The following is a 72,089-nucleotide window of genomic DNA, read 5'->3' on the forward strand; positions in this document are numbered from 1 at the left end:
ATCCCTCTTCGCCGTATGTTTCAAATATATGAAATATACTGATAATTTAAAGGGCCGTTAGCTGCCTTTTAGTTTGTTTCAAACAGTTATACAAGCAGAATAATGAAATAGTATTTCGCCATTAGCAGTCAGTTTGGTGGATTTTGGTCAAAATAACATCGAGAATATCGCAAATGTAATGTTGACTTGTAAGTAATAATTCAACCTCGTTGACCCCGTATTCATGTAACCCTTACATGACCTTAAGTTGGAGATCGGTTATGCATGCCCTAAGCGTGTTCAGTTATTAAAAGAAAACAAAGTCAACATTGAAAAGTGAAACAAGAGAGCCACCATAAAAAAAAAATCAGACCTGGAAAAATCGTAATTACACAACTCCACGTGCTGCTCAGTCTATTTATATTCACGTTTATATCGAGTCGAATGACTATCGGCAGTCTTCGGATGTTATCTTGATGGTTAATAAGACGGCGTCTAGTCTAAAATACGCACGAAATATTGATACATTATAGCTAGTCCATGCATTGTTAATTGTTTCTTTTGGACTTTTTGTAATTTAAATTTACGTTTGAGTATGTTATAAATCAAGTATGAGAATTTAAGTCAAATCGGTGATCCTGAATTGACAGCTAATGCCCCTTTAAAGACATAATCTGTAAATACTGTATTGTCAATGGCATGCGACCCCATTATAACTATAAAAAAAAACAGACCGGTTAACATAAAATGCAAATAGACAGACAAGCACATGCAACAGTATAAGATAGAGGCAATAGATACTAAAGGGACATTCAAACTCATAAGTCGAAAATAAACTAACAAAGCCATGGCTTAAAAAGAAAAATACAAAAGGACAAACAACAGTACACAAAACACAACATTGAAAACTAAAGACTGACGTGAAAACTAAAGACTGACTATAATGTATAGATTTTTCATAAATAGTCTCATATCATAGTGTGGCGTGGTCAATTACATCAAGGAGTTGAGGTGAGCTAATGGAGAAACATAACATTACAGCTGGTTCCCTATGTAAACGGGTAAAATATGGACTATTCGATCCCGGATACATAGATCTGAAATTATGATAAGTTATGAAATACACAGAATAAAGCCCTGTTACACATAGATAAAACATATGAATTCAATGTGAATTCTTTTCTCATAGTTTGAATAAGACTATTTGCTTTTGCGGGTCGAATCAATCAACGTAATATGTCTTCCTGCTGCTGCCTTCCCCAGTTTCCCTTCTTTAGCTGACATTCGTTTCAATCACTCTACATGTTGGGCTCATGCGCAACCCATCTCCAACATATATATATATATATCAAATCAAAGGTCGCATGAATACTAATTCAAATGAGGTTGACTTATTGACAAGCCAATTATATATCAGCGAAGTCTTCAGTCAGGTTATAATGACAAAATCGATCCAAACTAGCGGTTAATTGTGAAATTATATTTCCATATGCCTCTTCTATAAATGTTTGAAACATAAAATAATCATATTTAATTTTTATTTGTCAAAATCGTAGCTAATGCCCCGGTTATGAAGCAGGTCTGACTGTTTTCTATATTTTTTTTGGAAATAAAACAGAAAATATGTTTATTGATTTCTACTAGTAAGTTTCAACATTGCTTCATAATTGTAAAATTTAGTTTTATAAAAGAATCTATTGTACCTTTACCTGTTTTGTTTGACAGAATTTCAACAATGTTCTTTATTATATTCATCTTCTGGAGTCGGTTTCACAAAAAAAACTTAAGACTAAGATTGATCGTAAGTATACTGAATTGTTCATGACTTACGATCAATCTTAGTCGTAAGTTTTTTTGTGAAACCGACTCTATAAAGACACTTTTTGTTAAATCTAACCCGGGGTTACCCTTTACTGATTGAACTTATCAACTGTTTAGTATGTGCCAGAGAATTTTTCAACTGTCAATAGTCCTTGCATTCAGGAAAGTGTTGAACAATGTTAGGAAATCACAAAAAGGTGAGATTTTCTCCCAATTCATGTTAAAACTGAGATTGAAATACACATAGGACTTTTGATGTAAACAAAATATGCCAAACAAATAAAGGATAGAAAATAAAAGGGTGCTAAAATATAAAGAAAAGAGAATAATAGGTTAAAAAAAACATGAAGAATAGAGATCAATGGCTTTAAAACATATTACAGAAATGCAGACCCCATCGAAATCCTCATAACTGGTTGAAAAAATACAGTCATCACGATTAAACCAAAAGCCCGCTTACAATGACAGGTGAACATTTTTTGGAAAAAACTCAACAAATATTATGACTAAACTGAACCCCTTGTTGAAACGCTTGTTTAAAGTATCATCTGCCTCATCAGTACCATCGATTCTTTTTTAATGTGCACTGATTCATAGTTCTTACGCAGTTTATGAGTAAACTTGATCCCTGCGTTTTGAACTGACAAGGTCATTGTGGATGATTGAAATCTTGCAACGTGGCTATGTACTTATATGTTCCAAAAATGTCATAAAATGTATTCACAAAAATATCAAACTCCAAGGTAAATTATAAAAGTTGGAAGTCAATAAAACAACAAAACCAAACACTGATTATATTAACCAGCTGGACGGTTGGAAAACAACTGTCACATTCTGGTTCTTTTATCCAGAATCTTTCCCGAACCATTCACGTGGCATCATTCCGATGAATGTTTTCTTCGATCACTAGGACTTTCATTCGGCTCATGTAGTTAAGTATGTGGTCCGACTGTCGAACTGTTTGACGATTTGAATTCTTAAGATACGACCATTTGATTTTCGGCGGTTTTTTTTTTGTGGATTTATATTTTCGAACAAATTATTGGCCCATTTGCGATTGTTTTCCAAATCCAAACTTTATGCGCGCTCTTTTTGTTGCCAGAGGCGTTAGAGTATGATGTGTCATCAGTAAAATGCTCAGAAAGACTGTCAGTATTAGTATTGTAAGCAATATTGAAACTCTTAGTGTAGCCTGCTCGTTTTAAATCTCAACCCACAAAAGTTCAGAGTAATAATATTTTCTTGCAATCTTTGTAAGTATGTTTCCACTTGCGCCGCTGGTGTACTCTACAACACTTATTTGTTCCACAGTTCTCTCCATAACACTTTCCATGCTTTCTACCACCTTGTTTCAATATTCTCAAATTTGTTTTTTTTTCTTACTTCTCTGACGTTGAAAAAGAGGAAAAAGAACTTGAGGAGCCTGAAGACGATAAAGATTATCTCCGTCTAGATGGGGCCTTTTCTTTCCTGTCTATCCAGACTCGATCTATCTGTATCTGTTACATGTAGCTCGTGGTCTACATTATCAGTCTTCTTCTCTTTTCTACATTGTTTTCCTCATCATCCGATTTAATGCTAACGGTTATATTGTCCCCTTTTTCACTTGAGATTTTTCACTTTTGTTTCCAGCAAATTTAGTATTTTAGCCTTGCTCTGCCCCTCTACCTCGTTTCCTTTATTATTTGATTCACTCTTGTATCTTCCAAGCCTCTTTATATTAACTATACACCTGAAAGATGAAAGAATGAACAAACAAAAGTGACTACCGTCATAGTAATATAACTAAACAACTAATATACTAGCTCATTTACTTATTTGTTTAAATTGCTTTTTATTCACCGTGCAGAATTTTTGACGATGTAACTTTTTCAAATGTTACTCTTACGTAAAAACTGAATTCGTGAACTTGCCATCATGCTCGTAACTGAAATTCTTGCTTTTAAAAAACCGTTAAAGTTACTTTTTAGATGCTTGTAATTATACTAAGTTTTTATAAAAAAAAGTCTCTATGGCATGATTCGGAGCATACCTTTTTTTTTTATATTATCCGTTGATAAATTTTAGGAATGATTATGAAAAACTAAGATTCCAACTCCCTCATGTATTTAGACTTTATAAGTGAATTTTGGCTATTATTTAAAGACCCCATTTTGGTATTATTAAATATTGATACATCTTTGGCTTCCCATTTTTTTTAGTATTATTTTCATTTCATAGATCTGTCTCACGTTTTCTTTTTTTAATTAATCTTAGAAAGTATAATTGCTGCATATATTATATTCTAATTATATTCAGATGCTGTTCAACGAGTTTTAAATTCATTCAAAACTTCATCAAACATTGAACTGAACAATGAAAAGATGGGTTGGGTTGAGGAAAGCCAAACATGAAACAACTTAGTCATTGAAGGGAAACTTGGTCACCATCTTCATTGCCACTGTACTCACGAACTGAGCTAAAGAGAAAGATTGATGGTTGGTTGGTTGCTTAACGTCCAGTGGCAAATATTCCATGCATGTTCCGGCCGAGAACTAATAAACAATAAATACAATAGGTATGTCCTATAATGGAGGCCGTCCGGTATGAAGGTCGGGAGAATTTTGACTGCCACTGGAAAATGAGGGTATTGTGGATAGGAAAAGAAATTTTGCCTTGAACTAGGCCACATACGGACAACACAAGAGTTATTGCAAGGGTTATTAATGTGTCATGAGCATGGCACTCTCTCTCTACACGAGGCATCGGATTTAAGCCGCCATTCTTACCGGATGTGATTGCGTACTTGTACATCACGCACAGCCAAGCGGACGCCCCACTTTGGTGAGGATTTTACTTCCGCACGGAAGAAGACCAACAGTGACCATATTTCTATTCTCCGGTCACCCTTTAAACAATTTTTTTAATTTTATGGACTTTACCATTATAAGAAAGCAGAAGAAAACAACTGATATATTGTATTAAATACATATAAACATATTCTGAGTAATCTTTTGTAAGACGAAATATATTTTATCTAGAAAAATTTGATTTGTCTCATGGATTGTTTTGTAAAATTCCTTAATATCCAGTGGCAAATACGGTATGCATTTTCAGGACAACTATCTCATTGAAATCTACCCCCAATGCTAATAAACGTGTAGAAAAAATTGTCATACATACCTAAAACGTCTCTGAAGTATTGTTAGAGTACTAGCATCTGCGTGGTTATAAAGATTGCCTCAACGCTTAGAATGTTGTCTAGTAGTTGATTTTTAGGATTGCTGTAATCTAGAGTAGTCAGGTCGGAAATATTTTGAAGGATTTTCGCATTGACAAACTTCCCAAGGAAGGTACATAATAGGGGCTTCATCTCTCATGCAAGGAATCTGAAGCTTTGAAAATTGTGTTGAAGAATTCAGTCAACACAGGTTTCCGAACTGAACCATCTTGAAGTTGCGTTTCTAAGTAGCTTTCTTAGTTCGATGTCACAGAAGACTAAAAACTCATAGTTCTGTTATTTCCGCTTGGAGGATGTGTGTTAGCTACTTTAATGTAAATATTTTTTTTTTCATTAAAACACATTAAAACACATCAAAGATACCAGGCTTATAATTAGTAAAATGTGTTTAACCCACATTTTCTTCGGAAAATGCCTGTAAGAAAATGCCTGTAATAAGTTAGGAATATGGCAGTTATTTTTCACTTGTTCTGTTGATTAATAGCGTTTGATTTTGTCAGTTTTCATGGACTTCCCCTTCTTGAATTTGCCTTTGAGCTCGGTATTTTTGTTTGCATTTAAACTGTACACAGAAATATGAATTATTCGTCCTGAAATTGAAATATTTGTCATTATTCCAAAATTCAATAATAAATGAATTCATGGGGTAGATGGGTTTCTTCCTATATGAAGGTATTTGATACGTCAAATATATCAATGGGGTGCAAGTTTACCGAGGAAATAATTCAATAGGTAGAAATTGACCAATTGTGGTATATCAATGGGTCATAATTTTTCAGTTTGTTGTGCAACGATCTTATAGTAAATTATATAATTGAAAAGTGTTTTTAATATATAATAAGATAGTATATGCATATAGGTACTATTTGAGCTGATAAATATATGAATGGGTTATGATTTCGCTGTGAAATATATGTTTAGGTAGGGATTTCACAATTATTCAATATATGAATGGGGGGTGTTTTTTTTAAATCCCAGCTGCACAACTGTACTCAAAATCCCATATTGAGACCCCCCCCCCACCCCCCACCCCCCACCCGTGTAGCAGATATCTACAAGGATGTCATCCACTGCTACAGGTACAGCTTTAAAACCGGCTACTGCACAAAGGTTTGTCATGTGGCTCATACAACCTTAGTCGAAACTTCAAGTGACTTTTCTTTGATAGGAGTCATCACAGAGTTATTCGTTCCCATCATCACACTGCAGTTGTCCGACATGAAGCCGATTACATTAGTTCACTGGTGCCTTGTACCCTTTTGTGGCGCCTTAAGTACTTATGCATGAACACTGAAAAAAAAATAACATAGCAAAAGAAGCAAAAGAAAATATCAAACAAAACAGAAATAGAGACGAATGTCCCCCAGGTCATATGTTATAGGACTAATAACATTCGTAACTCGTATTTGATTAAGATGGTTCGATTTTTTTTAATTGTTACGCTGAAATCGTAGCATTTAGAAAAGCATCATAATAATGAATAAAAGAAAAATTGTAGCCAAGTGATTTATATAATACCTTTAAGAGGAAAATTTCAGCTGAATAATTTCTTTTCAAAATTGACAAATATCTTGAAATAAAGCATAGCTAGTTTAAGATATGGACCTGTTTAAATGGGAAATAATCTCATTAAAAAAAGATACAAAGAACATATGAATGAATTCTGACACAAAGAAGAGGGATAATCCAAATTTTGAGGAGAAGAAATAGTAATCTGTAGTTTAAGGCAAAGAACTATTGTGTTGTACATATTGTCATAGCTTTTTAACAGCATAAAAACCTCCATAAGCCTGCATGAAACAGACACCCGCTAGATTCCAAGGATCGACTGCAGTATAGAAATATGGACATCTGAGTGGTTATAAAAGACATCCATTCGACAGATAAAACAATGCAAAAGAGGGGTGGGTGTCTGTTTGACTATGTGGGACGTATAGATATGTAGTCACTTCTGGTAGGAATGAGGATGTTATATCAGATACCACGTGTAGGGAGAGTGCCATTAACTCTGCACCTAAAAGAATCCTTGCAACAACTCTTTGGTGGTTCCGTTAGTTGGCTATTGCAAAGCATCTTTTCTATCTCTATTTAATATATCATAAGTTCCAGTGGTAGTGTAAATTTCCCATCTATATTCCGGTCGACCAAAAGTGCAGTACCTATACATATTAGATTTATTGTAAATATGTTTGAGTTCTTTACCACTGGACGCTGATAAATACCAAAATATTCTTAAGACTGATGTTTAGTTCTTACGAATTTTAAGAAAGTTGTATTTGACCTAATTTTCCGTCTGCCAACTAGCCTGTGATATCCGTTAATTCGGATACAGCGTCAATTTTACCCCAGTGCATACGAAAACGCACTGTGACGTGCAAAACATTTCAAGATTTATTAAGTTAATTTTATTTATGTTCATATCAGCATATCAAATAAGGTTTACTAAAGCAGGCTCTTGCGTATCATAAGGAATTCGAGATATTCACTTCAAATAACAGTAGGGAATGCGGGTGCGCGTAGATCTATCTTATGTCTGAAGCATCTCAACATTGACACGCGGTACTGAAAGGTAAATATAACATTTAAACAATTGCCGATTCTAAACAACTAATAGGCTAGCTTATTTACTTAATTATCATCTTTGAAAGTATAATTGGTACATATATTATGTTCGTATATATTCAGATGCAGTTTAACGAGTTCTAAATTCATACAAAACTTAATCAAAATCCGAGATACCTCCCAATTACGTAAACTTCTTCTTAAGGAGGTATTTGCCCTCAATCTAGATTGTTTGCCCTTTTATGCATTTTTGTTAAAATGATAAAGAGAAACTGTACCCAACAAAAATTGAGCAATATATTACAGATAAATCAATATGAATGAAAACTTATACACATGTGTACTCCTTATTAGAATAGTTGTCCTTATATGACAATTTGTTTTATCAATTTTATTGCTTGAGTAATGATTGGTTGTTATTTGCTTAACGTCCTGTGGTTTATATTTCATACATTTTCTGGACGAGAAAAAAAGTAACAGTTAATTTAAAAGGTAGGATCTGTAAAAGTAGGTCAACTTGGGTAAAGGACAAGAATTTCGAATGCCACTGGAAATGACTGTAACGTGGACAGGGGACGTACATTTTGCCTCATAGTTGCAAGAGGTCTTTATTGCGTATTGAGCGTGTCCCTCTCTTTGTGCGAGACATCGCATTTAACAGTTCCATTGCGACTGGACGTGTCTGCGTATTTATACATCCCACACAGCCAAACAGATGGCCCAACTTTATCGAGGGTTGAACTGTCGGACAGCTAGAAGTCCAACGGATGACCATATGTCTACACCCAATCAAGCAGCGGGGTATCAATTATAGTGCTTTAATCTATTGTCTTGAAAACATCTCATTTGACCGAAACGTTAAACACCAAAAAGGATCAGCAAAATGGTCAGTATGGCTGAAATTCACTAATTGTCAATGAGCTCCTTATATCAGTCTACAAAATTCATTAATTTTATATAGGATAAGGGACTATCAGGCCTTTGGAGCCTCAGTTTCTGAATTTTCCTGTAGTCCCTGTTTATTTTACTACGTGCATTTCGTCTTTAAAGGGGTGAAATTTAAAAACAATAGTAAATGATTTTTTTTCAGTTTGATATGCAAAACAATTTCACGTCACACTGGTGTCAATATACCACGCATCTTTTAATATGTTTTACAGAAATAATTCATTTGTCCGATAGTTTCTCTTCACAATTATTTGTCGCCTCGAGCTTGCACCCAAAAAATGTTCATGGACAGTGCAACATATCAATATAATATCAATATAAGATTGTAAACTTGAGTTTTACAATTACCTGCAGTGGTTAACATCCATGTCCTTTAGTCATATTTGATAGTTGTCAGTGGCGGATCCAGAAATTTTCATATGCGGGGGCCCACTGACTGCCTAAGAGGGGGCCCGCTCCAGTCATGCTTCAGTGATTCCCAAAATCCACCAAATTTTTCTTACAAAAGGAGGGGGCACGCCACTGGTTGTTTAATTGGCGTTAAAACCAAATCTCCTGTTTTGCCGCAAGAATGTAAAGAAAGACTGATTAATAAAGGCAAAATTGGTATCTTCACATCAGTTTTAGATGCGCTGCAAGAGTATGTTAATTCGTGGATAATCTTTAATTTCTGCATATATTGATTTCAAATAATCGGAAATGATGGTTTGAACATATCTCGTTTAGTGGCATGGTGACGATCATGGTCCAAGTCTGGGCTAATGACAAAAAAACTTCACATACTATAACCGATAAAGCATATGTGCTGTCGATCCCGTCTACGTCAAGAATAGCATGCCTATTTAAAATTGTAGCATGTGTACTAATCTCGGTTCTCAGAAAGTATACGGGTTATATTTCAGTGTGGTCGGAACATCTAATGTCCTCAGAGACATCATGAGATACAAACCACGTGATTGGTTGACAGATTTTGAACAATGATTTTTATATTGCTCACTTTGCCAGTTAGGTTTATTTTGATGAGACGAAAAAGTTACAATCGGTGATTTAAAATGGTTAGCATTATTCCAGGAGTTGTAGTTTAACTGACTAACATAAGTTTCGTTCTTGTTTTTCTTCTTATACGTTAATTTTTCGAAAAGCATTTCGATCGAATTTTTAGATGAGTATAGTGCATTTGCGTGTCTTCTCCACATTCTTCACAAGAACGATTTAAACACTTTGCTTTCGGTGCAATCTTATCGCATAAATTTTCAGCACATATATCATTCAGGTGTTCAAAAACTGGAAAATGTTCTTGGTTCTAGTCTCGATTACTTGCATGCAACATTTTCCTGAATTTCATACATATATTGAAAAGAATTTCTACCTTTATATGCTGTCGACAGCAACATGTAGTACGATGTTTTTGAGTAATCGGCATCACGAAAACTGCTGTAACTTTCTAACACACGCTGCAGTATTTTCAAATCTTGATATTTGGCATTGAAATCTAGAAACACTTTAGTTTGCGTTTTTTCGATTAGGTGTATTTAATGCGAGACATAATCCATTAGGTCCTATTCGTGAGCATTTAGCGTCTTTCTTGTTGGAACATGTTCGGGAAACAGCGGAGGATATCCAGAAATCAAAAGCCTGATTTTTGTATCACCCGAAATCGTGTCAAGTCTTGTTTTCTTTTTCGTGAATTCCTAATAAGATTTTTTCAGATCTAAAAACATAAGTGCGAATTCTTTGAGCACCAGAATGTCGTCCCTTTTGCTAACCGAACTTACGCGCTTTCAGTTTACTTTTTTCCCTTCTTGATATTTCTTCAATGCTGATGGAAGTCGTTATAAAATGCATAGCATTACGTGCATCATAATTTCGTTTCTGTTTTGTCATACATATGAAGCTCTTTATGTTTTCTAAGACTTTTTCACAAAGAGATGGCTTTGTTGTTCCAAAGATTGTTTTGTTATGTCAAAGAAATCTCTCGTCCTTTTTCTAAAAAATGTTCATCGGAAGATATCAAGATCTTGTTGATAAATATTCCGCTGTATCCCAATTTTTTACATATTTTACATATTATGTCTGTTTGTTTTGTTCACACATTGTTGTCAATATAATGGAATTTTATGCAACTGTCATACAAGTGGGAGGTTTAGCTAGCTATGAAACTAGGTTTAATCCTTTCTACACAGGGAAATGCCTGTACCAAGTCAGGAACATGACAGTTGTTTTCCATTGAATTTCGTTTGGTGTGTTTGAGCTTTTGATTTTGCCATTTGATAAGGGACTATCCGTTTTGAATTTTCATTGGACGGCGGTATTTTTTGTTATTTTACTTTTTGCTGTTGGTGATACGCACATAGTGTTGTAGTACAGCTGGGTTTTTTTTAACATAGAGTTGACGGGGTTAGCATGACGGTTTACTTGTAAAAAGCGTCACATTCGACGTTAGCCATTCTTGCAAGACATTTGCCGATTTTTTTATGATTTTTTTTTTCGGTGGTAGTGCTTTTAAAAATCAGGTCTATCTATATCTACTTTTGTGAGCATTATCTATGAAATTTCATAGTATCTTAGAATTATTATAACTTACCGTTTACTGAATATGACCATGGTAAAAACTTAATTTTTGCAGCAACAGTATTGACTGTTGCATCAGCGGAAACTCAGTAATGACGTCACAATTTATATATCTGACGTATATCAATCATGCAAGTTTTCTCGTATTTCTCACACTCTGGAAAGCACAAACACGCTAGTAAAAGTTACTATGCGTATAGTTTGTTACTTCTGATAAGCATATTTTTGATGTTTGGCTTATAGTTTTGTCATTTAGTAAAACTATCAGTATAAAGTGAGATAAAAATTTATTGATTTTTTGGAAACAGTTATACATGCCTAGTCTAAGGATCTAATGCTGTTAAATGTTTTGATTAATAGAAGAACTGTTTATCAGTGTGGAATGCATGATTTCATAGTATTGACGCAATAACGTGCGTAGCATCAAAGCGGCTTTATAATGGGAGATAATTCATACAAGATAGATTTATATAAGAATTCACTGTCAAGTTTTTATCACTCTTTTATAAATCTATCTTTTCTGTTATGTAGGGAGGTAACCTCGCTTCCTCCTTGAAATTTTTGAAAGCATTCTTTCCTTATTGTTTGTTGTATTTTTGAAAATAGTATGATTTAAAAACTACAGGGTGACAAAAGCATTAAAAATCTATTATGGTAGTTTATACTAAAATCCGACCTTAAGCTAATACGTTATACATTTTTCGGCAATTGTTCCAATTATATGCATTCCAACCATCAAATCTTTGATTTAATTGTTATATTTATCTTCTGTAACAGTAAGAAAGACGGACGTATTTTTTCAATCTACCTTCACGTTCCCTTTTTGAGTCCAAGATTCAGTAGCTTCGTTGCGTCGTTCTAATTGAAACTTAAATAGTTGGAGAAAAAAACTTATACAATGACATACAATGTATTTTAATATGGCATGTGCTCTAAATAGTCATAAAAGAACTGCGTCACTAAAGGATTTATTTCTTGGGAAATAATTTGTTCCAAAGGAAATTTTCAACTATACTCGTGGAATATACTAAAGTTGAAGGTTCCGGAAGATGTTTTTGGACAACTGATCGGACATTTCTTGATCGTAACAAATGAGTACTTACTTTTACATATTGTAAAACTAGTAAAAAATAACTACTTCTGTTTTTATTTATATGGGATACGATATTTGTTTATATCATCAAACAGTTAATAGAGGGACTTTTGCTACAATGAGTAGAATTGATGTGATTAAGTTCGCTTACTTACCCAAAATATATCGTGTTAGGTCACTAGCGCACTGTGTATCTAATAGTATAGTAATCCACGACCGAGAATATTTTCATTAATTCGTCTACAAATCTGCTAAAGAGTATTAATATTGAAATCAACATTTTGTATATAATATTAGTTTATATAGTACCTTGTATGTTGATGATACATTTTGCAGGTAAACGTGTTGGTCTTCTGACGTTTTCTTCGCTATTTGTTTGGCACTGCATGTTGAATTTTAATCCTCATTTCTGGTTAGTGATTAAACCAAAATTTTCTAACTCCTGTATAATGACTATTGATGATCTAGTGTCGGCTACTCTTGGTTCATTCATTGATTTATTCTTTGGCCTGTTGCTTCTTATTCGTTTACAATTTGGGCATTTCAGACAGCTTAAATTAGCGCCCATTGTATTACTTCAAACGACGTTGACTCGTCACGTCAAGAAAGAATTTTTAATGGTATATATATATGAATCTACTGTCACGTCTCATGATGCACATGTACCAAGGTTCGACCCCCGAATTGTTCAGGAAAAAAGAACTTGGGATTGTATATATGACCTTACATTGCACAATTGACGTTTTAAGTGCTTAAGCACGCTCATAGGAAGAGCAATGGCAATTTTAAGTAAAAAAAGTTGAAAATGAAGTTGTGGTTTTTGTCCATCCCTCAATAGAATTTGAACCCATGCTTCTGTGATCTCGTTACAACTCCTTTTGCACTAAATCTAGCGATCTAGACCACTCGTCTAACTATGCTTTCTCAAAATATAGCTTTCGTTAATAAAGTGGTGTCTTTCCTCGTCATCTTTAACAAGTTGTAACACAGTACATGATGTATGGTAGCACGTAGATTGAATACCTTGCTTATGAGTTATTTTTTCAGTCGTATAGAACAATACTTATTAAGATTACTGCCACATCAAATTATAATGTGTTTTTATTTTAAACTTCTTTTAATAAGTGGCATTTCTATGACTGACATTCTGCATCGGATAACCAAGGGTAACATTAGGTCATACATCACAAATTACCGGTATGGTATCCTTCGACTGAAATATAGCCCAAAAAATGTTAGATATGTAAATTTGCGCATTGCTGTTCGCCTCCGATCATAACGGCGTCGAAATTCTATACTGCGACTGCTAACAATGAAATGACACGTATACCACGTAACATTCATCCACAATGTTTTCCCTTTTAAAGTGTTTAACGTTATACTTATAGTATAAGCCGAATTCACTATTCGATATCTTGACTCAATGGACGATTTGTCTTTGGAAATGCACAGGACTGTTGATGTCGCTTTCTATGCAGTGCTTATTGTGCCCCGCGCGACGCGTTGCGTTCCCATGACCTCGAATTTTAATTGAAAGGAAGATATTTTGGTATTCAGGCAGAAAATAGATTATTTCTTATGAAGCAATAATCTTTGAATCTGATGATTGGTTAATTACCAGGGTGTAAGTAACACCCCACCCCAGTTCACCCTGGGATAAAATGTTGCCACATTTAAAAAATGAAATTTTGCAAAAATTAAAAAAAAATGTAAAATTACAACTTAAAATTTTTTTTTTTTTTTAGAAAAGTGAATACAAATATTTTGTAAAATTTCAAGAACATTTTTTTCTTCAAAATTCAGAAATTTCCGATTTTGTTTTTTTTCCCAAAAAATTCCCGAAGATAAAAACAAAATAAAAAAAAGGTTATATTTGACAATGCGCAGCAACAAATGTGTTGAAAATGTGTAGTAGAAGAATTTTTCAATTTTATTCCACGGTATGAAATAACTAAAGGAACGCTTCATAAGAAATAAATTTGCTCTCTTGGTGCAATCAGGGGTGTACGGCTGTGCCTCAGGGTGTATGAATTTACAACACCAGTGTAAAATTCTGTACACCCCTGATCACACCAAGATAACTAATAATATTCAAGTTGTTTAAAAATTCAGTTTAGGATAAACTCAATCTAAATAAAGAAAATAACGTGTGTAATATATTTGCTATAAAATAATACAATCCAGTTTCTATAACTAATTTATTAACAAGTACATCGTTTGATGGTCAGACTACAGAATGACAACATGTGTATAAGAACTTCAATTGATCTATTTAATTATGTTTATTTAAGAACGTGCAGACATGTGAGAGTTGCTGATCTGTCAATTATAATTACTGTAACAGATGATATGGTAATAAAGTGCGGTGAACTTTATAACAACGTGGTCTATCTTTATATTATCATTACGACTGTTTTTAAAAATACACACACACCACACAGAATATTTTTGTAGTTTCTTGATTTCCATCTTAGACATATATAAAGGAAAATAACTCAGATAATCTAATTTTATGAAGAAATATAAAGTGATTTTACATATTTTGTTTTGTAATAAGTCAAAGTTATTGAAAACGAATTCCACGACCCAAATTTTCTTAAAGCAAATTATAAGAGAGGGTGTGGATGGGGTTTACAGAATAGAGAACAATGGGCAAAAAAAAATAAAGAGTAGAGATAAATGGACAAAAAAAATAAAGAATAGAGAATAATGGGGTGCTAAAATATAAAGAATAACTGCAAAAATTAAAGAATTAGGTAAAAACATACTGATTACAGAAAAGAACAATGTCCAGAATACAGTTATCAAGTAGAATAGCCATTATTTTTAAAGATAAAGAATAATGAGATAAAAATAAAGAATACAGAAATAAAGGATCCCCACCCATACCGTAATAAAAGCTACCGTCTAATAATTTATTTAAAACATTATACAGCTTATTTTTCTTTCTATTTATATTTGGAATAGTATATTAACTAGTCAATATATTATGTCCCTGATTCACACAAGACTGGTTTGTCAATTGATGTATAATCTATAAAAAATCTGACAAATTTCAATAACCTTTAATAAAAAATTAGCTTGAAAAAAATCCAGGAATAATACTTTTTTTTAATATTTTTAAAAAAGCATGCTATACATAACATTATGGTAAAGTATTAAACAGTTCTACAATTTTAAATTTAGATCCACCATTTAACGGAACGGTTAATAACGGAAATGCGTTGTGTTTACGGAAATGGTGTCATGTTCTAGGTCTTTTCTAACGCAAGGGACGTCACCCTGTATTTTGGCGAAATATGTCATTTCAGGTCATTTTGACTAATGACTTTTTATAAATCTTGCATCTATAAATAGGACACTAGGACCAAGGATTTTCCATACTATCAAAATCCTTTGAAGGACACAGTTGAAAGATAAAAAATGGATGATACAGATTTACCCGTTACAATATCCGTTAGTTTTATACTTCAATTCAAAAGATCTTTAGTTCACTACTTTCATTTTAAATCATTGAGGCTTAATATACACCAAACTGTTATTTCTGGTTAAAAAAAAAACTCGCATGCATGCAACTGTAGATACCCGATCCAACTACCATATATATGGGTTCTAAACCTCACAAGTCTCGTGATAGTCGAGTAACAGAGTAACGTTGTCTTGTACATGTAGATCATAATGTGCCAAATAATGTTATTTCAAATCTGGACAAGACTTACTGTTGGACATCTCTTAATGTGTCATATGTCTCTGAAATTTTGATAAGGTCTTTGTGAATGTCTTTCCAAAATCTGTAGAGATAGTACACAAGGGCGGATCCAGAAATTTTCATAAGGGGGGGGGGGGGGGGGGGGGGGGGCCACTGACTGCCTAAGAGGGGGCCCGTTTCAGTCATGCTTCAGTGATTCCCTATATAATCAACCAAATTTTTCCCACAAAAGGGGGGCTGGGGCCCCCTGAAAAACCCTCTAAATCTGCCTCTGGTACAAGAGAATGGTAACAGGTCTATTTGTCATGGTTCTCAAATGTTCTTTTTGCTCTTAAAAGTGGGTTGTTTTTGCTATGGATTGTCGAGAATACGTGAATAAAGGAAGAAAATGTTCTACATGTTATAAGTTGTAATCTATGTAGAATGCCAAAGTATACAAGTGTGTAGCGTCACAAAATCTTTACGTTATAATATATGAAATAAGTGACGTTCCCACGTTGTGTTTGTGCCGTATTTACAACATTCTGGGGGCAGTAAAAAGATAAAATTCTGTATACAATACAATCTCAAATGTGAATAAGAAATTATAAATAAAAAATATCTGGACGCTTGGAAATCAAAGTCTCTATGTATAGAATTAATGTCTGTATAGTGGTATTAAAATTTGACACTTAGCGCTTAATAACATTAAATTAATAGTCATAAACCAGTCTAAAACAAGATCAACCAATCAACAAACATAAAGATAACTTCAGTGTAACAAAGACAGTTTGAAATACCAATACTTTGCAAAGCAATCGAAAATTGGATTAAACTACCATTCAGAAATATCAAACCAAAATTCCATTGACAACTTCAAGGATGCACACACTAATGAAGTTCTCCATGAAACATTCTCTTACCTTAGCTAAATGTGCATATTTTTTATCTAATTAATTAGAATAGGATATTTATTAACTTTAAAAAGTGTTTTGCATATTGTGTACTAAAATACATGTAAAAGTACAAACCATAACAATGAATTGTATTATACTAATGTGATTGAGACATATGGGGACTGGTACCAGTATTTTATGTATCTATAATGCATGTAAAATATGAATATGAATTATATAATTTAAAAAACACATACAAAAGAGGAGCTATAAGATCTCAAAGTTCAGTATTCAATGTAAAAGATGAATATAAGAAATGTGCCAAAAGTAAGAATATTTACAACGTATAAAAAGTAACCCAACTGGTGGTCAAACTATTTCATAAAAATAATTCAAAATTAAGACAACAATGTCAACAATGTGGCAAATCAAGATACATTGTATGCTTTATTTTTGGGTTGTTTTTTTTTTAATATAGAGTTTTTTTTACAAGTATAATATTTCTTCTAAATTTACAGATGCGTTCCATCAGTGACTATTTTATTTGCTCAATATGTATGTGTTCAATGAAAGAGACACACATGACAAAATGTGGCCACAGATATTGTGTAAAGTGTATACAAGAATGGGTGGATCGAAGGCACAAATGTCCATGCTGCAACACAAATCTAGACAAAGATCAGCTCATTAAAGACCACCAGTATGATAGTCTTATTAGTAAGTGGTGACTGTCTAAAAAGTCTATTCTAAAAAAAGAACAAGTAATTAAGTAAAACGGCCATTGTAAAGTTCTTATTGGTTTGTGATGAAATTATTGGCCATATTGTAATACTTTTAATAAAAGGGAAGATCTCATCACATCACCGCCATATAGCCTTTTGCATTGATGCAGCATTAAGCAATAACCAATTAATGAATCAATCAATCAATAAACCCAAGACAACAGATAGAGTACAGGTACTAATGATAATGTGATTTTGTTAAATTCCCCCATTTCTGATGTTGATCACAATTTAAAAGGTTGATAGCTGATGATTTAGAATTAGAATACTGATTTACAACGCAGACATTATCTTTTCAATAATTCTGAAATACCTTTTTAGCTCACCTGGCCCAAAGGTAAGAATACTAATAGGAATAGGGAATAATTATTAGCAGGATAAGATCTACAAATATGTCAACAAGACTGAAATTATCAGTTAACTCTTTATAGAGTTATTCCCCTTTAATGATGATTTTTATGCCCCCGTCGTATCGGAGGGGGCATTAAGTTTTACCCTTGTCCGTCTGTACATAGGTACGTACATACGTCATTATGAAACTTATACACAATGCTAATTAAAACAAAACACAGATCATGTTTGAATTTTGGTGGCGTCACTTTAACCGTTCTAGAGTTATGCCCCTTTATAAATGGAAAAATTGCAAAATTTTTAGTTTCCGTTATCTAACTTAAGTTTGCCTCAACCAAATGTTATGAAACTTATACACAATGCTTATTACCACAAAACACAGATCAAGTTTGAATTTTGGTGGTATCACTTAAACCGTTCTAGAGTTATGCCCCTTTAGAAATAGAAAAATTGCAAAATTTTAAGTTTCCATTCTGCAACTTAAGTTTGCCTCAACCAAAAGTTATGAAACTTTTACACAATGCTTATTACCACAAAACATAGATCAAGTTTGAATTTTGGTGGGGTCACTTTAACCGTTCTAGAGTTATGCCCCTTTATAAATGGAAATATTGCAAAATTTTTAGTTTCTGTTCTCTAACTTAAGTTTGCTTCAACCAAATGTTATGAAACTTATACACAATGCTTATTACCACAAAATACAGATCAAGGTTGAATTTTGGTGGGGTCACTTTAACCATTCACGAGTTATGCCCCTTTATAAATGGAAAAATTGCAAAATTTTTAGTTTCCGTTCTCGCCTTAAGTTTGCCTAAACCAAATGTTATGAAACTTTTACACAATGCTTATTACCACAAAAAACACAGATCAAGTTTGAATTTTGGTGGGGTCACTTTAACCATTCTAGAGTAATGCCCCTTAATAAATGGAAAACAATGCAAAATTTTTAGTTTCTGTTCTTTAACTTGAGTTGCCTCAACCAAATGTTATGAAACTTATACACAATGCTTTTTACCATAAAATACAGATCAAGCTGAATTTTGGTGGTGTCACTTTAATCATAATTGAGTTATGCCCCTTAAAAAATCGAAAAATTGCAAAATTTTTAGTTTCTGTTCTGCAACTTAAGTTTGTCCCAACCAACATTATGAGACCTATACACAATACTTATTACCACAAAACTCAGATCAAGTACAAATTTGGGTAGCGTCACTTTTATCGTTCTTGAGTTATGTCCCTTTATAATGTTGTATGCAAGCGGGGGCATCATCTGTGTCCATGGGGACACATTCTCCATTTATTTTTCTTCAAAGTGGCTATTGTTGAAGATGCAGGTGAGGGATACTGGCTCTAGTTTGCGTTTTGCCTTATATGAAAATTAAAATAGATAAATAGAAATTTAAATAGCAAAAATGATCAGCAAGGCAAGATCTACAAACAAGTCAAATTTTGCCGATATAGTTAAAAGACTGTCCCTCTTTATAGGAGTGATTGCCCTTGAATTAGAATTTTTTAACCTCTTTTGTGTTTAGAGCAAAAACTAAAGAAGATAGAGAGAAACTAAACAGGCAAAACGATCAGCAATTCAAGTTTAACAAGACAAGATCAACAAAATAGAGATTTTTGTCATGAATTCTATTCTCGTCTACAATGTTGGAGAGTGTCCATTGTTGAATATGCACAAAGACCTAGGTGAACAACACAGGCTCTTTAGAGCCTCTAGTTTTTATACGACCGCAAAATAATTTTGTGGTCGTATATTGGTATGACGTTGGTGTCGTCATCGTCGTCGTTGTCCGAAGACACATTGGTTTTTCGCACTCTAACTTTAGTTTAAGTGAATGGATCTCTATGAAATTTTACCATAAGGTTCAATACCACAAAAGGAAGGTGGGGATTGATTTTGGGGGTTATGGTACCAACAGTTAAGGAATTAGGGGCCAAAAAGGGGCCAAAAATAAGCATTTTTGTAACTTCCAGACATAACTTGTGTGTTAGTGTATGGATCTCTCTGACATTGTACCACAAGGTTCCATATCACAAAGGGAATGCTGGGATTGATGATGGGGGTAATTGCCTCCAAATTTTAGGAATTAGGGGCCAAAAACAAGCATTTTTCTAGTTTCATGACAATAACTTGTGTGTAAGTGTATGGATCTTTATGAAATTGTACTACAAGGTTCCATATCACAAAGGGAAAGCTGGAATTGATTTTGGGGGTAATTGCCCACAACGTTTAGGAAAAAGGGGCCAAAATAAGCATTTTTCTAGTTTCCAGACAATAACTTGTGTTCAAGTGTATGGATCTCTCTGAAATTGTACTGCAAGGTACCATACCACAAAGGGAAGGCTGGGATTGATTTTGGGGGTAATTCCCTAGAAATTTGAGGAAATAGGGGCCATAAAGGGGCAAAAAAACAAGCATTTTAGTTTCAGGACAATAACTTGTGTGTAAGTGTATGGATCTTTATGAAATTGTACTGCAAGGTTCCATATCACAAAGGGAAAGCTGGGTTTGAGTTTGGGGGTAGTTGCCCTAAATGTTTAGGAATTTGGGGCCAAAAAGGGGCCAAAAAACAAGCATTTTTCTAGTTTCCAGACAATAACTTGTGTTCAAGTGTACGGATCTCTCTGAAATTGTACAGTGACGGTCTATACATGTGAATCTCCCGACGGGAGTACAGTAATCCTGTTTTCAGGGGTCTCCTCCCGACCTACCGTTGAAGACAAAAAAAATCCTGTGTATGAAATATTTCTTGAATGAAAAATTTCAGCCCAACATATCTGGTGTAACTGACATTACCTGAGGTTATATTTTACCTGTAAATCAATTAACATGCATAATTATTTGGCTTCACTTGTCACCTTGGGTGTCAAACATACTGGTAATCAACGATTTTTACCTCAGGCTAACTGCCGTTGTGTAATAAAACTTTGTGTATTTAAAATGAATGTTGGGTTACTTCCCTTGATTTATTCTGTTTTAAGTTACTTTCCTTTAAATAATGTAAATTTTTAAAAGAATATAAATAAGATATAAATTGAACAAATAATCATAAAAGGATGGTAATTAAATGATTTTAAATGTCTTAGGACAAATAAAAAAATAATAATTTGAAAATTATTTGAGGGTTCTATACTTCCTTTCAAGGCTTAAATTGAAATTTATATAATAACTATGACCCATGATTAAAGATTGGATGTGTTACTTATCACGCATTAAAAATCTACTTGCATAAAGATAAAAATAAAAGATCTACTTGCAGATAGATAAGCAAAGGTTCTGATTGCAAAGAATAATGGTAAAAAAGATATTACCTAAAAAATTTAAAGAACATACTAAAAAAGAAGAATGTTAGATTGAACAAGTTGAACGTTTAAAAAGATAGAGAAAATTTATAAGTACAAGGGTACTATAAACATAATACATTCGGATGGAAAGTTGAAGAAAACACACTTTAACAGACAATTTCTACAGCACACGGTTACATTTACGACAGAATTTATGTCGATTAAAAACCCCCTGATCTGAGTCCTAATCTCCTGACCAAAATTTCCCAAACTCCTGATCTTAGTTTCACAGTCCATCACATGTACAGTACTGCAAGGTACCATACCACAAAGGGAAGGCTGGGATTGAGTTTGGGGGTGATGAATCATAAGGGGGTTCAAAAAATTTGGGGGGGCGGGATTTTTTTTCCTTTTTTTTCTTTAAAATTTTCCATTTTAAATTGGTTATTTCTGATTTATATATAAAAGCAAATAATAATGATATGGTTTGAATAGATAAATTAAAAATTTTTAAGTTCTTAGACCACATTCTTTCTGTGTCAGAAACCTATGCTGTGTCAAATATTTAATTACAATCCAAATTCAGTGCTGTATCAAGCTTGAATGTTGTGTCCATACTTGCCCCAACTGTTCAGGGTTCGACCTCTGCGGTCATATCAAGCTGCGCCCCAGCGGAGCATTTTATTAATATATATTCTATTAATGAAATATGCATCACAAAAAGCATGAAAATAATTTCAGATTGAACTACCCTATAGTGCCTTGTTTCACAGTATTAAAAGAATTAGTGAGGTTATTTGTACTGAATCACCTAACACATGCCTAAAGAGACATTTTCACGTGTGGTTAAAATTTAGGGGTACCATAAGTGGTTCAGTTTTCTGCAATTTAACAAACCCTGACTGATGCTTTCTGTTGCAGCTTCACCATTTCAGTTCTTTGCAAATATTTCATAATTCCATAGTGTTAACATAAATGGTTAAGGTCATGAGTCAATTATTTAAAAAGTTACATGTTCAATACCATTACACATAAGTCAATTATTAAAAAGCCACATGTTCAATATCATTACACAGATGTTTTGTTTACATATCATAAATGTTTTCCTCACTTTGAGAAATACATGTATTGTTATTATATTGTAAAATTTTAATTGTCAGAGTAATATTTTTAGCTGATAAAAAAAATTACATGTACATTTGAACATTGAAGATTAGAATTTCACTAATTTCTGTACTTTTAGGTGCTATACTTAAAGAGAAAGAGAAATCTGAAGAAACATATTTTGAATCACTTATTCACTCCAGTTCAGGTAATTTATTAGTCCATATTCTCCTGGATAATAGTTGCCATAGATAACTTGAAGCTAACCTTAACAAAACATTGACAACAAGGAAATGTTCAGCTGTAAATAAACGTGCCTTTATTTATGCATGTACTAGTTTCAATTTATTACTTTGTTTTTTAATTGAATTAAGCCAGTTTTTAGCTCACCTGGCCCAAAGGGCCAAGAGAGATTTCTCATCACTTGTCTTCCGTCGTCGTTAGTCGTCCATTCAATTTTACAAAAATCTTCTCCTCTGAAACTACTGGACCATATTTAACCAAACGTTGCTACAATCAGCATTAGGTATCTAGTTTTTAAAATGTGTCCGATGACCCTACTTGCCAACCAAGATGGCTGACATGGCTAAAAAAAGAATTTAGAGGTAAAATGCAAATTTTGTCTTTTATTTGGAAAACTGTTTGAGAAAATCTGACAGGGGCACAAATGTTCAGAATGTTGAGCTCTACCAACTGTCAGGCCTCTTCTTATAGGAGTATTGCCCTCAAATGACAAATTTTACCATTTTTTTCATTTTTGCCTATTATCTTGAAAACTATAATAAAAGAGAAACTTTTAATAACAAAAATGATCATTAAGAAAAGTTCAACTAATAAGCGTCATGGTCTAATTCGTCAATCGACTCTTTATTAGAGTGATTACCATTTAATGATGTTTTTTACCAATTTTTTGCATTATTGCTTTATATCTTAAAAATTATAATAGATAGATAGAAATTTAAATAAGCAAAAATGATCAGCAATACAAGATCTACTACAAAGATAATATGGAGGAAATCGTCCTATGACTCCTTATTGGAGTTATTGCCCTTTAATGACAATTTTTACCAATTTTTTTGCTTTTTTTCTTTTATGATGAAAATTATCATAGATAAATAGACACTTTGAATAACAAAAATGATCAGCAAGGCAAGATCTACTTACAAGTCAATTTTTGCATGTATAGTTAGTAGACTGTCACTCTTTATATGAGTGATTGCCCCTAAATGAGGATTTTGTTCACCCTCTTTGGTGTTTTGAGTAAAAACTAAAGAAGATTTAGAGAAACTAAACAGACTAAATGATCAGCAATACAAAATGAACAAAAAAGAGATTATTGTCATGAATTCTTTTCTCATCTACAATGTTGGAGAGTGTCCTTTGTTGAATATGCACATAAACCAAGCTCTTTAGGGCCTCTAGTTGCCTTTTATCTTGAAAACTATTATAGATAGAGAGAAACATTAAATTGCAAAAATGATCAGCAAGACAAGATCTAGGATTAAGTATGCATGGTTGTAATTGTCAGTAGACTCCTTATTGGAGTTATTGCCCTATAATGATGATTTTTACCCTTTTTTTTTTGGTTTTTCCTTATATGATTAAAATTATAATAGATAAATGGAAACTATAAATAGCAAAAATGATCAGCAAGATAAGATCCACAAACAAAAATTATCAATAAGGCAAGTTCTACTAACAAGTCAAGTTTTGCCGATATAGTTAGTAGACTGTCACTCTTCATAGGAGTGATTGCCCTTAAATGAGGATTTCTTTACCCTCTTTTGTGTTTTGAGCAAAAACTAAAGAAGATAGAGAGAAAATAAACAGACGAAATGATCAGCATTACAAGATCAACAAAAAAGAAATTTTTGTCATGAATTCTATTCTTGTCTTCAATGTTGAAGAGAGTCCATTGTTGATTATGTATATAGACTTAGGTGAGCGACACAGGCTCTTTAGAACCTCTAGTTTAGTGTTTCATCAGAACACACTGAGCAATGCCTTTTTATTATATCTCCTTACTTCAATTTTGTTCTACTGAGCCCACTAGAAAATTCCTTTTCATGGCAGGCTTTTTTATGTTGAATTGTGTGACCTTGCATATATGATGTTATCCATGAGGTCATGTTCAATATAGTGACAACTCTGACCTGACGATATCAATTACTTTTTGGTCTGACATGCATAGAAACAAAGACATAGATCAAGGTAAACACTCATTAATACTATACTAAATCCATTATTAGAATAAGTAGGCTTTCTGGTCCTTTTTAAAGCTTTGAAAAAATTGGCACAAATTTTCATTATAAAAAAAATTCGGTTTTCAAATCAGAAGTACATTTTTTGTCATTATATATGTGTTTAATAACTTTGTAAAAATTACCAGCTTAGTTCAATGCATAACAAAAAAGATGATTTTTTTTATTTTCAGGTGAAAATTGTATAAAAATGGAAGAAATAAAATTATCACCTATTGAGGCAGTTTTCAAAAGTAAGTAATTTTTTTCCCCGTTCTGAAAGGAGGGAGTTAAGCGGTTTATGTCTGATGCATAACCACTTCCCTTTTTATGCCCCCGCCTTAGCGGAGGGGGCATTAAGTTTTACCCTTGTCCGTCTGTACGTACGTCCTTCTGTACGTCCCAAAATTGGTTTCCATTCTCTAACTTGAGTTTGCCTCAAACAAATGTTATGAAACTTATACACAATGCTTATTACCACAAAACACAGATCAAGTTTGAATTTTGGGGGTGTCACTTTAACCGTTCTAGAGTTATGCCCTTTATAAATGGAAAAATTGCCAAATTTTTAGTTTCCGTTCTATAACTTAAGTTTGCCTCAACCAAATGTTATGAAACTTATACACAATGCTTATTACCACAAAACACAGATCAAGTTTGAATTTTGGAGGCGTCACTTTAACCGTTCTAGAGTTATGCCCCTTTAAAAATTGAAAAATTGCAAAATTTTTAGTTTCCATTTTGCAACTTAAGTTTGCCTCAACCAAATGTTATGAAACTTATACACAATGCTTATTACCACAAAAAACAGAGCAAGTTTGAATTTTGGTGACGTCACTTTAACCGTTCTAGAGTCATGCCCCTTTATAAATCGAAAGATTGCAAAATTTTTAGTTTCCATTCTGTAACTTAAGTTTGCCCCAACCAAACATTATGAAACCTATACACAATATTCATTACCACAAAACTATGATCAAGTACAAATTTTTTGTTTCTGTTTTCTAACTTTAGTTTGCCTCAACCAAATGATATGAAACTTATACACAATGCTTATTACTACATAATACAGATTAAGTACGAAATTTGGTGGCAACACTTTTACCATTCTTGAGTTATGTCCCTTTATAAACATAAAAATTGCTGAATTTTTTAGATTGTCTCAACCAAATGTTATAAAACCTATACACAACCGTTCTAGAGTTATGCTTGTTTACAAATAGAAAAATTGCTAAATTTTTAGTTTCTGTTCTCTACTTTAGTAAGCCTCAACCAAATGTTATGAGACTTACACACAATGCTTATTACCACAAAACTCAGATCAAGTTCAAATTTGGGTAGTGTCACTTTTACCGTTCTTCAGTTTTGTCCCTTTATAACTATATGATATGCAAGCGGGGGCATCATCTGTGTCCACATGTGGACACTATCCACATTTATTGTCAAATATTTATATATTTTTACACTTAAGCTTTCAATACCTCATGTGGACAGGTGCATTTTCAGATTCATCCCTCATCCACCCCGGTATTGAATATTTGTATATTTAACTCATAATGACTATATATGAAGTTTTAACCCTTACCATGCTGAATTGTTTTCAGAAATTGTCTAATTTTCGATTATTTGCAAAAATATGCAAATTATATGCAAATGAGCTGTACCCTGATGCTGATGCATATTGATTGCATTAAATCTAAGATAGGGAATCACGGGGTGGGGTGGTCGGGGTGAGGAGGCGGGGAGGGTGGGCTGTAATTTGCCCCAAACGTGGTCCTCAGGTGCAAAAGGCGTCAATTTTGACGTTTTTACGTTCTTTTTCTCGTCTTGGAAGTCCGAGGGATGCAAAAGGCGTCAATTTTGACGTTTTTACGTTCTTTTTCTCGTCTTGGAAGTCCGAGGGATGCTAATAGATGCATCAAACTGTAGTTTGCATGTAGGGTGGACCCCAGTGAACACATTAATCACAACAGTTGTTAGGTCGGAGTGAAACTGATCTGGGTACACCAGTCTAAAAAAGGTCATTTGCACCAAAATTCTAAAAATTTCCGACTTTTTCCGATTTTTTACTTTAACTGGACCTGCAACCGGAAGTAGTCGTTGCCTAGGCGTATTTTGATAATAGACACGATCAGTAGTTATATGCCTTGGGGTTCAGGCCTCACAACTTCGTGTTTCAGACCTCGAAGGTAAGCCCACCCCTCCAAATAACCCAATTTTGTCCGATTTCAATTTTCCAAGTTCGTATTTGAGCTCAAAATGAACATTTAAAGTGAGAAAGATGACAATTAATGGTGTAAGATTAAGGAAACATGCATACATTTCGAATTAAATGGCATTACGTTGACCTCCAAATGTATGGAGCGCCATTGGTGCCAAATAACGGTGGTCTGGGTACGGCCGTAATATTACAGCCCCGCATGGTAAGGGTTAATAATCAACAAAAATTAAAAAAAAGTTTAAAGCGTTTTTGAGCAAACCAGTGTATCTGAAGGCCTTGATAACCTATGTAGGCCTCAAATATGATGAAAAAAGATCCTAATTGGAGCTAAAACTGAAAAAAATTGATTTCTAACCCCAGGGATATTAACCCTTACCATGCTGAATTGTTTTCAGAAATTGTCTAATTTTCGATTATTTGCAAAAATATGCAAATTATATGCAAATGAGCTGTACCCTGATGCTGATGCATATTGATTGCATTAAATCTAAGATAGGGGATCACGGGGTGGGGTGGTCGGGGTGAGGAGGCGGGGGAGGGTGGGCCGTAATTTGCCCCAAATGTGGTCCTCAGGTGCAAAAGGCGTCAATTTTGACGTTTTTACGTTCTTTTTCTCGACTTGGAAGTCCGAGGGATGCTAATAGATGCATCAAACTGTAGTTTGCATGTAGGGTGGACCCCAGTGAAAACATTAATCACAACAGTTGTTAGGTAGGAGTGAAACTGATCTGGGTACACCAGTCTAAAAAAGGTCATTTGCACCAAAATTCTAAAAATTTCCGACTTTTTCCGATTTTTTACTTTAACTGGACCTGCAACCGGAAGTAGTCGTTGCCTAGGCGTATTTTGATAATAGACACGATCAGTAGTTATATGCCTTGGGGTTTACACTATTTGTCCAAGTTTCAGGCCTCACAACTTCGTGTTTCAGACCTCGAAGGTAAGCCCACCCCTCCAAATAACCCAGTTTTGTCCGATTTCAATTTTCCAAGTTCGTATTTGAGCTCAAAATGAACATTAAAAGTGAGAAAGATGACAATTAATGGTGTAAGATTAAGGAAACATGCATACATTTCGAATTAAATGGCATTACGTTGACCTCCAAATGTATGGAGCGCCATTGGTGCCAAATAACGGTGGTCTGGGTACGGCCGTAATATTACGGCCCCCGCATGGTAAGGGTTAATAGCATTTTTCTCAGAAACTACAAATCAGATCTTCATGAAATTTGGTATCAAGCTTCATGTGAGCTATACTTGGTATCAAGCTTCATGTGAGCTATACTTAGTATCAAGCTTCATGTGAGCTATACTTGGTATCAAGCTTCATGTGAGCTATACTTGGTATCAAGCTTCTTGTGAGCTATACTTGGTATCAAGCTTCATGTGAGCTATACTTGGTATCAAGCTTCATGTGAGCTATACTGTCTGATGCATTTTGAGATTCATTATAAAAATAAGGAGATGTGGTGTGATTGCCAAAGATACAACTATCCACCAGAGTTCAAATGACGAAGTTTAAAGCAATTGCATGTCACCATACTTCTTTCAACAATGAGAAAAACCCATACTGCATTACAAGTTATAAAAGCTCCATTGCTCATCTACTTCCTATTTCCTAAATATTATTATACTCCTACTCATAATGGCCACGCATGAATTATGTCACATTTTTCTCACTAACTACAAATCAAGGCTTTCGAAATTTGGAATTTACCTTCGCTTGAGCATGCATTACTTTGCGGTGCAATTTTACAACAATGACTCATCAACCATGTTTAACGAATACTTATTTAGGGTATCATTAGTGAGCAGTAGCTCATAGTTTAGCTTGTTTATGTTGGTATAAGAATGAAGTTCACCAATTTGTAATGGTTCTATCAATCTTCTGATCAGTAAGACCTTTTTCCAGAGAGCCATGTTCATTTCATTTTATTGTTTTTTATAACCCTGCTTACTGAAGTAGTGATATATAGCAATCATTATAAACCAGATAAGGATTTCAATGAAATTTCATGATATCTTTAGTATCTGACATCATTATGCACCTCCTATTTCTTTTTCTGTATGATCCAAATGGTTTTGGTAGTTTCGCATAGCAAGACATGGGCAGTGTCATATCTGCAAACGGGTTAGACATCTTATATCCACAACTCCTTATATGATAATTACCTTGTTTCAATGAATCTTAAATATACTGCCATTATGCATCTCCTATTCTATTTTTCCATATGAGTAAGGGGGTTTTAAGCAGCACTACAGTGACTTTGCCATATCTATTCAAATTGTGGAGCATGGGTTTGACATCATTTCTAATTGCAGCATTTCATTTTTATACGCCCGTTTACGGGACGTATTATGGTATACCGTTGTCCGTCTGTCCGTCCGTCCGTCCGTCTGTCCGTCTGTCCGTCCGTCGTCAACATGTCGGACATTAACTCAAAAACCCTTTAACCAATTTGCATAAAACTTTGGTGAATTGTTTATTTCTATTGACGTGAGCTCCCTTTTTGTTTTTTATAAATTTTAGATTTTACGTTTCCGAGTTGTGGGGTTTTATTCATTAAAAAATGGGGGATTTTCCAGTTTTCGGACAATAACTCAAGAATGCTTTCACCAACTTGCAAGAAATTGTGGTGAATTGTTTATATCTATTGACATGATCTCCCTTTTGATTTTTATATATTTTAGATTTTATGTTTCCGAGTTACAGGTTATTATTCATAAAAAAAGGGGGATTTTCCAGTTTTCAGACAAAAAATCAAAAATGCTTTCAGCAGTTCTTATGAAACTTTGGTGAATTGTTTATATCTATTGATGTAAGCTCCGTTTAGAATTTTATAAATTTTACATTTTACATTTCTGAGTTAGGGGGTTTTATTCATTAAAAAAAGGGGGGATTTTCCAGTTTTCAGACAATAACTCAAAAATGCTGTCAGCAATTCTCATGAAACTTTGGTGAATTGTTTATATCTATTGATGTAAGCTCCCTTTACATTTTCATAAATTTCTAATATGACATTGAGAATAAATTGAACTTTAATTGTTTATAGTCTGACAACAGATTTACTAAGTATTGCGCAACAGCTGAGTGTATTGCACAACACCAGGAAATCTTTAATTGAATATAAATTCAATTCATGTAACCAATTTCAAGTTCTTTGACTACATTTATTCAGAAACCTATAATAAGTCAAATATTTAATACAATCCAAATTCAGACCTGTATCAAGCTTGAATATTGTGTCTATTTTTGCCCCAACTGTTCAGGGTTGGACCTCTGCGGGCGTATCCAGCTGCGCTCAGCGAAGCAGTTTATTTAGTTTGTTTATTAACTTCCAGATCATATTTTAATTCATTTGATAAATATAGATTCTTTCATTGGTACCAGATTATCGGATTTATCCAATCCAGATAGTTAAAATTGATAATTTAACTATCGAGATTGGATAAATCCGATAATCCACGAGTAACTATGTGAGAATCTGTTTCTCTAATGATTGTCAAATAAATTTTCATTTTTGATAAACGAAAATCCCCCTTGAGTGTCTTCCACCTTTCCACAAAGTTGTCAATTTAATTAACATCTGTTAGCATATTTTGATTCATCCTGTGAGCTGATAAAGGGTATGACCCTTAAACTCATCCAATCATCTTCTGAGATCATCGGCAACCACACGTTAATTAAATTTTTTTATACAATGAGTCTGAAAAGGGTTAAATTGCCACAGAATTAGAGAAACTTGAAAATATAACAATGATCTAGTTCTTAACTCTTTTACTTTTCTTCGCTTAAATGTATTTATACTGGTATTTTGCAAAAGCTTTGATCTACAATATGTTTGAAGACATAACTGTACAATTCAGTGTTAAATTACCTGTACACAAAAAGACAAATGTTTGTCAGTCTACTAATGTTGAAATGTGAATAAAAGGATATGTATGGTTGAAATGTCAATGAAACAGCAACCGTACAACACAAAAACCTTAATGACATTAAGAGGTCAGTACGCTGTTCAACAGTAGGCAAGTGTCTACTCTTTATGTCAAGGTTTCCTTTAAAAAAAAAACTACAATATTAAGATGTAACAAAAGACAACCACTGACGAGGCTCTCACTTGTAATGTTGAATTTTAAATGTATATTTATATATTTATTTAATATTACAGCTTTTGAAACCTGATTGACATTTCCGTTTTGTCATTTTGACAATATAAGGATTGTTAAGTGAAAGCAAATTTCTTTTATCAGCATTTTATTTTTATGGCATAATCTGTAAAAAAAAATGTGATGTATTTCAGATCATTTGAAGGACAATTTAGGAGCTCATGAAAAATGTCTTCAGGTAAAAATTACATTTTTTATAAAAAAAATCTGTCTCTATTTTGAATTTTAAGAAAATTTCATTGAATGAAAGCAGAATGCAAACTGGACAGATTTTCATTTACCTTCAGTGAAGTTGTTTACCATTCTAAAGTTGCTGTCCACTTCCATACGACCTGTATCTGCATGAACATTTTTATTATACACATGACACTAAGTTTCTAGGGCAAATAATTTTATCCATGTCAACCCTTCAATCCATCAGTCATTCTGAAATCAAACTGTTGTTCTTTTTATTTGCCCTGCCTAGGATAGTAGGGAGCATTGTGTTTTCTGGTCTATGTTTGTGCATGTTTCTGTTCCTTTGTCTGTCCGTGTGTTGATTTGTGTGTCCTGTACCAGGTTATTTTTTATGTCAAGGTAGTTAACCATGAAGTTACAATCACATCAACTTGACATTAATACACATATATAAAAATAAGGAGATGTGGTATGATTGCCAATGAGACAACTATCCACCGCATGTTCATTATAGTGTGAACTTTTAAAATTATATGCCAAATTATGGTTTTGACTGTAATTTTACAGTTCATTGAACATTGATATGTGATCATTGGATATTGGTACTTTCTGGCATTTTTGGTAACAAATCAATTTTGCATTTTATTCTGGTTCACCTACTTTTCATGAAATTTAGGTGTTTGGACTTTAATGGTAAATTTCATGAAAATTAGTCTTCTCTGGACGTTTTTGATAATTCCAGCAGATTTGTAATTGATTTTTGATATTTTAGTGTATAATGATGACTTTCAGAACAAGTATGCTTTTCCTTCTTATTGACACAACTTTTTGAGATAAGGCTGCATGTTGGAGCAGTTAAAATGTACTGATTCATTTTGTTAGCTCACCGGGGCCCGAAGGGCCCCATGTGAGCTTGTGTCATCACTTGGCGTCCGTTGTTGTCCGTCGTCTGTCGTTGTCGTCTGTCGTCGTAAACTATTTAAAAAATCTTCTCCTCTGAAACTACTGGGCCAAATACCTTCAGACTTAAACTAAATGTTCCTTAGGGTATCTAGTTTATAAATTGTATCCGAAGTTTTGATTCATCGACAAACATGGCCGCCATGGCTAAAAATAGAACATAGGGGTCAAATGCAGTTTTTGGCTTGTATCTCAAAAACTAAAGCTTTTAGAGCAAATCTGATATTGGGTAAATTTGTTCAGTTGGTCAAGATCTATCAGCTCTGAAATTTTCAGATGAATCAAACAATCCATTGTTGGGTTGCTGCCACTGAATTGGTAGTTTTAACAAAATTTTGCAGTTTTTTGTTATTATTTTGAATATTATTATAGATATATATAAACTGTAAGCAGCAATAATTTTCAGCAAAATAAGATCTACAAAAAAGTTATATGACAATAATTGTCAATTGACCCCTCAAGGAGTTATTGCCCTTTAAAGACAATTTTACACAATTTGTTCATCAAGTTTGCTAACATTTAAAAATCTTCTCCTCTGAAACTACTGGACCAATTACCTTCAAACTTTAAATAAATGTTCCTTAGGGTATCTAGTTTATAAATTGTATCCGAAGTTTTGATTCATCGACAAACATGGCCGCCATGGCTAAAAATAGAACATAGGGGTCAAATGCAGTTTTTGGCTTGTATCTCAAAAACTAAAGCTTTTAGAGCAAATCTGATATAGGGTAAATTTGTTCAGTTGGTCAAGATCTATCAGCTCTGAAATTTTCAGATGAATCAAACAATCCATTGTTGGGTTGCTGCCACTGAATTGGTAGTTTTAACAAAATTTTGCAGTTTTTTGTTATTATTTTGAATATTATTATAGATATATATAAACTGTAAGCAGCAATAATTTTCAGCAAAATAAGATCTACAAAAAAGTTAATATGACAATAATTGTCAATTGACCCCTCAAGGAGTTATTGCCCTTTAAAGACAATTTTACACAATTTGTTCATCAAGTTTGCTAACATTTAAAAATCTTCTCCTCTGAAACTACTGGGCCAATTACCTTCAAACTTTAACTAAATGTTCCTTAGGGTATCTTGTTTATAAATTGTGACGTGGGTAAAATTGTTTAATTGGTCAAGATCTATCAGCCCTGAAATTATCAGACAAATCGAACAACCCATTGTTGAGTTGCTGCCACCGAATTGGTAGTTTTAACAAAATTTTGCAGTTTTTATTATGCCCCCGCCGTAGCGGTGGGGGCATTAAGTTTTACCCTTGTCCGTCTGTACGTACGTACATACGTACGTACGTCCGTCCGTACGTCCCAAAATTGGTTTCCGTTCTCTAACTTGAGTTTGCCTCAACCAAATGTTATGAAACTTATACACAATGCTTATTTTCACAAAACACAGATCAAGTTTGAATTTTGGTGGCGTCACTTTAACCGTTCTAGAGTTATGCCCCTTTATAAATGGAAAAATTGCAAAATTTTTAGTTTCCGTTCTCTAACTTAAGTTTGCCTCAACCAAATGTTATGAAACTTATACACAAGGCTTATTACCTACAAAACACAGATCAAGTATGAATTTTGGTGGCGTCACTTTAACCGTTCTAGAGTTATGCCCCTTTATAAATGGAAAAAATTGCAAAATTTTTAGTTTCCGTTCTCTAACTTAAGTTTGCCTCAACCAAATATTATGAAACTTATACACAATGCTTATTACCACAAAACACAGATCAAGTTTGAAATTTTGGTGGCGTCACTTTAACCGTTCTAGAGTTATGCCCCTTTATAAATGGAAAAAATTGCAAAATTTTTATTTTCTTCTAAATATCAAGTTATTTTTAAAATTGGAGTTATCTTCCTTTGTCCATGATTATAGTTGAATCAACTACAATGAATGCTTTATACAATGCAATGTTTAATTTTGACTTCCACTGATAAAACACAGATGAAGTTGAATTTGGGTAGTGTCACTTTAACCATTATTGAGTTATGTCCCTTTATAAATAGAAAAATTGCTGAATTTTTAGTTTCTGTTCTCTACTTAAGTTAGCCTCAACCAAATGTTATGAGACTTACACACAAAACTCAGATCAAGTTCAAATTTGGGTAGTGTCACTTTTACTGTTCTTCAGTTATGTCCCTTTATAACTATATGATATGCAAGCGGGGGCATCATCTGTGTCCACATGTGGACACTATACACATTTATTTGTTATTATTTTGAATATTATTATAGATATATATAAACTGTAAGCAGCAATAATGTTCAGCAAAGTAAGATCTACAAAAAAGTTAATATGACCAAAATTGTCAATTGACCCCTTAAGGAGTTATTGCCCTTTAAAGACAATTTTACACAATTTGTTCATCAAGTTTGCTAACATTTAAAAATCTTCTCCTCTGAAATACAGGTGAGCGATTCAGGCTCTTGAGAGCCTCTTGTTTATAAGTTCATCTAATTTACATCCGGTATCAAAGTTAGGTCATATGTCAATGTAAATTGATACAGAATCAGATGAGAGGGTCAGCTTTTTTGAGCCTCAGGATTATTTTAAAGTTTCATATCAAAATGTTTCTATATTTGTCTTATATGAGACAAATGTATATTACAGACACTTAAGAAACAGCTACATACAAGATTAAAGAAATTAGAAGAGGAATCACAGTCTGCAAGGGAAGAACTTAGAACACAGGGTTTATTTCAGACAGGTATTTTGGTATTGTATAGTAACTCAGGCAAAATTAAACTTTTGCTTGTGATTTTTCACTACCTTGACGTAGTACAACAACGTAGATGTTGTCAATGCTGTTGCATCAAAACAAAGTGAGAGCATGTAGAAAAAGAGATAGTTCCTTACAATTTTATACGCCCGTTTACGGGACGTATTATGGTATACTGTTGTCCGTCTGTCCGTCCGTCTGTCTGTCCGTCGTTAACATGTTGGACATTAACTTAAAAACGCGTCAACCAATTTACATAAAACTTTGGTGAATTGTTCATATCTATTGATGTGAGCTCCCTTTCGTATTTATAAAATTTAGATTTTACGTTTCTGAGTTATGGGGTTTTATTCATTAAAAAAGGGGGATTTTCCAGTTTTCGGACGATAACTCAAAAATGCTTTCACCAATTTGCAAGAAACTTTGGTCAATTGTTTATATCTATTGACATGAGCTCCCTTTTGATTTTTATAAATTTTAGATTTTATGTTTCCGAGTTATGGAGTTTAATTCATTAAAAAAAAGGGGGGATTTTCCAGTTTTCAGACAATAACTCAAAAATGCTTTCAGCAGTTCTCATGAAACTTTAAAGAATTGTTTATAATTATTGATGTAAGTTCCCTTGCAATTGTTATAAATTTTAGATTTTACACTTCCGAGTTATGGGATTTTATTCATAAAAAAGGGGTGATTTTTCTAGTTTTTGGACAATACCTTTAAAGTGCTTTGATCAGTTTTCATTAAACTTTGGTGACTGGTTTACATCAATTAAGATAACCTACCTTTAGTTTTTCACAAATTTCTGATATGACACTGAGAAGTTTTTGAACTTTATTCGTAAAAAATGCGACAGGCGTATCATGCGCTCATAGCGCAGCTGTTTATCTACTTTATTTACATGAAAAGTCAATGTAATAAAAAGAATAACTATTCCAAGATTTAGGAAAATATTCAACTTGTGACAGAACAACATGATAGTTCACTCATGTGTTAAGTAAATTCCTGAATTAATGTGTTGTTAGGTCACTCATTCAATATTATTAGATGTCGATTTCTTTGATTAGTTCCTCTATGATCATTTGAACTATTTCTGTTTTATTCATCATAAAGAAAAAAAAAATTAAATGATTAAAATTTTTGTCTTTTGTTCTAGCCCAGATTAAATATTTGAAATGAAGGGTCCATGTTGTGTAATGGAGAAAAATGATTTTTTTTATACTTTTTACAGATTTAGATCAAGAAAAAGGAAAAATAGACAACAATTTTACCAATCATAAAGCAGAATTGGAAAAGGAATTTGAAGCATGTTCTCAACTTATTGCTCAGGCTTATGACAAGTATGTATTACAAATTGTTAAATAATAATATAACACTAACTACTGGAAAAAACAAATAAAGCGAAAATTAATCTTCAATAATTAAGTATTTGTTAGGATAAATTGTGGACCTGTGTGGCAAATTGATTTTTCCAGTGAGCTGTTAGATGAGCTGAAAAGTGGAAATTGAAATTTTAAATTCTTGTATTCTCATTTAATTATGCTTCATATTAACTACAAGTATAATTTGAAATAACATGACAATACAATGTTGTGTCTTGAATTATAGGATTTATTTGCAAAGATCTATAGAAAAATTTATGGTTCACTTTGGAGCTTTCCTTATGAAAATTTATGTTATAAATCATAACAGTGCTGAAGCACTTACTACTGAGATGATGACAAAAGACCTTTCTTTGTCTGTGATATGTTAAAAAATTACAGAAAAGTTATTGAAAATTAACGCACCCTCTTTCACAGTTTTTGTAGAGCCTGCGGCTTTTGTCGAAGAAAGCTCAACATAGGGATAGTGATCAGGCGGCGGCGTTAGCTTACTACTTAAAAGTTTAAAATTTTAGATGGTGGAAGACCTGGATGCTTCATACTTTGTATATAGATGCTTTATGTTATGAAGTTTCTGTCTGTCATATGTACATGGTCCTTGACCTCATTTTCATGGTTCAGTGACTACTTGAAACATCAGTACCTAGAATCTATATGTCAAGACCATCATGTATTATTTGTGAAGTTGATACGGAATATTTATCAACAAGGTCTTGATATCTTCTGATGAACTTTTATAGAAAAAGGACGAGATTTCTTTGACATAACCCTAGTTCATCAACTTTCTGCTCAGACACTGGTGACGTTTTATATCTTGAGTAGCAGCTGCAAGCTCTTGAATACCAATTGAGTTGGGAAATGTATATCCCATATGCAGATGAAGTTGGTATATTGCTATTAAGGTGGGAGAAATTGATAATTTCAAAGTTAAAATCGCCTCATTTGTCATAGATTCTGATACTGATATGACCGCTTATGTCAAATTTGAGGTATAAGTCTAAAAATGAGGCGGAGGAAGCCGTGTCTGTTGTTTCTTAATTTCTAGTTCTGGAGGATATATTAATGGAACCCAATCAGAAAAATTTGGATTGTTAATGGAACATCATCAGTATATCTGAATGTGAAATTAAATGATCTGACTTCTTTGATCTTCTTGTTTTTTCACAAGTGTCTGAAGGAACTCAGACTCATATGAAAATATGAAGAGGTCAGCAAGGAGAGGCGCACACTTCCTTCCCATAGGAATGCCAACAATTTGTTGAAAAAGTCTTCCTCCAAATTCAACAAATATGTTGTCAATAAGAAAATCCAGCATACTGATCACTTGTGTGTTACCTTTTTGTTCACTTTTCACAAAATTTGCCATATGGTATCCCAAAGTAATAAATTTAAAGTGTATGCCACCATTTTTGTATTGAAAAACATTGTGAATTATTTCTTTTAGACGGTTTTTCAATTTCACATGCGGAATGGTGATATACAGGGTTGAAAAATCAAAAGTTTTGATAGAATTAATTTCAGAGAAATATCAAGATTTAAAATTATTCAGAAGTTCTTTACAGTATTTTAGAAAAGATTCTTACTTCCTCATGGGAGATTGGATTCACGAAATTCTTACAAAATATTTTTGGCTCCTGTCACTATAGAGAGTTAAAACCTATGGGTTCATTAAGTGCTTAACTTTTTAGCCCACCTGGCCCAAAGGGCCAAGTGAGCTCTTCTCATCACTTGATGTCCGTCGTTCGTTGTCAGTCGTCTACTGTCAACTTTTACAAAAATCTTCTCTGAAACTACTGGACCAAATTTAACCAAACTTGGCCACACTCATCATTAGGGTATCTAGATTAATTTGTGCCTGATGATGCAAGTTTTGTCTATTATTTCGAAAACCATTATAAATAGAGAAAATCTGACTTGAGCAAAAATGTTCTGAATGTTAAGCTCTACCAATTGTCCATATACATCAACACTGTCAGACGACTTCTTATAGGAGTTATTGCCTTTAAATGACAAAGTTTAACCATTTTTATACGACCGCAAAAATTAAAAATTTTTTGGTCGTATATTGGTATGACGTTGGCGTCGTCGTCGTCGTCGTCGTCCGGCGTCGTCCGAAGACACATTGGTTTTCGCACTCTAACTTTAGTTTAAGTGAATGGATCTCCATGAAATTTCACCATAAGGTTCAATACCACAAAAGGAAGGTTGGGATTGATTTTGGGGGTTATGGTACCAACAGTTTAGGAATTAGGGGCCAAAAAGGGGCCAAAAATAAGCATTTTTGTAACTTTCAGACAATAACTTGTGTGTAAGTGTATGGATCTCTCTGACATTGTACCACAAGGTTCCATATCACAAAGGGAAGGCTGCAATTGATTTTGGGGGTAATTGCCTCAAAATTTTAGGAATTAGGGGCCAAAAAAGGGGCAAAAAACAAGCATTTTTCTAGTTTCATGACAATAACTTGTGTGTAAGTGTTTGGATATTTCTGAAATTGTACTACAAGGTTCCATATCACAAAGGGAAAGCTGGAACTGAGTTTGGGGGTAATTGCCCGAAACGTTTAGGAATTGGGGGCCAAAAAGGGGCCAAAAATAAGCATTTTTCTAGTTTCCAGACAATAACTTGTGTTCAAGTGTATGGATCTCTCTGAAATTGTACTGCAAGGTACCATACCACAAAGGGAAGGCTGGGATTGAGTTTGGGGGTGATGAATCATAAGGGGGTTCAAAAAATTGGGGGGGGGGGATTTTTTTTTTTTTTTTTTTTCTTTTAAAATTTTCCATTTTAAGTTGGTTATTTCTGATTTATATTTAAAAGCAAATAATAATGATATGGTAGGAGATACACACCAAACAGGATGTGTAAATTATTATATAATAAGTATTGTGCAATAGCAAGAAATTTTCAATTGCACAGTATTGCACAATAGCAAGAAATCTTCAATTGCACAGTATTGCGCAATAGCAAGAAATCTTCAATTTAACAGTATTGCGCAATAGCAAGAAATATCCAATAGCACAATATTGCGCAATAGCAAGAAATTGTCAATTGTACAGTATTGCGCAATAGCAAGAAATATTCAATTGCACAGTATTGTGCAAAAGAAGATACTTCGTATGAATTGCTTATTTCTTGATCAATTTCAATGGGGTTTTATTCTTGAATTCTTGGATTTTGGGCCCCGTTTTTAAATTGGTCCACATTGAGGTCCAAAGGGTCCAAAATTAAACTTTGTTTGATTTCATCAAAAATTGAATTATTGGGGTTCTTTGATATGCCGAATCTAACCGTGTATTTAGATTTTTAATTTTGGGTCCCGTTTTTTAAATTTGTCTACATTAAGGTCCAAAGGGTCCAAAATTAAACTTAGTTTGATTTTAACAAAAATTGAATTCTTAGGGTTCTTTGATATGCTGAATCTAAACATGTGTTTAGATTTTTGATTATGGGACCAGTTTTCAAGTTGGTCCAAGTTGGGGTCCAAAATTAAACTTTGTTTGATTTCAACAAAAATTGAATATATAGGGTTCTTTGATATGCTGAATCTAAACATGTATTTAGATTTTAGATTTTTGGCCCAGTTTTCAAGTTGGTCCAAATTGGGGTCCAAAATTAAACTTTGTTTGATTTCAACAAAAATTGAATATATGGGGTTCTTTGATATGCTGAATCTTACCATGTATTTAGATTTTTTATTTGTGGGCCCGCTATCAAATTGGTTCATATTGAGGTCAAAAGGGTCCAAAATTAAACTTTGTTTGATTTCATCAAAAATTGAATTATTGGGGTTCTTTGATATGCCAAATCTAACCATGTATTTAGATTTTTAATTTTGGGTCCTGTTTTTTAAATTGGTCTACATTAAGGTCCAAAGGGTCCAAAATTAAACTTAGTTTGATTTTAACAAAAATTGAATTTTTGGGGTTCTTTGATATGCTGAATCTAAACATGTGTTTAGATTTTTGATTATGGGACCAGTTTTCAAGTTGGTCCAAGTTGGGGTCCAAAATTAAACTTTGTTTGATTTCAACAAAAATTGAATATATGGGGTTCTTTGATATGCTGAATCTAAACATGTATTTAGATTTTAGATTTTTGGCCCAGTTTTCAAGATGGTCCAAATTGGGGTCCAAAATTAAACTTTGTTTGATTTCAACAAAAATTGAATATATGGGGTTCTTTGATATGCTGAATCTTACCATGTATTTAGATTTTTTATTTGTGGGCCCGCTATCAAATTGGTTCATATTGAGGTCAAAAGGGTCCAAATTAAACTTTGTTTGATTTCATCAAAAATTGAATTATTGGGGTTCTTTGATATGCCAAATCTAACTGTGTTTTTAGATTTTTAATGTAGGGTCCCGTTTTTTAAATTTGTCTACATTAAGGTCCAAAGGGTCCAAAATTAAACTTAGTTTGATTTTAACAAAAATTGAATTCTTCGGGTACTTTGATATGCTGAATCTAAACATGTGTTTAGATTTTTGATTATGGGACCAGTTTTCAAGTTTGTCCAAGTTGGGGTCCAAAATTAAACTTTGTTTGATTTCAACAAAAATTGAATATATGGGGTTCTTTGATATGCTGAATCTAACCATGTATTTTGATTTTGGACATTGGACCATAATAGGTAAATTAAAAAAATTGAAGTTCTTAGACCACATTCTTTCTGTGTCAGAAACCTATGCTGTGTCAAATATTTAATCACAATCCAAATTCAGAGCTGTATCAAGCTTGAATGTTGTGTCCATACTTGCCCCAACTGTTCAGGGTTCGACCTCTGCGGTCGTATCAAGCTGCGCCCAGCGAAGCATTTTATTGCCTATTGTCTTGAAACTATAATAGATAGAGAGAAACTTTAAAATGCTAAAATGATCAGCTAGACAAGTTCTAAAAAGAAGTCTAATGGGTGAAATCGGGAGTTGACTCCATATTAGAGTTATTGCCCTTTTGATGATGATTTTTACCATTTTTTTGCGATTTTGCCTTATATCTTAAAATAATAGATAGATAGAAACTTAAATAAGCAAAAATGATCAGCAAGATAAGATCTTCAATTAAGACAATATGGAGGAAATCGTCCAACAACTCCTTATTGGAGTTATTGCCCTTTAATGACAATTTTTACCATTTTTATTATACGCCCGTTTACGGGACGTATTATGGTATACCGTTGTCCGTCTGTCCGTCCGTCTGTCTGTCCGTCCGTCTGTCCGTCGTCAACATGTCGGACATTAACTCAAAAATGCTTTAACCAATTTGCATAAAACTTTGGTGAATTGTTTATATCTATTGAAGTGAGCTCCCTTTTGGTTTTTTTTAAATTTAAATTTTACGTTTCCAAGATATGGGGTTTTATTCATTGAAAAAAGGGGGATTTTCCAGTTTTCGGACAATAAGTCAAGAATGCTTTCACCAACTTGCAAGAAATTGTGGTGAATTGTTTATATCTATTGACATGAGCTCCCTTTTGATTTTTATAAATTTAAGATTTTATGTTTCCGAGTTGCAGGGTTTTATTCATAAAAAAAGGGGGGATTTTCCAGTTTTCAGACAAAAACTCAAAAATGCTTTCAGCAATTCTTATGAAACTTTGGTGAATTGTTTGTATGTATTGATGTAAGCTCCCTTTAGAATTTTATAAATTTTACATTTTACATTTCTGAGTTATGGGGTTTTATTCATTAAAAAAGGGTTGATTTTCCAGTTTTCGGACAATAACTCAAAAATGCTGTCACCAATTCTCATGAAACTTTGGTGAATTGTTTATATGTATTGATGTAAGCTCCCTTTTTATTTTCATAAATTTCTAATATGACATTGAGAATTAATTGAACTATATTTGTTTATAGTCTGACAACAGATTTACTAAGTATTGCACAACAGCAAGAAATCTTTAATTGAATATAAATTCAGTTCATATAACCAATTTCAAGTTCTTTGACTACATTTATTCAGAAACCTATAATATGTCAAATATTTAATTACAATCCAAATTCAGACCTGAATCAAGCTTGAATATTGTGTCCATTTTTGCCCCAACTGTTCAGGGTTGGACCTCTGCGGGCGTATCTAGCTGCGCTCAGCGAAGCAGTTTATTTTTTTGTGTTTTGCCTTATATGATAAAAATTGTAATAGATAAATAGACACTTTAAATCTCAAAAATGATCAGCAAGGCAAGATCTACCAACAAGTCAAATTTTGCCGATATAGTTAGTAGTTTATAGGAGTGATTGCCCTTAAATGAGGATTTTTTTTTACCCTCTTTTGTGTTTTGAGCAAAAACTAAAGAAGATATAGAGAATCTAAACAGAAGAAATGATCAGCAATACAAGATCAACAAAGCAGAGATTTTTGTCATGAATTCTATTATCGTCTACAATATTGGAGAGTGTCCTTAGTTGAATATGCACATAAACCAAGGTGAGCGACACAGGCTCCTGAGAGCCTCTAGTTTTGTTTGCCAACATGTATATCTTGAAAAAATAAAACTAAGAATGCAGGTGAAAATTATGGATACTTTGGATTCATTACTATTCATGGGGTACCAATTTTCGTGGATTTCGTGGGTTCAGGTGAACCACTAATTTAAATATTTAACAAAGTAAAAATTTTTCTAAAGACTTGCATGCTGACTTTTGTAAAACCACGAAATCAAATATCCACGAAAATACAATTTTTACTTAATCCACGAAAATTGGTACCCACGAAAATAAATGAATCCACAGTATATAGCATTCGCTATTAAAATTTATCACATATTTAAATAGAAATTTTATTAAAATTTAAAATGACATTATAGACATTCTGATTATATTTCAGACATTTAACAGAACACATTCCTAAGCTATCAGTATTACCTGTAAAAATAACTATCAACGTACTACCTAAAGATCTGAAGATATCCGATGTAGTGTTTGCACCCACAGATAGGTAATGTTCAACTTTTAGAATAGAAAGGGTACAGTTTACAAATGTTATTCTAGATAACTGTGATAGAATGGTTTACAATAGGACAGTTCAGAAATTGCTTTTATTTCAATGCGGAGGTTAATAAGATGCATCACTTGACATTTTGTTGCATCGGCTTAGTATTGAACACAGGCATATTAAGAAAATGGAATGATTTAGATAGATTCTACCACACTTTTCTATTTTTGACACCCTCACCCTATAGTAAACCTACCTTTAGGTGACATTACCCATAGGTTGGTGTTTTCATGCAGACAACCTTGTCTTGATCCTATCACTACATCAATTTCGGACATTACCACATGACTTTTATCTGTATAATGAAATAGGACGCAGAAAAACAGACTTTCTCTGTAGTAAAGTGCTGAAATGAGATCTTCCTCCTAGTGTATCGTAGCTGGAAGAATTATTTATTCAGACTTACACCATACAATTACCTTTTTTAAAGTGCAGTTAAAAGAATATTTCCTCTATAATACCTTTCCTAAGAGAGTGTGCAGCAAACAAAGCAAGAGTATTACAACAATGTATAAAGAAATAGTGTGGATTCATTTACTTTTCGTGGATACCAATTTTCATGGATTGAGGAAATATAATATTTTCATGGATATTTGATTTCGTGGTTTTGCCAAAGTATTCATTCAACCCTATAGAAAATTTGAACTTCATAGAACATTTAAATTCATAGTTAACCTATATCCATGATATCCACAAAAAGTTGGTATCCAATAAATAACAATGAATCCACAGTATTTCTTATATATTCATTTTCATATGAGTTGGATGATAATGCACTGAGCTGATTTTCAAAGTTCTATTTTTAAATACGAGACCAAATGTTTCAAATTCTCAAGAGCTGAATTGCTGCAAAATATTGCTGCTTTTTTTTTTTTTATTAATTTTTATTATTTATAACTTCCAATTTACAACATAATACAGTGTATACACAAATAATAACAATATATAATATATAAATCTATTGATATTATCTTAACAATACATCTTTTTATTAGGAAGCAATTTTTTTTTTAAATATACAAATATAAGATAAAGAGTAAAGCAGTCTGAACAGCGGAGAGGGAGAGAAAGAGAGTGAGAGAAAATAGTGTGGTGAGTTTTCAATACAATTCATCTAGACATTGAATTCTATTTTAGTATAGTAAATACAGTATTTTCATTTATAACATGTATAATATTAAATTTAAAGTGTATACATTTTTGTACTTAACTAAGTAATCTATCAAAAATGTTCCATTCTCTGTGAAACTGATGTTCACATTTGTTTTTCATAGCAATATTTTTGTCAGTTGCATACACATATTTCATCTTCTCTTTTACTGAGTTTATTGACAGTTTTTTTTTAAAACATCTGGTATTATAAACATATTGCTTTATGGTAAGAAAAAGAGTATTTTCTGCATTGCCTTTTGATATTTTTGCAATGTTACCAAACAAAAAAACTTCTTTTGTAAAAAATACACTAACTCCATTGCTGCTTTTTAGTTGAAAGTACCAATACACCAATTTTCCGGGAAGAATGACTTTCTAGAGATTGATAGACATTTTTATATGAAATTTTTGCGGTCGTACATTGGTATGATGTTGGCGTTGTCGTCGTCGGGACGTCGACTGAAGACACATTGGTTTTCGTACAATAACTTTAGTTTATGTTTATGTGAATGGATCTCTATGAAATTTTACCATAAGGTTCAATACCACAAAAGGAAGGCTGGGATTGATTTTGTGGGTTAAGGTACCAACAGTTAAATTAGGGGTAAAAAAGGGGAAAAAACAAGGGTTTCCTGTTTAAAGGACAATTTAAAAGCAGTGTAAGGGAGGTAATCCAAAAACAAAATTGTACAATGTTGTATTTTTTTTTTGGGGGGAGGGGTCAATACGCAACAGCATAGTGTGTTTCACAAAAGCAAAAAAAAGGGGGGGGGGGTAAATTTTTAACCGGATTTTCGAAGGAAATATCGGTTATTAAAATGGTTATATACACTAGGCGGCTCTGGCGGCTGCCAAACAGCGTCCGCACAATAACATGAAAACGCTTTAACAAATTTTTTTCAAATTTAAATATGTTGTTTCGTGGGACTTAATGAAGGTCTCTATTAATTTTCAAGATTTTAGTATATCTCCTTCGTGAGTTATCTTCGTTTTTAATATCCGAAAGTAGAATTTTTAAATATTTTACTGTTGTTATCTTTTTATGATTTGTCTCATCTCAGAATAAAAATTGGATTGACAGATTTATTTGAAAATTATCTATTTCCTAAGTGGTAATGATTATAAGCTATATCGTTATACATTTTGAAGATTATTACATTATTAATTATATTAGAGTATTATGTTAAACAACCATAGTTCTGTTTAATTAGATATTATAAATATTTCAGCATACGATAATGATTTATTTTCATTATTAATTATATCTTTGAAATATTTTAGCATATGATAATCATTGAAGTGACAGATTTATTTGAAAATTTACTGTTTTCTGATTGAAATATAGGGGAAGTCCATTGGGGTAACCCCTACCCCCCTTTTTTTTGATAACTTGTAAACGGTCAAGATTCCCACCCAGAAACCATATATATTCTTGTATGGGACAATATATCAAATCAAATGAAATATAGGGGAAGTCCACTGGGGTAAACTCTACCCCCTTCTCTTTGAAAACTTATAAACGGTTGAGATCCCCACCCCTAAACCATATATGTACTTGTATGGGACAATAAATTAAAAGCAAATTAAATTTAGGGGAAGTCCCCTGGGGTAACCCCTACTCTCCTTTTTTTTGAAAACTTGTAAATGGTCAAGATCCCCACTACGAAACCATATATATTCTTGTATGTTACAATAAAACAAATGAAATGAAATAAGAGGTGAGTTCCTTGGGGTCATTCCCACCTTCTTCCTGTTTAAGAACTTGTAAATGGTTGAGATCCCTGCCCCTAAACCATATATATCCTTGTATGGGACAAAAAAACAAATCATATGAAATAAAGGGCAGGTCCCCTGGGAAAATTAATCAGTTTGTGTGTGTTATATTTGAACATAAATTTAATATATATAGGGTTTTTTAAGTGCTGAATCTAAACTTGTTTTTAATTAGATAATAATCTATTTTTATTATGAGATAAAGTTTTTGACATTGATAGATAAGTTGCAGATCTGTATTATTTTTTGACACATGAAAGAAACAATATTAGCAATTATTAATTAAATTTGATTATAATATGGAAATAGATATAACATGATATCTGATTTTAGAGAAGTATTTTGCTGGTTTTTTATAGGTTTATGTAAATAAGTTAGAGTTATTTGTTTTGAAAAGTGATGTGTTTAATTGATAGATATAAAATCATATCTAATTTTAGAGATTTATGAGTGGTTAAGTCATATCTAATTTTAGAGAATTATTTTGGTGTTTTGTTACTGGTTCATGGAAATAAATTTGAGTTTTATCTTGTAAACGGTCAAGATCCCCACCTCTAAACCATATATATTCTTGTATGGGACAATAAAACAAATCAAACGAAATATTGGGGGAGTCACCGGGACCACCCCCACCCCCCTTCTTTTTGAAAACTTGTAAACGGTCAAGGTCCACCCTGAAACCATATATATTCTTGTACGGGACAATAAAACAAATCAAATGAAATATAAGGCGAGTCCCATGGGGTCATGCCCACCCCATCCTGTTTGAGAACTTGTAAACGGTCGAGATCCCCACCCCGAAACCATATATGTTCTTGTATGGGACAATAAATCAAATCAAATGAAATATAGAAAAAGTCTATGGGGGTAACCCCCACCCCCTTCTTTTTGATAACTTGTAAACGGTCGAGATCCCCACCCCTAAACTATATATATATGCTTGAATGGGACAATAAAACAAATCAAATGCAATTGAGGGGAATTCCCCTGGGGAAACCCCCACCCCCTTTTTTTGAAAACTTGTTTACAGTCAAGATCCCCACCCCGAAACCATATATTTTCTTGTATGGGACAATAAAACAAATGAAATGAAATAAGAGGTGAGTTCCTTGGGGTCATTCCCACCTTCTTCCTGTTTAAGAACTTGTAAATGGTTGAGATCCCTGCCCCTAAACCATATATATCCTTGTATGGGACAAAAAAACAAATCATATGAAATAAAGGGCAGGTCCCCTGGGAAAATTAATCAGTTTGTGTGTGTTATATTTGAACATAAATTTAATATATATAGGGTTTTTTAAGTGCTGAATCTAAACTTGTTTTTAATTAGATAATAATCTATTTTTATTATGAGATAAAGTTTTTGACATTGATAGATAAGTTGCAGATCTGTATTATTTTTTGACACATGAAAGAAACAATATTAGCAATTATTAATTAAATTTGATTATAATATGGAAATAGATATAACATGATATCTGATTTTAGAGAAGTATTTTGCTGGTTTTTTATAGGTTTATGTAAATAAGTTAGAGTTATTTGTTTTGAAAAGTGATGTGTTTAATTGATAGATATAAAATCATATCTAATTTTAGAGATTTATGAGTGGTTAAGTCATATCTAATTTTAGAGAATTATTTTGGTGTTTTGTTACTGGTTCATGGAAATAAATTTGAGTTTTATCTTGTAAACGGTCAAGATCCCCACCTCTAAACCATATATATTCTTGTATGGGACAATAAAACAAATCAAACGAAATATTGGGGGAGTCACCGGGACCACCCCCACCCCCCTTCTTTTTGAAAACTTGTAAACGGTCAAGGTCCACCCTGAAACCATATATATTCTTGTATGGGACAATAAAACAAATCAAATGAAATATAAGGCGAGTCCCATGGGGTCATGCCCACCCCATCCTGTTTGAGAACTTGTAAACGGTCGAGATCCCCACCCCGAAACCATATATGTTCTTGTATGGGACAATAAATCAAATCAAATGAAATATAGAAAAAGTCTATGGGGGTAACCCCCACCCCCTTCTTTTTGATAACTTGTAAACGGTCGAGATCCCCACCCCTAAACTATATATATATGCTTGAATGGGACAATAAAACAAATCAAATGCAATTGAGGGGAATTCCCCTGGGGAAACCCCCACCCCCTTTTTTTGAAAACTTGTTTACAGTCAAGATCCCCACCCCGAAACCATATATTTTCTTGTATGGGACAATAAAACAAATCAAATGAAATATAAGGCGAGTCCCCTTGGGTCACCACCACCCCCTCCTGTTTGAGAACTTGTTAACGGTCGAGATCCTTACCCCTAAACCATATATATTCTTGTATGGGACAATAAAACAAATCAAATGAAATATAGGGGAAGTCCAGGGGGGTCACCCCCACCCCCTTTTTTTTGAAAACTTGTAAACAGTCAAGATCCCCTCCCCGAAACCATATATATTCTTGTATGGGACAATAAAACAAATCAAATCAAATAAAAGGTCGAGTCCCCTGGGGTCACCCCACCCCCTCCTATTTGAGAAATTGTAAACGGTTGAGATCCCCACCCCTAATCCATATATATTCTTGTATGGGACAATAAAACAAATCAAATGAAATATAGGGAAAGTCCATGGGGGTAACCCCAACCCCCTTCTTTTTGATAACTTGTAAACGGTCGAGATCCGCACCCCTAAACCATATATATTATTGAATGGGACAATAAAACAAATCAAATGAAATTGAGGGAAAGTCCCCTGGGGTAACCCCCACCCCCCTTCCTTTTTGAAAACTTGTAAATGGTCAAGATCCCCACCCTGAAACCATATATATTCTTGTATGGAACAATAAAACAAATCAAATGAAATATAAGGTGAGTCCCCTTGGGTCACCCTACCCCTCTCCTGTTTAAGAACTTGTAAACGGTTGAGCTTTTCATTATTAATAAAATAATACCACATTGAGGTCCAAAGGGTCCTAAATTAAACTTTTGTTTAATTTCATCAAATATTGAATTCTTTGGTTCTTTGATATGCTGATTCTAACAATGTTTGATAGTTAAATCATATCTTATTTTAGAGAACTATTTATCCAGTTTGAGTTATTTCCATTTGCACAGAAAATATTATGGATAAAATTAACCTGTGTTTCATTTCAACATAAATTAAATATATATATATAGGGTTCTTTCAAATGCTGAATCCAAACTCTATTTAAATAATAGATTTTTAGGCCTAGTTTTCAAGTTGGTCCAAATCAGGGTCCAAAATTAAACTTTGTTTGATTCAACAAAAATTGAATTTATGGGGTTCTTTGAAATGCTGAATCTAACCATGTATTGAGAGATTTTGGATTGTGGGCTCCTTTATCAAATTGGTCCACATTGAGGTCCAAAGGGTTCTAGATTAAAATTTTGTCTGATTTCATCAAAAATTGAATTCTTGGGGTTCTTTGATATGCTGATTCTAATATGTACTTAGATTTTGGATATTGGACCATAATAGGTATTTAAATGTCCAATTTCAAATATATCAGTTCTTTGACTACATTCATTTTGTGTCACAAACCTATGATGTGTCAAATATTCAATCACAATCCAAATTCAGAGCTGTTTTAAGTTTAAATGTAGTGTCCATACTTGCTCAACTGTTCAGGGTTCGACCTCTGCAGGAAAATCCGGTTTGCTGTCTCTCTGACAGCCTCTTGTTTTTTTTTGTTGGTGGGGGAAAGGGGGTGGGGGGTCAATCCACAACAACATAGTGTATTGCATAAAAGCAAAAAATTGAATATAAATTCAAATCGTATAACCAATTCTAAGTTCTTTGACTACAGTTATTCGGTGTTAGAAACCTATTATGTGTCAAATATTTAATTACAATCCAAATTCAGACCTGTATCAAGCGCGAATATTGTGTCCATTTTCGCCCCAACTGTTCAGGGTTGGACCTCTGCGGTCGTATCCATCTGCGCTCAGCGAAGCATTTTATTATATGAATTACATTCATTTTATAATATTTGACATGTACAACAGACTGTGTAGTCTTACCCTTACTTGACCATCCTTTTTTGAAAAAATAAATCCAAATGAATGACCTAAGTAGTCACCTATGACAAAGATGTTGCTTTAATTAAGAGCATTTAGTTGTTAACTTTATTTTGAACAAATGTTATGTTCCAAATAAGGATGTTAGAATTGGTCAATATAAAAGGTCTTTTCAAAAAAAAAATTTTAAACATATTTTGCTAAACAAAGAAGTGAAATTGCCATTTTATATGACAGAAAAGGAAAATGCCAGTAAGATGAAAATTTTCAAGAGTTGATTTTTCATTGATCTTTGTAATTACAGAACAAAACCTCGAGTAATAGGAGCAGTAGAGGGTGCCATGTCTGCCAACAAAGACAAAGTAGTCAAATGGCCAGATGATGTTCAGTTTATATTGTTTGGGTAAGACCTATGCCATATTTAAGATTCATTTTTTAATGTAAATACATGTTACAGTCAATTGATACCTGATATTTTGTAATGCCTACCTGTATTATACTTGTTGTGGTCTGAATCTACCCAAAAGACATTTAGAGGTGAACATGCAGCTTTCAACAATAGAAATTTTCTGTACAATATGACAAGTTTTAAAATGCCCAGAGTCTAGAAAAGAAGTGAATAAACTTAAAAGAGGCTCTTAAAGATATGACACCAAATTCTTTAAATGGCAACATGCATAAGTTTAAACAAAAGACAACCACTGATGAGGTTCCTGACTTCATAGGACAGGCACATGAACATATGGCTGGGTTAAACTTTCATTTTTTAAGTTTCAACCATCCCAATAATCTCAAACAGTGGAATACTAAAAAACACATAAATGAATGTACAATAAATTTCAATACAGGAATTGCGGTATGTGAAAATAGAATAAAAAGTGATGACATTTTAGGTAGAAATTTAACATACAATTTGATTGCAGTCAATGGTATACTTATGTACACATTTGAATATAATTTTATGGTTAAGTTTTGTATTCAGAAAGAAAGTATATTACCAGGAATTTAAGATGGCAAAGATTGATATTTTTCAGACCATTTGCAAAATGTAATCAGCATGAAACAGAGAAAGTAGTTCAGGAAGTCTTACAGAACGGTGTTACCTATCCTGATGTCACAGTATTGGATAGCCAATCAATGCCTGTTTTACATCAAAGCATGGTAAGAAAGCCTACTATTGACATAATATTGCCACTGTTATTATTTACCAATAAAATAGTTGATCTGTTGCTTCAACTATCTGTTTATTTATAATCTTGCATTTAAATTAGAATAAAATGCTTCGCCGAGTGCAGCCTGATACGACGGCAGAGTTCAAACCCTGAACAGTTGGGGCAAGTTTGGACACAATGTTCAAGCTTGATACTGTCTGAATTTGGATTGTGATCAAATTTTTGACATAATATAGGTTTCTGACACAAAATAAATGTGGTAAAAGATCTTAAAAATTAGAAATGGGACATTTAATTTACCTAGTATGGTCTGATATCCAAAATCTAACAACATGGTTAGATTCAGCATATAAAAAAAAACCCAAAAATTTTATTTTAATTGAAATCAAACAAAGTTTTATTTTGGATCCTTCAAACCTTAATATGGACTAATTTGAAAACAGGGCCCAAAATAAAAAAATCTAAATGCACAATAAGATTCAGCATATCATAGAGCTGCAATAATTCATGAAATCAAAGTTTTAATTTTGGACCCTTTGGACCTCAATGTAGACCAATTTAAAAATGGGGCCCAATATCCAAAATAGTAATACAAGGTTAGAACCCCCCAAAAATTAAATACTTAATTTAATCCCATTGAAATTGGTTAAAAGATTTGTATTTTTTTCAATTGAAGATTTCTTGCTATTGCGCAATACTGTGCTATTGCGCAATACTTAGTTTATCTGTTATATATAATAATTTACACACCCTGTTTGGTGTGTATCTCCTGCCATATCAGTATTTGTTGCTTTTATATACAAAAAAATATGAAAAAAAAAATCCACCCCAAAAATTACCCCCAAACTCAATCCCAGCCTTCCCTTAAAGAAATGGAACCTTGTGGTACAATTTCAGAGATCCATACATTTGCACACAAGTAATTGTCCGGAATCTACAAAAATGCTTGTTTTTGGCCCCTAATTCCTTAACTGTTGGTACCACAACCCCCAAAATCAATCCCAACCTTCCTTTTGTGGTATTGAACCTTCTTGTAAAATTTCATATAGAGATCATTCACTTAAACCAAATGATATGAAACTTATACACAATGCTTATTACCACAAAACACAGATCAAGTTTGAAATTGGGTGGTGTCACTTTTACCATTCTTGAGTTATGCCCCTTTATAAATGGAAAAATTGCTAAATCTGTTTTTTCCGTTCTCTCACTTTAGTTTGCCTCAACCAAATGTTATGAAACTTATACACAATGCTTATAATCATAAAAACAGTCTTAACTACATGAATCTTGCATTTGTATGTGGAAGTTGACTCATGCATATTTACAAGTGGGGGTATCTGTGGCCCATACACACATTCTCCATTTATTTTTTTATTGAATAAATTTAATTTTCGATGTTACACGTCTTCTGATCGGCTGAAAGTTTTTTGTCTAGTCTATCAGCTCATAGACATAATTTTGCCATGTGACCGTGAAGTCATGAACCTTTTTTTCATGAATTACTCCTTAAAATGAAATTTAGAATTAAATTATAAGGACTGACTAATTTTTTTTCGGTCTATTCGAAATAACCTAAAAAATTAGTGGGCCATTCAGTGTGCACCAAATTTTTTATGTTATTTCTTCACAGACAGAAAAAATATTACAGCCATTCCTTAAGAAACTCAATTTTGATGGTGTGATTCTGTATATTTGTTTGGAATTGCTACACTTGTAAATGGTGAGATTTTTCTACTTTTTGCTTTCAGTCACCAGGAAGTGAAATAGTGATATTTGGAGAAGTAAAGTTTGAAAGTGATCTGCCAAAGAAATGTTTTGCTGGTCTGTACAAGAAAGAAGAAGATCAAATAGTGGACTACTTCATATGCCAATCATGTAATTTTAAATGTAAGAATATTGAGTGTTTGAGGCTCAGATGTTTGCATTAGTTTTATGATATGTTGCTGTCATTGTCATCCATCTTATTTGATTCTATATGATAAAGATGCTGGGTGCACATCATTGAGACAGAAACCCAAAATCAAAAGTTCACCAAAGTAAAATTCTGAAGGTCATCATACAGTGAGTCTTATATTATGGTTCAGTGAGAAAAGTGTACGACAACAACATATATGACTTATTTATGAATTTTCAAAAGGCTGAAGACTTGAAGAGAAAGCCACAAATTCTTTTGAGATTTCTCACTTGTTACTTGCACATTTACATCTGGCATGGTTAAATTTTTTTGTTTAAATGCTCAGCTAGGCCTATGTTATTTTGATCAGCGGAAGAGCAAACAAAACCAAAAAGGCAAGTTAAAAACAAACAGGACAAAAGGCAAAATAAAAAACATACAATGAACAAGGCTTAAAAAAAACAGGAAAATGTTTTTATTGAGTTATACTTGTAGAACAGAAAAGCAAACTACAACTTAAAAAAAAAGAATTTTCAGTTACTGAGTGGAAATAAATCATTACTTTCGTAAATCTAATATCAATTATTGTACTTCTAAATGGATTTCACATTTAAATATTATACCAGTAATCAATGTATTAAGTCCATATAGCGTGGTATTGTAATTTATGTTAAAAATCCATATCAAGTTACTATATTTTAAATTGGATTTTTTTACATTTTGTACATGAATCTTATCATTAGGCATCTGTTTTTATCCATTTTGTAGATAAAAAATTATTATTTATTTCAGGGATTTGCAGAAGTTGCATGGAAGTTTGTCATAAAGGTAAAAAATTCAAACGCATTAATAATATATGAGCTGCATCAGATAGAAATCAACCTTATGCAAATGAATATCAATACATTTGTTAACCTATTTGGCGTTGAAAAATCTCTATGCAAAGTCCATAACTGTTTGAAAATTGAGTTGTTATAAGAACCCTACAAAACAGACCAAAATTCATCTTTTATTTCGTATTTAAATGTTCCAAAATCAAAGTCTTATACATGTATATGTATACATACACTTGCATAAGGTGGATTTCTATCCAACGCAGCTCATACTGTGGATTCATTATTATTCGTTGGATACCAATTTTCATGGGTACAGGTGATCCACGAATTCAAATGTTCCAACGAATTACAAATTTTCTATATGCTTTGTATACAGAGATTGACAAAACCACGAAATCAAATATACATGAAAACGCAAGTTTTCCTCAATCCACGAAAATTGATACCCACGAAAATAAATGAATCCACAGTATGTTAATTGCAGGTTAAGAATGTATAATTATATAATCTTTTCTGTAGCTAATGTGAACTTTTCCATTACTCTTTTTTTGTCTTCAAAAGGACTTGTTATGGTATTTAATATTCTCTATAATTATTTCTTGAAAGTAATGACAATTGGGATATTTTGCATGGCACATTTGATTGCCATTTATATGGTTAGGTCTCTCTTCATCTGCAAAATTAAACTGTGCAGTGGATGTAAAAGATATAAAGCATTATTAGAGTTATGTCCCTTGAAAATGTTAAAATCAACAAAATATTTACCAGATGAGAACTTGCTTTTAAGCTTATTGGCAAGAAATCCTTCATGTTGATATTAGCAATAATTGCTTAATATGGAATATTGGTAAAACCATGGTTAGCATGGTTCAGGAGTTGTCTCCGCTGTAAAATGGAAATTGTTTGAAAAAAATGATTTTTTTTCCACCATAATATTTCCCCGAATACAATGTATTTTGTATTTTTTAGGACATGTGATCCAACCATACATTATGAATTTTCATCCATCATGGTGAGTATTATTTTCATTCATCATGGTGAATATTATTTTCATCCATCATGATGAGTATTATTAAATTTCTATAAAGAGACAAGTGAGGATATATGCTATTCTTCAAACAAAAGATGTGAAAATATGAAAGGTCACCGTTGAATACTTCAAGCAAAACAAATACTGGGGTTGGGTAATGAACTGCTACAAATAATTTACATGTAAATCCTGTATTTGCTATGTCAATGTATTATATTCATATAGTTCATTGCAGTAGAATTCCTTAATATGGATTTAAGATGAATTTCCTGTCCATCATCACTTTGGACCTACTTTGCAGAATCTACCTATTGTTAATTTGTTCTACTCCTGAATATACATGAAACAACTGTCACTGGACATTAATTAAGCAACAATCAATCAATCAATCTAAACTTAGTTATAAGTACCTTTTATCGTGTAAAAAATCTTATACACTATTATCATAAAACTTCACATCAGTATCACAGTTTACAAAAGGATGAATGCTAAAAGCATACAGGTACAAAAGATAAAAATCACAGATATACAACAGTGTTTATAGAAGCATTTCATTACAATTTTCCTGAAATTCTCTCCACAGTGTTTTTTTTTTTTTCAGAAAGGGTTTAATATAAGGGTTCTGATTTAATGAATTAACACATGCAGTTTCTTCATAGAATTTTCAGTTCAACAATGAAACAGTTAAACTCTCAAAAAAAAAAAATAAAACCTTTTGTTCAGTTTTATATTTTTTTTCAAAGGCTGATATCCCTAAATTGTTTACCTCCATTCAATGGTAAAGATCATGTAGTTATCTAATATGAGTTCTTACTCACTGCTATTAGACTCAGTTTTCTTTCTCTTTTCAAAAACAGCGTTTAGAGATACACTTTAAATATAATAATTGTTTTATAAACCATTCTTTTAATGGTGTTTTATGGGTTGATTTGAGCATCAGTGGTGAGTTTTATGTTGATAAAATGCCTTTCTGGTGTAATTAATTTTATACCAGGTATTTTTAATAGGCATAACTGATTCATGTAAAAAATTAAATTAATAAAAATGACTTGATATCTTTTGTGTTTACATTTGGTATGTTTATGGCCTTGATCTGTTTTCTGCCCTTTGATCGGGTTGTTGTCTTTTTGACACATTCCCCATTTCCATTCTCAATTTTATTATGCTATAATTTGAGAATAAATTATAGACTTCTTTTTTTTACAGTAATTAAAACATTATTATTTTACTTTCAGGGCTTGTTGTTACTGTCCGAAGAACAAGAAATGTATAATAAGAGAATAGAGACATGTAAAAACGACAAAAACATACCTGTGATATATACATAATACTTATTTTTATCTGGACATTTTATAATATAATCTCACAATATCATTTTGTTATTCCTGTTTTTATTCCAGATTAAAAAAGAACCTAATCTATAAATTTTAAATAAAATTGCTATATTAACTTACATTCAAGATTTTTTGAATGAAATGAAGCAATGAGATATGCATTTATTTGTTAGTTATATGTAGGGATTATTTTTTTTTTTATCACAAAAGAAAAATCAAAAGTTTGCCCTGCTTTTGTTTGTGAATGTATTGGACTAATGTTGATGTCCACATGACAGATTTTAATTGACTATTAGTCTGTTATTGGTATGACAAATTTAACAAGTTTGAATTTTGAGTACATTTTTTAGCCAACTATAGGTCATGGAAATTCAGACTGATCAGTGTCCAATCCAGCCAGCATGAAAATATTTTATAAAATCAGGGCCTTGCATTTTACACACACCAGTCAATTAAAACATAAGAAATCAATGCAGTGTTAAGATCAACACAATATTGTATGGTCTGCATGGAAAATCAACAAATGGGTATGTGTAAAAAAGTAGTCGGATACATAAAGAATCATCACATAGTTAGACTTGTTCAACCTCCACATTGAAACAACAACTTTTTTGGAACTCTCCTATTCAAGCATGCCTCCAGCTTACAGACTGAGTTGAATACTGCTTAACAAGATATACAATGATAATGATAGCTTCTTGTTAGATGAAGTGATATGGTATCCTGTCATATCCTGATTCTGTTATATCAGTTTCTGAATTCATTGTGACAATAAAAGTGTTAGATAAGAATGTCCATTTTGTGGATGCGTATTGGTTTTTTGATTAGTTGCTGTTCAGTATTGTGCTAAATAATGTGACAAAGTTCAGTTTACTGATGTCAGTTTTTTGTCACACAATGATACTGTTGATGTTCTTGAAAAGTGTTTACATGTCCCGAGTCAAAGACATTTAACATAGACTTACCTAAGCATACACAAAGATTTATAATCAACACCTAAATATTTATTTAATGGGGAAAAAAAGAAAATACTAACAAACACATAACTTTTTTACTTGTCCAAATCAGAGATGGTATGAAGTCTTTCTTGAAGATGAAGATGCTTGCAATTTCTGAGTCCTGTATTTTTTGTGTATGGTTTTTTTTTTACCTATACATATACAATTCAAATTGATTAAATAGCAATAAATAAACATAGTGTCAAAGGTATATACTATGTCTCACAGGAGTGCAGGTGAGACAGAAATATTTCTATTAACCGTGTGATAATAAATCAGCAGGGTAGAAATAAGCTTTCTCATTCCTTAGTATAAGGTTAATAATTGTCGAATTAGGTACTAGGTAAAAATTTATCTCCTTGGCAATCAATCTGCTTCTTCTTTTTTATTGAAATAAGAAGCAGTTTTGATACCAATTAACCAGTGTTTCTGATAGGATATACTTTTGAACTGGGTCAAAAGGAGATTGTAATCTTACATTTATTAGAATTTGCATCAAAAACCACTTTTATGAAGGTCTGTCTCCTGGACCTGGTTGTTTGATGCTTAGTTCGCATTAATTTTCAATGGCGGTCGAAGGAAAATTAACGAAAATTAACAAACTTTGATGAGAGAGTTGGAAAGGAATATGACATTTATAACAAATGGACCAAATGTTAACTTAGACCATTATAATCACGTTTTAATGAAGTGAAACATTATTTTGCTGAATGATGGTATGCTCGAGGTACAAGTGCTGGAAGTGGCATAAACAGTTGTTATATCATACGACCAGTCTACAAATTCAATAGGCTTAGTTCTTTATTTTATTTCACACAACTGGCACTTTAACAAGTAGTGTAAAAAAAGAACGAAAATGGCACTGGTAAAAATACACCTTTTCACTCCAATTTCTACTTAATTCATCTAGGTCAATTGGAAAACATTAAAAATGCAAAATACATATATAAATTAATGTTTTGAAACTTCACTAGTCCACCATTGTCTTTAAGTGAACTTGTTCTACATCGATTACTCATAAAAACATAGAAAATTTATATCAGAAGAAGAATCTTCTTCGACCAGTTTGGCATGAATGTAGGTCACAAGAATGACATTTTAGCCATAGCATAAAACAATTGCTTAAAAAATCAAAGAAAAACTTCAAAGCTGTAGATTATCATTTATATAAACAAAAAAATATTGCACATTTTTCATTTGACAGATATGTTATGCTTTGGATGAAATAAGGCATACTTCTGTTAGTACACTATAAGATATTTCTCTGGGGAAAAAAAGAGAGATCAACTCTCATCCTTTCAGGACACAAGAACTGTTTTTGATAAAATGAATCTAGTATGTTGTAAATCATTTCTCTGAAAGAAGAGTAGTAACTCTAATCTTTCCATCCATTGCTCCAGTCAAGCACATCTGAGTATCAATATTAGGGAACCAGTCTACTGTAGTTACAGAAGATGTGTGTCCCTTAACTTCCATCACTCTATTAAAGACTGCATTTTCTCCAGTTTTTATCTGAAAGATAAAAACAAATGTGATATATTACTAAATATTGTTTAACTTTAGGTTTGCGTAAATTGCTTTTTAAATCAGTGTTGAACTTTATGCCTGAATGATGTGTAGAACAATTGGTACTACTACTACTGGGGTGTTTAATCACCTACCCATGAGGACCTCGCATAGTTCTTCCTGGCTAACACCTTATAGGACATGTAATATAATTTACTTTTGCCTTACCATATGGTTAAAAAACAAAAATGTACAAACATTTAGAAGAAATGAAAACCAAAAATGGAAAAAAAATGCTTGAATTAAAAAAAAAATCAATATAAATATTGATTCTGAAACACAAGGGGTACAATGAATAAAAAATTGACAAGTTAACAAAATTAATAAAAAAAAAATGGACTTGAATTTTTTATTTCATATTTAAAATTGTAAATAAGAAATATAATAAACTCAAATATATTTAAAACAATTGGCATCCAAATAAACTATAATATTTGCCATCTCTTTTCAATAATCATCATTTAAAAAATTGGTGATTGATTTTTTTGGTCCTGACTTGATACAGATTTTACTGTGTTCAGAAACCTGTATCTGTATGAAATCATTTTAGTTCTATATTTTCTATGCCTCTTATGTAAAATCCAAAACATACATAAAATTACAAGACACATATTCTTCAACTTTAAACTTCAGTCATCTCATCTGGTTAAATTTGTATTATCAAATTGGCAATCTGGTGTAACATGTGAAGCAGGATATCTTATCTGTTTTATACCACCTGTTGTCATTCACTGTTTTCAAGGGACTTTAATTTCTGTGTTTGCTCTTCGTAAACATTTATTTTTGGCAGTAAATAAATCTGTCTTGTTGCTTCAGATTTGTCTTGTTTATATACTGCCCTCAATTTTTACATTTTCTGATTTCTCCTTTAACATATGTGACCCTCCAGGACATTTCCAGGCTTGCGGCAGTAAACGTCATAATGAGAAAATGGTGTAAAGTCATGTAACGTAGTCGGGGCACCTGTTATTGAATGATATTATATCACAAAACGGTAAAATAAAGTTTGTTTTAGGTTAAAATCCCGTTTAGAATTGCTTTCTAATTTCACACAATTTATCTTTTAGATTTCATTGCGTAAATCACTTTCTCCAGCATCATTAATGTTTTTGATTATACAAAATGGTTTAAATTATATCACCATTGTGAGATATTATTTAGAAAAATAATTTAAAGTTTTCTTACACCCCCTTTCACCTACATGCCCTAATAAATGATCTTGCTGTTTAACTGTTCCATCTTACTCTGCATTAACAGATCTTTGATTTAATCACTTTGTCAGGATATAAGTACAACATGTATTCACAATAAGATAATAGATGAACCTAAGAAAGCATATTAGATAATACTACAGTTTCATTTTGCTTCAATAAAAAAGACTAGACCTTTTTTTTTTTACAATCCGAATTTTGAATTTTCAGTATTTGATTTGAATTAACAGAAATAATTCCTTTTTCAATACTTGTATGTGCCTACATGGTTCATAATGAAGTTTGATATATAAGTATCCGATTAATGAATACATTTCACTATAATCACAGCAACTGTCACACAAGTGAGAGGTTTAGGTAGCAATAAAACCAGGTTTAACCCACCATTTTCTTTGGAAAGTGCCTGCATCAAGTCAGGAATATGGCAGTTGTTTTTCACTTATTCTGTTATTGATATCGTTTGATTTTGTCAGTTTTTATGGACTTCCCCTTTTTGAATTTGCCTTGAAGTTTAGTATTTTGTTATACGTTGTGAAAAAGCTATCATGAGTAATGTGTGTCACAAATGCAGTTCATTTTCTCTTTCCTAACTAAACGGAAATCATTCATGCAGCAATCTCTTTACTTTAGCATGAGAACAATGGGAAAACATAGAAATCTTTACTTTTTATTATCAATCAACTCTAAATGTGAAGCTTTGAAACATTTGTATCATGAATGTTTTTAAAGTCTGAAGTCTGATTTTGTCTGGTTTATGAATGTTCCACTGATAAAACTGAAAAACAAAATCAGTAGCTGTTAGTTCCCTTACAGCTTAACTTACTGTGACTTGATTGTAAGAGTTGCTCTCCATCTATTGTATTTCATTCAAAATTCTTACCCTATTGCAATTTGTTTTATGAAAACAAACTGTTCAACTGGTCATAAATTTTAACCAACTGCTGTAGAAAACCACAGTCAAGTCATCAAAGTGCAATGAGATAAAATAAAGCATACACTCCTATAAGACTTTAACTCCGCTTCATTGCTAAATGTTAAACCCGCCACATTTTGCACCCGTTCCAATTCAGGAATCTCTATCCTTTGTTAGTCTTGTGAGGCTTTTAAATTTAGGTTCATTTGTATTTTTCGGTGTTTAGTATGGCATCCATTTCGCTGAACTAGTATACATTAATGTTAAGGGGCCAGCTGAAGCCAATATCCGGTTGTGGGATTTTCTCCCTGAATTGAAGACCTATTGGTGGCCTTGGGCTATTTTCTGCTCTTTGGTCGGGTTGTTGTCTATTTGACACATTCCCCATTTCCATTCTCTATTCTATGAAAATGTAACTAAAAATTTCTAGACATGTTTTTATTGTAAAGGGTCATTAGAAAGCTAAGAAAAATTGACATTGACCTTGCAGACAGACATTCTGACCTTGTTTGAACATACAATGTCTGGTGGTTGGCAACATTAACTTCAAGCATCGCTATTTACCTTTAAGGCATTTAAAATTCCGATCTGACTATATATATTTAAACTATGTTTGCGACTTTGACTTTGAAGACATACATTCCAACCTTAATTCTTGACACAATCTCTGGTGGTGGCAATATTGATATCAAGTATTATTAATATCTTTGACGGCATTTAGCGTCTAGAAATCAGAATTTTTTAGTATAAATCTTTGAACAAGCTAATTTGGTAAAGGTGGAAAGTCTAATGGCCTCAAAATCTATTTACATAAAATGCAAGATATAACTGTACTTTCCTTTTCAGAATTTTTCAAAGATGGCGACAGTATGTTTACAGAAAACTAAACCAAAAATAATGTTTACCTTTTCATCTGTGCCTAAACTGTAGCACATGTTTTCATCAGAACTAAATTGTAATGATAAAACTTCTCCTTTGTGAGCCTCCAATTGTGAAATACAATTGTTCTGCTGCATATCGGCAAAAAAGGCTCAAAGTAAAATAAAATAAACTACCAGCTGCGATTAATCGATTATAAATTAATTTTAAACCCAACTCATCCATGCCTGCCTGATATAATACCTTAAAGTCTTGCGTCATTATAAAATTTGCACTTCATAAAATTTTGACACTTCCAATAATTTATTTTACATGATAGCAGTTGGAAAATATAAATATTATGTGTATCTTATTATTTTTCATTTGAAAATATACACATTCAATTATTTCTACTTCAGTAGATTTATGAAAGCAACAAACCGAATAGCCTGATCCTTCCATCAGCAGCACCAGTTGATAGCAACAGGACCAGGATCTAGATTTAACTGTTGCTGAAATGAAAAGGAAATATGTCTTGTTGTACATATAAAAACATAGGTTAATTTTCAAGTCATCTGCATTAAAATGTTTTGCTGCTAATCCCTAAAATGATTAATGAACATTGGATAAGCACCACATTTTATAGGATAAAATCCACTGATGTATAGCATGGAACTGTTTGTTTTACAAAGTACTGATTTTTGTTCATTAAAAAGTTTCTTTTTTAAGTGTACCCTTATCATATCTTAGTGTCATGGTATACATTTCTTTGATTTCAAAGTGTAATTCATAGAACAGGATCTGTGTGAATTACAGCTACATTGGGTAAAAAAATCATAGTGTTTTTCTTCATCAAACAAATCATCATCATCCATCTCATTGAGTTATTTTCAAAGGTCAAATGGTCAACACTTTATATGAGGCCTCACATGAAATTCTATTCTTACATTAATTTCACTTGTGATACACCTTTTTGAATTTGCTTTGGAGTTCAGGATTTTTGTTACACTTTTTATTCCCTGAATTGTGAAAAAGCTATCATGAGTAATGTGTTTAACAATTATGTTTGTGTTATAATTTGTTACCTTTCTATTTCATTATTAACTTAAGTATAATATCTTAAATTATTTTTGTTCTTTGCATGTGGTCCAAATTGACTGATTGGGCATTAAGAAAATGGCCTAATTTACAGCATAATATTTATCAGTCATTTTAGAAGTCTTACAATCATTTACATTGTTCTAAGGTCCCAGTAAGACGGTTTTCAACTTTGCCAGTATAACCCCGTAACTCTGAACTTCCTGAGGCTGATCTGGATCTATGTACACTTGCAGAACAAACAAATGACCCTCCTGATGGATTGGAACGTAAAAATATAATTCTGAAAAAAAAAGAAAGAAAAACACAATTTTTACAAATAGAAAAAACAAATGATAAAAAAGCCGAATTGAAATAACAGTGGCAGCTGTAGTAGGCTGGGGACTCCAACTCCATACTCTTTAAATATATGGTAAAGAAAAATCTGTAAAATTAATGCAAGTAAAATTCCTTTCTTTTCTAGTATATTAATGGAATTTGTCTCTTGTGCTGTGTGGAGGCCATACAATGTTTCCATTTGCTTGAGGTGTACGTATGCTCTCATGTTGTTTTTTTTTAAGTTATGGCATATTTATTCTTAAGATAACTTCTCTGATGTGTGCTACATCATTCTCTCAGTTTAAGGCCAGTTAGTGCAATAACATTTTAATAAGACACACACCACCTATTCTTGGTCCCAATTGCTTTTTTCATTAAATTTCACTTTCAAACATTTATTGGGGGCAGGATCAATATACCGTTATTTTAACATCAGACTGTTCTAGTTACCGAAACTTTGATACACCAAACCAGGTACTTCATATCTGAGAAACAGGCAACATATGCCCTCAATTTTAGAATTCATTCATACATTTTTGTATTATTCAAATTATCCGTCAAAATATGTTCTACAAGGATCACCAGTCTTTCACCTTTCATTTGATACCTAAATTACCAAAATATATTCTACATAGCTCATTATTTACACTTATGTGTAGGAACTATTTTGTTTTAAATATGTACTACTTTCCGGTATGTTCTTTTTGACGGGGCCGGGATAATCAATTGGTGGTGTTACATCATATATAGTCTACCTGAATTATTTGCCCTATACATACGTTACTTCCTGCCAAGTTATCCAACATATATTAATATGTTGGATAACTTGGCAGGAAATAACGTATGTATAGGGCATATAATTCATGTAGATGTGACCCGTGGTTGTCTAAATATTTGTATAGTTTTTCGCATGCTTCAGTGTGATTGTCAGGGTAATTTATGACAGTACATGTTTGATTTCTTTGCCAGATTTCTTTTATTGATATTACTCCATGGTTTTGTTCTTCAATTCACAGTTGTGGAATGACCGTCATTTTTGCGCTGTTCCTTTTTTTTTTTTGTGTTGTGTTTTTTGCTGTGCACATACTGATTTTGTGTCATGGATGGATATAATTGTTATTTTACTGGTATATATTTAAAGTTTAACTTAAACACGCCAAGTTATTCATGACAATACAAGAACAGTATACAAAATTTGGAAAAAAAATCAACAATGGAAATAAAGTATCTCAAATTGTACACCATTTACATCATGTGAGATGATAATCAAATAACAACGTTTTGAATAGTTTAGTGTGGCTGTAAATGGTTCATACTTAACTACCCCAAAACATCTACACTGGCAATATACTGCCCTGTATAACTGAACTTGCTGTAGGATATGGCTGCTCTGTGTTCAATATAATCCTCCTATAAAATTAAACCAAATAGTGTAATACTGGGTAAGTACTGGGAAAATGTATTTATATCTTACAATTTGTTTTAAAAATCTCAATACATGTACCACAGTTAATTTAAGTAGTTATCTAAAAGTAACTGTTTAAAAAAGTTTAGATTATTTTTTTTAAATCAATTCATTAAGGGCTTAAAATTTCGAATTTATAAAATGAAGCATAATTTTCCAGTTTTCAGTATTGTCCAAAAATTGTCCATCTTTTGTCTACACTTGTTAACATTTTGTTGTCCATCAGAATTTGTGGTGATGAAATTTCAACATACAAACAAATTAAAATGGCATCAGTTTATTGAGGAATTGTGGTTTGTGGTTTTTTAATAAAAGCTTCTATACTTAAAAATAGGAAATTGGATATGCATTTTTTAGAAAATAATTTTTAATGATTTCTCTTCAACTTGGGATCCATGAAAGTTGTTTCATCGAATTAAAATATGATTACTGTAATTTGATTAAAGGTGGGCTGAATTTAGTCGTCTAATCCGTAATTTTACCGATGTGTCCTATTACCGATTGTTACATGTTGACTGAGTGTGAATTCGCATGGCAGGTGATGCATGCATAGCAGGAGACACTTATCCTGTCAACGCACATGATCTCGCTCCTTTGGGAGTTTATGTGATTCCCTCAGTTTTTGTTTGTTACCTTGATTTGTCTCTTCCTAATCAATTTACAAGATTTGAACATCGATAAACTACTGCTGCCTTACTTTATAGTATTCTTTGTTTAACACTCAATTAATTAGGAAGCAACTTCATTAATAATTCAGAGCAAACCAGAATTATATTTGGAATGGAAGCAGACTTTTGGTTTTTGCCAGTAAATTCTAAGTAATTCTTCTAGATGCTAAATGTAAATGGTGACTTACACCAAAACTCAGTCTAGTGTTTATTTGTCATTTTAATTTGAATTTTACCTAGATCTATTTAAATATTTGTTAGGTATTGAAACTTAAACTTGATGAGGACCAGCTGTGCCTGGATGAATACACATTTGTTGTTATCCTTCTAATTTATGCAGAATGACTAATTACTATCCAAGGGACTTATATCCAAGATAAGAACTCAAAAATTATATTTCTTCACTTTAAACGAGCAAGAAAATAATTAAATACGTTAAAAACAAATTTTATTCATGCCACGTACCTGTATGTTCAGATAGATGATGTAAAAGTTATATAAACTGTGTTTACCAAAATCGATAAATAATAAATTCAAAGTTTGATATATATTCAAAATAACCTGGCTTAACAGTAGAAATGGACATTTATCTGTTTCATCTGGGGGGAAAAACAACAACATATTTTTCAGTCTTTCACTTCAAAATGCATGTACAGTAGATATTATAGAGTTACTTAAATCGGTCCTTAAAACTTAAGAAGAACATGTTTAAGCCTAGATGTATCAGTATGGTATTTTTTATCCAAGATGATTCAGTATTCAAAATTAACGTATCATTAAACCATGAAAATTGCAGAGAAGCCAAGTCACGAAATTTCTGTGACCCATGAAAATTGCATAGGAGTCAAGTCACCTACATCAACAACAGCTCTTTTACACTTGAATTTGCACAGCACACGGTAAATCATTATTTTTACACTTATTTTACCTGAACATTTAACGTTTTTTATAGGGGGTGTTTCTGAAGCAGGTTGACTCTTTGACCTTTGTGTAACTGCATGTGTAATCTCTTCTGTTTGAGTTGATGAAGATGATAGAGTATCTCCAACACTAATAGGCTCAAGTATTTATTAAATATTAGTAAAAAAGATATTTCATTGTTCATATTCAAAATAATTGATAAAATATACAGTCAAACAACAACTAAAGAATGTATGAATAAAACTTTAACTAAATGCATTAGTACCACACAAATTCATTTATCAGTAAAATACCACAAAACACCAAAAAATCAATCTTTTTCTTCAAATGCTATTTCTTGTTGAAGAAACTTCTTTCCAAGTCTCATAACATTCCATGAAGGTTTAACATAGTTATAGATATCTTAACTAGAGTCTGTGTTATTTCTCTCTTAGTGGTCTTTAGTTATTGCCCAAACATGAAAGAGGGTAAAAAAAAATCATTATTTAAGGGCAATCATTCATAAAGACGACGATGATGGACGTCAAGTGATGAGAAAAGCTCACTTGACCCTTTGAGCCAGGTGAGCTAAAAAACACTATGACTTAAAAGGTTTATGAGTAAAACAGATATACAATTTATATCAAACAACAATGGGAAAATAACTCTTATGTAACTGGATCACTTTGGTCCAAATTGAACAGGTCAATAGATCCTGTAAATAGATATACGAAGATGTGGTATGAGTGCCAATGAGACAACTCTCCATCCAAGTCAAAATTTATAAAAGTAAACCAATATAGGTCAAAGTACGGTCTTCAACACGGAGCCTTGGCTCACACCGAACAGCAAGCTATAAAGGGCCCCAAAAATTACTAGTGTAAAACCATTCAAACAGGAAAACCAACGGTCTAATCTATATAAAAACCAAAAACGAGAAACACTTATGAACCACATCAACAAACGACAACTACTGAACATCAGATTCCTGTAAAGCCTATTAGAACTTCTTTTCTATAAGTGAAGTGACAGTTATCTTAACGAAACCATATCACAAGGTTTTGATTGTGGGTCGTATGACTTCTCAAAGTAACCTGGAAGGAAAAGCTTAAAAATTTGATAAAATAAAGGCTTGAAGTGTCGTTCACAGTCACATAATTGTGTTAAGAATGCTGCTTAACTCATTGGTTTGTTCTTAAATTAAGTAAGGTAAAAACTCTTATAATCTGCCAAATATTTCAATCTAATTTAAATCATTGCAGCATGATAAAAAGTTCAGAGATATTTTTTTTGTTGGAATTATTATCCTCCCTTTGATGCATCTATACTTCAAATTATGTAACTGTAGAGGGTATCACAGAACTGGATCCAGACTTATACTACTCAATTTCAGTTATTGAAGAATATACATGCAATATATTTAAAAAACTAAACAGATCATAACAGATACCCTAATAATGAGTGAGGCCAAATTTGGTTTAATATTGGCCCTGAAATTTAATAAAAAATCCTGGTGGCCATCTTGAACAGTAAATCAGCAACAAAGTAGCAACACTTCATCAGCACCTCATAAGAAACATGTATGCCATGTTTGGTTTCATTCCATTCAGTGCACCTCTAGAAGAAGCATTTGTATGTATTTCCAATAGGGTTTTATGTTAAAGGAAGTCCCCCCGCTGGCGGCCATCGTGGATAAAGGATCAGCTTCAAAGTAACAACACTTAGTCAGCACCTCATAAGGAACATTCATGCTATGTTTGGTTTCATTCCATTCAGTGGTACTCTAAAAGAAGACATTTGTATGTATTGTCCATAGGGTCCTTTGTTAAACACTGTCCACAGCTGGTGGCCATCGTGGATGATGGATCGGCTTCAAAGTAACAAAACTTGGTCAGCACTTCATAAGGAACATTTATGCCATGTTTGGTTTCATTCCATTCAGTGGTTCTCTAAAAGAAGACATTCGTATGTATTTCCCATAGGGTCCTATGTTAAACTAAGTCCCCCGCTGGCGGCCATCTTGGATGATGGATCGGCTTCAAAGTAACAACACTTGGTCAGCACTTCAAAAGGAACATTCATGCCATGTTTGGTTTCATTCCATTCAGTGGTTCTCTAAAAGAAGACATTTATAAATATTTCCCATAGGGTCCTATGATTAACTAAGTCTCCCGCAGGCGGCCATCTTGGATTAATGATCGGCTTCAAAGTAACAACACTTGGTCAACACCTCATAAGGAATATTCATGCCATGTTTGGTTTCATTCCATTAAGTGGTTCTCTAGAAGAAGTTCAAAATATAAAAAGTTAACGACGCGGACGACGGACGCCAAGTGATGAGAAAAGCTCACTTGGCCCTTAGGGCCAGGTGAGCTAAAAAACCATTAATACATCAAGTAGTACAATTGTAGATCACTTTGAACCTGAGAAATTAACTGATCAAACCAAAAACTAAACCAGAAGGTTTATTAAGTATGAAATTCAAGTATAAAGGATTGAAACGTATTTATCCACCTAAAATTTGAACATGAAATAATGTACACTCACTTAAGCCTGAAATGTAGGTCAGAATGATCTAATTTTGGTAGGTAGCTGACACATCTTTTATACATCAAAAAGGTTGACATGGATGCCAAAGGTATCCAATTTATCCTCCTAACCTTTGTGCAGAGTATAAACTAATATGAAATAATAAAAAATTTGTGTATTTTTATTATGAATTTTATCTCTTCAAACATTGATAATATCAATAACTTAAAACTACTTTTTGGAACATTTAGAAAACAAGGGTTTAACATATGAAATTATTAATTCCTATTACTTCAATTTAATACAATGTATGTATTTATATTTTTATTTAGTTACAAAAATTTTATTTTTAAAATAACAAAGTATAACTCTATAAAATCACACTTTGCTAGTCACCTAGTTTTTTGCATTTGTACACATACCTATAATGTCATGTTAAAAGTCTAGATTTTTTTTTCCAGTTACTTAAAATAACATATTTCACTTTCAAAAGAAAAATATGTAATAATCACTTCCTCTGTCATGTTTGTTGTTCATTTAAATGGATTCAACGTAATTATTAGATATTAAATAATTTTGATAAGAGAGAATAAATCATAGGATAAATAGTTATTTCTCAATAAAAGAATAGTTATTCAAATCGTTATCAAGAAGAAATTTAAGGTTCATGTGGACCCTTTGGCTAAAATGGCTGCATTTACACCTCAAAATTTACTCTAGGTACAGACAAACCTGTGTATCTTGAAAAGTTTAAAGGCATAGCATGCCCTAAATAGATAAAATTCACATATATTTTATGTTTTAGAAAATTAAAAACTTAACAGGATTTTGCAGTGCACTTTTTTTCATTCCTTTTATTCAAAATAAACTAAGTTGGGAAAGAGGTTTGAGACGCTCCCCTCATATAATAAATGTTGTGAGTAGTATTGATTTAAATGGACAATAGATGGACAATAGTCATCTGCAAACAATAGGTGATTTAAACTGTTTAACTGAGTGGACCGTATCAAATGAAACTCATGTGTTTGTTTATTTTGCTATCTTCTGCAGATTGGAAAAAAATGCACATCAAAATCCAGGTAAGTTTTTAGTTTTCTGAAACATAGACTACATATAACGTTTATATATCTAGCTCCTGCCATGCCTTAAAACTTTCCTGGATGCATCAGTTTGTCTGTACTCATAGTAGATTTTGTTGTGTAAACACGGCCATATTTATCAATTCCTTTTGATGAACCTTAACTAAGTTGTGAAAGAGGTTTGAGAACTTCCCCACAGGTAATAATTGAAGTGAACTGTATTGATGTTAAAGTGTAAATGCGACTTTAATTTAGCTGTATCCTTACTTATGGAAAAAGCTAGAAAAGCATGTTTTAAGATTAAGAAAACAATTGGATTGGATAATCCTTGTAAACTTTTAGAAAAATTATTTGATTCATTAGTAAGTCCGATCTTGCTGTATTGTAGTGAGGTTTGGGGCGTTTTTGATAATTCAGGAGTCAATTCCATTTTTGAAAAATTCCATAAGAAATTTTAGGTGTTCATTGCAAAGCAATTAAAGCTGCTTGTAGAGCTGAGCTCGGCAGGCTACCATTGTGGTCAAAAATCTCATTTTCTTGTATTAAATTTGTTGAACATATTTTAAGGTCTGAAAACACCCTTGTATCCAAAATTTTTCTGGCAACTGAAAAAAATAACCCCTGGACAAAGAAACTTTATTCTATTTTAAACAATCTAGGATTTTCAAACATAGCTGGGAGAAAATGTTCTATTAAACAATATCTACCAAGTATTAAACAACGAGTGATTGATCAGTGCACGCAGGATCAATCATCAAAAATTTTTAATTCATCCAAACTAAAATTTTACCAAAATGTCATAATTCAAATCAGCGTAGTTCTTATGTTGATGTTCTAAGGAACAAATTAGAAAGGTCATCTCTGTGTAAAATAAGATTGAGCACACACAATCTTGCTATAGAAAAAGGGCGACATTTAGGTTTACCCACCAATGAACGAGTTTGCAATGTATGTAAATCGGGTGAGGTAGAAGATGAAAATCACTTTTTACTGAATTGTGAAAAATATTCTAACTACAGAATAAACTTTAAAACTATTATATCAAATATACTTCCTACAAGTTATAGTGAGAATCAGGTAAATATGAAATGTTGCATTAATAGCAATTCTTTAAAAGTCCTGACAGTGACTAGTTCTTATATACGTAAATGTCTGGAGTATGGAAATGAGATTTTATCTTCTTAATCATAACATATTATTTCATTATGCTGTATTCATTGCAATAATGTACTGAAATATGGGCCTGTTTGTGCCAATAAAATATTTGTATTTGTATATTTGTATATTTGTATATGAATACATGTGTACGTTCAACAGTGTTTCCCTCCTTCTCAGGCACACCCCAACATGAAAAAGTTCCCAAAATAAATTGGCAATAAATTGGATATTTAACTTAAATTTACATCTACTGTTCAATGTGGTATGGTATATGAGACTTGTTAGTGTTTATAAGAAGACATCTACTATTCTGATAGTAATAGGTATAAATGGAAATTAAAAGAATTGAATAAGAGTTTATACATATTTTAATAAATTCCTATGGTCTGTACTTTCCCTGGCTGTTATCTTCATTTAATGATAAGTGTCAGCTTGTCATCTTGTTTTAATTAAGGGAACTTAGGTTAGGAGTTAGATCATAGATAGGAAACAGCATGATAACAGTATGGCTGTATTCAGAGAAACATCTGTATATAATTTTGATAAGATGGTCAGTTGTTGTTTGAGCATTGCACTGTTAGCAGTCATATTTTTACTTGTGGAAAATTAATTCAGCCCACCCACCGTTCCCCAGCTACACCTAAAAAAAATATTTTAAAATAGTTATGATTTTAATATAAAATTTTCACCTGTTGCTGTTCTATCACAGATTTTTATGAACAAAAGCATCACCTGTCAGGGTTCTACCAGTCAGGTTCTAATATAAAAGGAGTAGGTCCGGTAAGGGCCGATTTTGGCCTAAAACTTCAGGTTAATCTGATGAAAGATTTTGGACACTTTTTAAACACTTAAGTGTCTACTTTAGTAGATTCAATTACTTTATGTGAAAGATTTGAACTGATTTAGTCATTTAAGACGCTCAAATTCA

The 72,089-nt window shown here is 32.6% G+C and overlaps 1 protein-coding gene and 1 pseudogene across 1 annotated transcript; both read left to right on the forward strand.

Annotated features, from left to right (window-relative positions):
• The first annotated feature begins 15,450 nt into the window (after positions 1-15,450).
• On the forward strand, positions 15,451-57,210 carry LOC127733309 (uncharacterized). The gene is made up of 14 exons (XM_052242680.1): positions 15,451-15,650; positions 17,297-17,495; positions 22,446-22,514; positions 24,741-24,800; positions 31,065-31,108; positions 34,684-34,780; positions 36,021-36,129; positions 42,997-43,107; positions 50,436-50,534; positions 51,166-51,292; positions 53,055-53,193; positions 53,993-54,028; positions 55,006-55,048; positions 56,302-57,210. Exons 1-14 carry the CDS (start codon positions 15,618-15,620, stop codon positions 56,348-56,350), a joined length of 1,215 nt encoding a protein of 404 aa, XP_052098640.1. The 5' UTR covers positions 15,451-15,617; the 3' UTR covers positions 56,351-57,210.
• A 13,017-nt stretch (positions 57,211-70,227) lies between these two features.
• Positions 70,228-71,188, forward strand: LOC127733692 (uncharacterized; annotated as a pseudogene).
• Positions 71,189-72,089: the final 901 nt, after the last annotated feature.

This window comes from Mytilus californianus, unplaced genomic scaffold, assembly GCF_021869535.1.
Source record: "Mytilus californianus isolate M0D057914Y unplaced genomic scaffold, xbMytCali1.0.p SCAF_3, whole genome shotgun sequence".
NCBI lineage: Eukaryota > Metazoa > Mollusca > Bivalvia > Mytilida > Mytilidae > Mytilus > Mytilus californianus.

Excerpts from the sequence above, each read along its gene's own strand:
- LOC127733309 (XM_052242680.1), top strand. The coding sequence starts at position 15,618 with ATGGATGATACAGATTTACCCGTTACAATATCC. Across the intron at positions 34,781-36,020 it reads ACAGGGTTTATTTCAGACAG|ATTTAGATCAAGAAAAAGGA; the intron begins GTATTTTGGTAT and ends TACTTTTTACAG. Across the intron at positions 36,130-42,996 it reads ATTGCTCAGGCTTATGACAA|ACATTTAACAGAACACATTC; the intron begins GTATGTATTACA and ends ATTATATTTCAG.